This window comes from Nicotiana tabacum, chromosome 22 (genome assembly GCF_000715075.1).
Source record: "Nicotiana tabacum cultivar K326 chromosome 22, ASM71507v2, whole genome shotgun sequence".
Lineage (NCBI taxonomy): Eukaryota > Viridiplantae > Streptophyta > Magnoliopsida > Solanales > Solanaceae > Nicotiana > Nicotiana tabacum.
Genome location: NC_134101.1, coordinates 69147130 through 69219218, shown reverse-complemented (window position 1 = coordinate 69219218; position 72089 = coordinate 69147130). Strand labels below are relative to the sequence as shown.

General features: G+C 39.5%; 2 protein-coding genes across 2 annotated transcripts; one reads left to right on the top strand and one right to left on the bottom strand.

Moving 5' to 3' along the window:
• Positions 1-46750: 46750 nt before the first annotated feature.
• Positions 46751-48779, top strand: LOC107779602 (proliferating cell nuclear antigen). The gene is made up of 4 exons (NM_001325284.1): positions 46751-47149; positions 47831-47983; positions 48067-48164; positions 48253-48779. Exons 1-4 carry the CDS (start codon positions 46831-46833, stop codon positions 48475-48477), a joined length of 795 nt encoding a protein of 264 aa, NP_001312213.1. The 5' UTR covers positions 46751-46830; the 3' UTR covers positions 48478-48779.
• Positions 48780-49287: 508 nt separating this feature from the next.
• On the bottom strand, positions 49288-57278 carry LOC107779604 (cytosolic enolase 3). Its single transcript, XM_075242926.1, has 14 exons — positions 56828-57278; positions 56586-56740; positions 55366-55540; positions 54502-54573; positions 54306-54422; positions 53599-53679; positions 52655-52731; positions 52484-52587; positions 52036-52134; positions 51857-51942; positions 51718-51764; positions 51164-51200; positions 49968-50165; positions 49288-49628 (listed from the first exon to the last, which is right to left on the bottom strand). Exons 1-14 carry the CDS (start codon positions 56930-56932, stop codon positions 49563-49565), a joined length of 1419 nt encoding a protein of 472 aa, XP_075099027.1. The 5' UTR covers positions 56933-57278; the 3' UTR covers positions 49288-49562.
• Between the last annotated feature and the right edge of the window lie 14811 nt (positions 57279-72089).

The following is a 72089-nucleotide window of genomic DNA, read 5'->3' as shown; positions in this document are numbered from 1 at the left end:
ACATGATCTTCAACCAAGTCTTTACTTATTAATACAAGTAATTAAACTAGCAAGTTGTGTCCAAATAATGCAAGTAATAGCATAATAAAGGCCTATGTCTACCCACACATAACATGAATTTTAGCTACGCACGGACTCTCGTCACTTCGTGCGTACGTAGCACCTACAATTAGTAGCAAATAATAATTTAAACACCTATGAGGTTAATTCTCTCTTACAAGGTTAGGCAAGAGACTTACCTCGTTCCCAAGTCCACTTTCCGGTCTACAAATCACTCTAAAAGCCTCACGTCATTTCCGAACAATCCAAAACTAGTCAAAGGTTGTACAAACTAATCAATAATTGTTCAAAAGTTCATAATTTAACTATTATAGTGATTACCCAACCCAATTTGGAAGATTTCTAAAATTCACCCCCGGGGCCACGTGCTCGAATTCCGAAAATTATCGAAGATAAATATTACCCATAACCTCACGAACACAAATATATAATTTTTACCCAATTCCATAATCAAATCTATGATCAAATCTCAAGTTTACTTAAACCCTAGGTTCTTCATAAAATCCCACAAGTTTCACTAATTTTCCATATTTAATCTACCTATAATTCGCGTATTTAACTTAAAAATTGGTAGAGTTTACTTACTTTGTGATGTTGATGATAATCCCACACAAAAGTGCTCTCAAAATCGCCCATGATAAAGTGAAAGTGTGTGGAAAATAGGCAAAGTCCCAAATTAAATGCACATTGCCCAGGTCCGCCTTCTTCGCGATCGCCGACAGGCCCTTGCGATCGCGAAGGCAAAACTCAAGAACCCAGGAAAAACCTTCTACGCGATCGGAAGAAGACACTTGCGAATGTGATGTCTTGGGTCATCTTCTCTTCGCGAACGCGTGCCTCCAACCGCGAGAGCGAAAGGCAACTGAGTTGCCCAAGCCCAGGCCCAGGTCTTCTATGCGAACGCGAACGCAGAAGGATTCTCGCGACCGCGAAGGCCACTGGTCCCATGCCTCCGCGAACCCGAATGCGACACTTGCTTCGCGAACGCAAAGGGAAACATCACCCAGTCCCCCTTCTTCGCGGTCACGAGAATCCTTCCGCGTTTGCGAAGAAGGAAACCAGAATAGCACACCAACATATTTTTGGACTTAGCTCTGAGCGGTCCGAAACTCACCCGAGCCACTCGGGACCCCGTCCAAATACACCAACAAGTCCATAAACATAATACGGACCTGCTCGAACTCTCGGAACAAGTAAAATAACATCAAAATTAAGAATCGCACTCCAAAACCAAATTGAATTAAATTATTAACTTCAACTTCTTAACTAGCTCGGAACGCTGAATCATACTTAGACTACTCTAAATGACACCAAATTTTGTGTACAAGTCAGAAATCACCATATAGACCTATTCCTAGGCTCAGAATCCCAAACGGACCTCAATAGTACCAGAGTCTACTCCAAAACAAATTTAAAGAACTAGAAAACCTTCAATGAACCAACTTTCAATATTAAGCGCTGAAATGCTCCTGGATCACCCGAAATTTGATCCGAACATACTCCCAAGTCTAAAATCACCATACAAACTTATTAGAATCATAAAATCCTTGTTCCGAGGTCGTTTACTCAAAAGGTTGACTCAAGTCAAACTTGGCCATCATAGGCCACTATTAAGGAACTAAGTGTTTTGATTTCAACCTGAACCCTTCCAAACCTAAACCAACCATCTCCGCAAGTCATAAAATAATAAAAGCACATAAGGGAAGTCTTAATTAGGGGAACGGGGATCTACAAAGCAAAATAATTGGTCGAGTCGTTACATTCTTCACCTCTTAAACAAATATTTGTCCTCGAACGAGTCTAGAATCATACCTGGAGTGCTGAATAAATGCGGATATTTGCTCTGCGTGTCCTCCTCGGTATCCCAAGTTGCTTCCTCGACTAGTTGACCCCTATACTGGACCTTTACCATAGAAATCTTCTTGGACCTCAACTGGCGAACTTGCATGTCAACAATAGCAACTGGCTCCTCCTCGTAACCCAGGCTCTCATCTAGCTGAACCGTGTTGTAATCTAACACATGTGACCTGTCGGCATGGTACCTCCGGGGCATAGATACATGGAAGACCTGATGAACTCCTAATAGACTGGAAGGCAAAACAAGCAACCTCCCCAACTCGTCTCAACACCTCAAATGGGCCAATAAACCTCGGGCTTAGCTTTCCCTTCTTCCTGAATCTCATGATACCCTTCATCGGCGAGACTTTCAAGAGAACCTTCTAGCCCACAATAAATGATAAATCACGCGCCTTCTAATCCGTGTAACCCTTCTATCTGGACTGTGCTGTGCGAAGTCGCTCTTGAATCAACTTTACCTTTTCCAAGGCATCTTTCACTAAATCAGTGCCATATAACCTAGCCTCGCCGGGCTCAAACCATCCGATGGGCGAACGATATCGCCGACCATATAAAGCCTCAAATGGAGCCATCTCGATGCTAGAATGATAGTCGTTGTCATAAGCAAACTCGTCCAATGGCAAGAATCGATCCCACTGCCCTCCGAAGTCAATCACACGCTCTAAGAATATCCTCTGTCGCGCCCTTTTTCTCGCAAAAGCGGGTTTCGACATGCGATAACTCTTTTAAATAGGTATTAAAATAGAAAAGTCGCCACCTAAATATTTTAAGGTGCATTAGCGTACCTATTTACAAATAACTCCGTTTGACTAGTCAACACCACCAAAGATCGGATAAGGGCCCAAATGACTTCAAAGATAAGGTGTAAGGCACTTTTCAAAGTCCACAAGGGTAGTTCCCGATCGAACTTTACACTATGTGGATTAGATAATTGAGCTAGGTGATCATATAAGTAAAGATGTAGAAGTGGAAAACTCTATTAAACCATAAGAATTAACTATATGACTAATTGATACAATTCTTAAGAATCACAAGGAGTACAATTGCGCTGATCTATGACTAAGTGTGAACAGCAAGTATATAAAAGGATAGGGGGTCCTACGTTTTTTTAGCCTAAATGATCACCCCGTGCAACATAAATAATATTTTGCAACTCCCTTAGGGTAGGGGTTGCTCAAATTATTCAGCGGTTACATACTATCATCTCCTGCTATCCGATTACTATGTTGAAGTTAATACTTAAAGGCGCTCTAATTCAATTCTAAATTGTATCATATGCGTGTACTGCCCGTCTCATACCTATGATCCAGGAGGCTTTGGACCTACTATCGGGTGGTTCTAAACTTTTCTTAGGCTGCTCAAAATGATAAAACTAGGCGCACATTCAAAAATATGTAGGACTACACATAAGGGCAAATAAGTGGCTCAAGCTAGCCTCCACACATAGCAACAAAGGCACTCAAACAGATTTCAGATTGTGCAGTAGACAGTTTCAGCATTAAGACATTCTTGAGTCATTAAATCTTATAGACATAGCTTCTATGTGACTTTAGCATTATACAAGCAGTGTTGCAGCTGGTAGACTAATGCATATGCAGATTGAAAACATTGCAAGTCTTATAGGCATGATCTCTGATTGTTTGCGCAAAGAGGCAGTAAAATAGTTCGAAAACTTAGAATTATCAGCGTTTGAGTTTATAGATAGGCTTTCTAGGCGAGTAACAGTATCCTATAGGCAGGATTTCTAATAGTTGGAACTGATTTTATATATTTTATCCTTATAGGCATGTCGTCTAAGTGTGGTAAAGCGACAAAGTAACCAAGTAGTTGATTAGTTGATTAAAATCCTATAGGCATGATATCTAAAGGAGTAGCGTAACAGAAACAATTGATTAACTGATGAGGTTGGGTCCTATAGGCATGGTGTCTAGATTTACAAATCATATGTCGTTACACCCTATAAACATATTGTCTAAGTGCACAATAGTAACATCGAAACAAATGGGGAAAATACCTTGGACTAACATGCTTGAACAGTGTGTGAGTGAGGTGTATGTAATCCCTATAGGCATGATTTCTATTAATATTCAACATACTAAATGAAATAACATATAAGTCATGCTGAACGAGATAGCAAACTGAGCACGTAGACCTTATAAGCATGTTTTCTACCCCTTTTATGCAAACATTAGAATAGCCCAACCACTTTTCATTAATCTCCCCATTATTCATTATTACAAGTCATTACAGCCCAAACGGAATAATGCAAACCAAATATGAATAATTACAAAAGGAAACAACTATAGGCCCAATGATATGCCCAATACAAAATAACCCAGTGCTTTTCTAGGCCTTCGACAGATCCCTTTCATATAACCAGTAGACCCAAATCCCCAGCTCATAAAACTAGTATAGTAAGTTTGAATCCAACAGCCAAGCCCAACAACATATATAACTAAATATATAAACCAATGAATGATTTACATCCCAATTAGATGTCAAACTCAACCACATAAGCAATAGACTATGCATTGAATTAATTTAACCGAGCAGGAAGCCCACACATTTAGTTCTTAGGATTGTAGTACTAATTTCACTAAGACATATGAACAAATTCGTGTGGCATGCTGGCAAGACACACATAAGGTGAGTTCATGCTTGCATTTTTTACAAACTAAGTTAAGGTGACAGGATTGACTAACATGAGATGGCATACTGATTTCAAGTGAAGTTTCAAACAAAATCAAAACCAGAACTAGCTTAAAGCACTTTTAGACTGGAAGTTGAAATATATAAAAAAAAAAAAAAGTAGAGTCATAGTGGAGCACAGTCTTTACATGGTATGCTTAACATGGAAGCCATACAGAACATATACGTAGTCAGGCAATTACTCAGTTGTGCAGGGAAAACTTTAGCATGTTGAACATTAGTCACAACTCAATTCCAGATGTAAGGCAAACAACCATCAAATCCAGCAATAGTTGACCACATATAGGGAAACATGCTAGTTATAAAGTTACTCTTAAAAGGTTTAACTAGTACTGAAGAATACATAGTTGGAAACACAATAGAGCTATAAATTTCATGAAAACAAGTTGTAATGAACAGTAGGGTCCAAGAAAAGCAGCAAGTTAGGCATGAGTCTCAGCAGGAATTAGAATACATCATATGCATGAGTTTGATTTGCATAACAGTCCAAAACAAGGAATAGAGGCAACCTCAAGATTGACAGCATGCATCAGCATAACATAGTAGGCTAAATAAGTTTAGGAGAGCCAAAATTCATAACAAGCGGGGACATATTTAAACTAGATTATCAGACCACACATAAGTAAAGGAGATATTGCAATTCATTTTGTAAGTAGTATAAACTTAGGAAAAGTACATGTAATAAGCATTCAAACACACACCTTAGTGTAAGCATACTTAAGAGAGCCAGAAATTATCCATATTAAACACATATGACAGATATGTATCAGAGTTGGGAATTTTAGGCAAGTTCAAATGCTAGAAAAAGTTCAGAGTCACAAAATAACTTCAGAGCCAATAAAGTTGCAAACGGAGATGGCATAGAAACATATTGATTCACAAAGTTTCAGTGGTATGAGTATACAGAGTATGAACACGAATGAAAGAGGATGAAACTGTGAAGGCCAAAGAACTTACTAGTTACCAATTGGCAGAGAAATAAACAAGAAGAACAGTCTCAGCGATACTCCAAACATCAATAGCAGAAATAGCACTAGAATCCCAAAATCCTAGTGCGTCAGAGTTCCCAAGGGTTTCAAGTGAACCACGGGCAGTGCTCGTACTAAGAAAAGAACACAATCGAATTCTAATGGCCTTGGCTTTCAGTCGTCCAAGGTCTCAAGTATAGAACGATAGAACAAGTAAGAGTGAGAGAGTATTTGCAGTAGTTTCATAAAAATGTTTTTTGACAACCCAGGGAAACGGGGAAGGGGGGTTTATATAGTGACAAATTAGGACGAACAAACAAAGAAACAATCAATTAAACCGAAATCAAGAAAGAAAATATCACATGCAATCTATAATAGAACCGGTAAAAGAAGAATCGGAATCCAAACCCTAGTTGGAATCGAATTCAGGGCAAATCATTCACACACCCCAATCATGACGGAATCAACAGAGATATACCATATACATGAGAGATTTTCTCTTCTCTAGTGTATAGAACCACAATCACACCCAGATCCATAGAATCAAAGCCGAATTTGTGAGAATCGAGCTTGCTATAAGTGCAATGGTAATGAAAGTTACCATAAATGAGTAATAGTAGCAAGAAAGGTAAGTAAAACCTGTTTATGGATGCGTATAAGGAAAGAATAAGAAAGGATCTCCATGGTCGGCTAGGGTTTAGTGTGAGAGTGGAGATGAGAGAATGCAGGGGTGGTTGGGTGAGGGAAATAATCTCTAGGGTTTGGTGTGAGAGTATAAGGAGAATGAGGGTTCTATTTTGGATCATTGATCATTTGAGATCAACGGCCAGGATTAAAGAAGGTGGGCCGGGTCTAAAAATGGGTCCAGACCGGGTTAGGTAGATGGGTTGTTTGGTTTGGGCTTCTGAAAGGTAAAATGAATGAGCCATGTGCCTTGGGCTTGTTTTTTGTCCAAAAATTAGCTCTATGTTGGGCTATAAACTAAATACACGAAATTGTTTGAATAAAAATAACTAACAAATAATAAAATATTACTTATGCAGTAAAATGATTGAAAATAATAATTTAACATTATAAAAAAATATAAAAATGCTATTTTAACATGAATAATGTAATTATGCATAGAACATAGGCTATTATTGCAAAATTATGTAAATGGCTCAAAAATGCAAAGATAATTATATGAAATGAAGTAAAATATTATAATATATATATGTAGATGTGAATAATCAATTTGGATGATTAAATTATCACAAAATAATTTGAAGGAGTAATTAATAAATTTTGAGCAATTAAATTTAAGAAAATCAATTTTAAAGATTTAAAAATTATGAAAAATTATAAAAAAAAATACTTATATAACTATTGTAAATGCAAAATAATATTTTGAAAGTATATATGACATTTATAAAATATGATGGCAAAATTGGGTATCAACATCATCCAGGATCTGAATTGTCCGCTCCGACTGCCCGTCGGTATGCGGATGAAAGGTTGTGATGAGATCTACCCGGGTGCCCAACTCACTATGTACTGCTCTCCAGAAATGCAAAGTTAACTGAAGGCCTCTATCAGAAATGATAAAAATAGGCACACCATGCAACCGAACAATCTCCTCAATGTAAATCTGGGCCAACCTCTCCGATGAGTACGTAGTCATCACTGGAATAAAGTGTGCCGACTGGGTCAGCTTGTCGACAATGACCCAAACCGCATCAAACTTCCTCAACGTCCGCGCAAACCCAACTACAAAATCCATAGTGATCCTCTCCCATTTCCACTCCGGTATAACCATCTGCTGGAGTAGGCCACCTGGCCTCTGGTACTCATACTTAACGTGGTGGAAATTTAGACACCTAGCTACATAATCAATTATGTCCTTCTTCATCCGCCTCCACCAATAATGTTGCCTCAGGTCGTGATACATCTTCGTAGCACCAAGATGAATAGAATACCGAGAACTGTGTGCCTCCTCTATAATCTTCTCCCTCAAGCCATCAATATTAGGAACACATAAACGACTTTGGAGTCGCAGAACACCATCCTAACCTATAGTAACCTCCTTGGCACCACCCCGTACTATCATCTCTCTAAGAACCAAAAGGTGCAATCAGCATACAGACGAGCCTTGATCCGCTCAAATAATGAAGACTAAGCCACAACATATGCAAGAACTCGACTAGGCTCTGAAATATCCAACATTAAAAGTCGGTTAGCTAAGGACTGAATGTCCAAAGCCAATGTCCTCTCCTCTGTTGAAATAAATGCCAAACTACCCATTCTCTCAGCCTTACTGCTCAAGGCATCCGCAACCATATTCGCCTTTCTTGGATGGTAAAGGATGGTAATATCATAATCCTTCAGTAACTCAAGCCACATGCGCTGCCTTAAATTAAGATCCCTCTGCTTAAACAAATATTGCAAGCAACGATGATCGGTGTAAACTTCACAGGACACTCCATAAAGATAATGCCTCCAGATCTTGAGAGCATGAACTATTGCGGCCAACCCCAAATCATGTCCATGGTAATTCTTCTCGTGAGGCTTTAGCTGACGTGAAGCATATGTAATAACTCGCCCCTCCTGCATCAATACACAACCCAGGCCAACACATGAAGCATCGCAATACACAGTATACATCCCTGAACCGGAAGACAATACTAAATTGGTGCTATAGTCAAAGCTGTCTTAAGCTTCTAAAAGCTCGCCTAGCAATCATCGGAACGGAGCACCCTTCTGGGTCAATCTAGTCAAAGGTGCTGCAATAGATGAGAAGCCCTCCAAATATCTGCGATAATAACCTACTAACCCCAAAAAACTCCTGATCTCAGTCGTTGTGGTAGGACGAGGCCGACTCTGGACTATCTCGATCTTCCTGAGATCCACTTTAATACCCTCACCTGATACAACATGTCCCAAGAATGCCATATAATCTAACCAGAACTCGCACTTGGAGAACTTAGCATATAGCTTCTATTCCCGCAAGGTCTGAAGCACAACTCTCAAATGCTGCTCGTGCTCCTACATACTACACGAGTAGATTGATATGTCATCAATGAAGACAATGACGAAGGAGTCAAGATATGGCCTGAATATCCGGTTCATCAAAATCCATAAATGTTATTGGGGCATTGGTCAAGCAGAAAGACATCACTAGAAACTCATAGTGGCTATACCTAGTCCGGAAAGCCATCTTCGGAACATCCGGATCAAGTCGATTTTAGAGAACACCTTGGCACCCTGCAACTGGTCGAACAAATCATCAATACGCAGCAACAAGTACTTGTTCTTAATGGTAACTTTGTTCAACTGGCGGTAATCAATGCATATCTGTATACTCCCATCATTCTTTTTCACAAATAACACTAGTGCACCCCAAGGCGACACACTCAGCCTGACGAACCCCTTTGATAGTAACTCCTCAAGATGCTCCTTCAACTCTTTTAGAGCCATGCGGTACGGTGGAATAGAGATAGGTAGGGTACCTGGTGCCAAATCAATACTAAAATTGATATCACAATCTGGTGGCGTGCCTAGTAAATCAGAAGGAAACACATCGGAGAACTCATGCACCATAGGCACTGAATCAATCGTAAGAGTCTCTACAGCAGTATCTCCAACATAAGCTAGATAAGCCAAATAACCCTTCTCGATCATGTGTCGAGCCTTCAGGAAAGAGATAACCTGACTAGATGCACTGATAGATTACCCCTCCACTCCAATCTAGGAATCTCTGGCATCACCGAAGTAACAGTATTGGCATGGCAATCAAGGATGGCATGATACGGAGACAACCAGTCCATTCCTAGGATGACCTCAAAGTCAGTCATGTCTAGCAACGGAAGATCCGCTTTGGTCTCATAACCACAGAAAGTCACAATACAGGACCTGTAGACCCGATCCACAACAACATAATCACCCACGGGTGTGGACATATAAACAAGAACACCTAAGGACTCACAATGGACATCCATATAATGAGCAAATAAAGAAGAAACATATGAATATGTAGACCCTGGATTGAATAATACTGAAGCATCCCTACCGCAGACAAAAATAATACATGTGATCACTGCATCTGGTCTACCTGGAAAAGCATAGAACCTAGCTGGAGTGCCACCTGCTTGGCCTTTACCTCTAAGACGACCCCTACCCACCTGCCCTCCGCCTCTGGCAGGCCGGATGGCCGGTACAGCAGGTGGTGCGGTAACCATGGGTTGATGGCCCTGCTGCACTGCCTTGCCCCGAAACCTGGGACAAGGTCTCCTCATGTGACCAAGCTCCCTGCACGTATAGCAACCTCTTGGTGTGGAAGATAGTTGACCCTAAGTCTAGCCCTAGGGACCTGAATACCTGCTGGAAGGGCCTTGAATAGCTGGTGGATAGTAGGAGCTCTCTGGAATAGCACTGAAATAGGGTCGCATTGCTGCACCCCGAGAAGGCGGTAGTGCTGAATAAGTGGGTCTGTTGGACTGACCCCTCTCGAACTGACCTCTTCCCCCAGACGGGGCGCTGTTATATCCTCTAGAATGTCTAGGCCTCTTCTCTCCTGTCGTATACAATCGGCCCTGGTGCGAATACACTCAATCCGCCAAGCTATCTCCATAACCTACTCGTAGGGAGTCCCCATCTCCACCTCTCGAGCCATAGTAACCTGAATACCATAATGCAAGCTCGCAATAAACCTCCGCACTCTATTTGCATCGGTGGGGAGTATCATAAGTGCATGACGAGAATACTTAGAGAATCTCATCTCATAATCGGTCACAGACATCTGACCCTACTGGATAGGGGTGGGCATAAAATCCAAAAAAATAAATTTCGAACATGACCGATTTAATTCGGTATTTCAGTTTTGATTTTTCAGTATTTTGATATAATTCAGTATTAAATTTTTGGTTATTCGGTATAACGGTATGGTCCTCGGTATTAATATTTTGATATTTTGGTATATCAAAATACTAAATGATTTAAGTATTTTATGTGTTTCTTCCTATTCCTATCCTAGTCCTACACTGTCGTTCCACTAGCCCAGCCCAAAATTTTAATATTGTATTTCTAGCCCAATAAGACAGCCTAATTACCTTACTCTCTTAGCCCAATATCTTAATCTCTTACTCCCAATTAGAAATTTAGAATTAGGTTTCTCAAATAAAGAAGTGAAGAATATAGTCACAGACCGTCTGCCTGCGACTACGAGAGTGCGAGTGCAGCGAGTGTGAAGAACAGATCGTCTCGGCGCCGACAACTCTCTAGTGTGACTGCTTGTTTCCTCATTTTTGACCTTCATTCTTCAATCTTCAACTCTTCAATAGGTTCATAACTTCTTCATTCTTTAAGATTCAGTTTGTATTTTGTAACCAATAGCTTCTTTTTTGGGTACAAAAGGTTGTATAAACTATAAAGTATAAACCCAATACTTTAGTTAAAAAAATAAAATGAAAAATGTTGATGCAATCTGCAAAAATAATAATGAAAAAAGTCTTTCTTATCAATCCGTTGTTAACCAACGATGATGAGTTTTTCTTAGAGAAAAATTTAAGTTTCTGACAATTAAAGTCTTAAATAGCTAGGAATCTAGCAAAAAGTCTTAGGAGTTAGGACTGTGATTTGTTTTTTAAACTTTGATCAATTCACTGTTATCTAGTCCTTATGGACTGTAATTTTTTATTTTTGTTGCAGTTGTGTAAAGTTGAATTAAAAAATCTGTTGTTGGGTTAGAAATTCTGTTGGGTTGTTGCTCGTGATTTTGCATTGTGTTTAATCTGATGTTGCCTGCTACTCGTTAGTGGTTGTTGTATGATGCATCATATATTTGTATTTTTGTTGCAGCTGTGTAAAGTGTAAACTTGAATTAAAAAATTTGTTGTTGGGTTGGTGCTCGTTAGTCGTTACTACTTACTACTGGTTGCTAAGTTTCCTGTTTCTTGGTTCCTTATTTTGCACATAATCATGTGAATCTAACTCACTGACTATTCTTCTGCTTGAGTCAAAATTTACTATTGCCAATTTGCCATGTTTGATGTTGTTGTCATGTTAGAAAGGTTTGTAAATCAAGGTGGTATTCTGTTTTTGTTTTTGCTTGCTTAAGCTCTTAACAGTGTTATTAGCACAATGTGATACATTATGTATCAAACCAAAATCGTACCGAACCAAAATAAAAAATATTGAACTGTACCGAACTACTTTGGTACGGTATCTGGTATACACAATTGATAAACCGAATACCGAATTACCGAACCGAAGTTCTTAAATACCGAATCAAAGTACCGAATGCCCACCCCTACTACTGGAGCCGCTCGAACTAACCCCCTAGCTCTTCCCTCTGAGAGGGTGGAATATATCTCTCCATAAAGAGACGTGTGAACTGATCCCAATTCAAGAGAGGCGAACCCGCTAGCCTGCTAAGAACATAGGACTGCCACCATCTACGGGCCCTGCACTCTAACTGAAATATGGTAAAGTCCACCCCATTGGACTCCAATACTCTCATGTTGTGCAGTATGTCCCTGCAACGGTCCATAAAATCCTGGGGGTCCTCATGTTGCTCACCGCCAAAGGCAGGAGGATGCAGTCTGGTCCATCTATCCAACAGGTAATGCGGCTCGACGACCGCATCTAGTCTGAGCTCTGGTACAACCACTGCAATTGGTTGGGCTCCTCCCACAGTTAATGCACATTGGGTCTGATATACGACAGCAGCGTGCCTTGGAGCTTGAGCGGTATGGGTTTGTACTCCCCCTCCCGCCTAAGATATGGCTGGGTCCACTGGAGATAAACCAGCATGCGTCACAAAATCCATGAAATGGAGCATACAACCCATGATCTACTGAAATCCCGGTGCGGACGTGAAATCTGTTGGGGCCGGCTCAGCTGCAGGCACCTCACCATTCTCCTCAATGATAGGATCCTCCACTGGATCCGTTGGTGGTATGACGGGAGCAACTCTAGGATGCCCTCGTCCTCTAGTAGGAGCTGGAGCTCTCCCCCATCCTCTGCCTCGGCCTCTAGCAACAGGGAGAGCAGCTCCTCCACCACCGGGTACATTTGTCGTGCCCATTCTCTCCATCTGTGAGAGAATAAGAGAAAGATACTTAGCAAAACATCAACTGCACAATAGGAGATGAATAAAGAGAAGTTTCCTAACACCTTATAGCCTCTAGAAGATTAGTACGGACGTCTCCGCACCAATCCGCAAGACTCTATTAGGGCCGTTCATGACTTGTGAAACTTACGTGAACCTAGAGATCTGATACCAAGCTGTCATGACCCAATTTCCATTATAGGTCGTGATGCCAACGTCGCCGCTAGGCAAGCCAATAGTGAACTACCAATTTAATTTCTCATTTTAGTATTTTTAAAGTCTTTGATTTGTATTTAAATATGGAAACAAATAGTAAATGAGTGTGGTAATGTAAAACATAAACTAAATGGGGAAGTAAGGTAGTGAATTAAATAATCAAAACCCATGAATGTCTACTAGAATTCCCAAAACCCGGTGTCACAAGTGCACGAGCATCTAGAAGAATATACAAAACTCTCTAAGAACTATCGTCTGAAACAAAATAGAAAAGAATGATAAAAACATAACAAGAGAAGGCTCCTAGTGCTGCAGAACGGAGCATGGGAATGCAGCTCACCACTAAGCCTCCGGGTAATGCGGATACGCACCCGGACGAACTCCAGATGCACCTACCTCATAACCTCTACAATATGTGCAGAAGTGTAGTGTGAGTACATAAACAACATGTACCCAGTAAGTATCTAGTCTAACCTTGAAAAAGTAGTGACGAGGGATGATTTCGACACTTACTAGTGGGCAATATACATAATGTACAAGATTATTTAATAGGCATAAAAAACAACATCAATAATGGAATAAGAGGCAATAATTAAATGACCATCTATCAAATAACAATTAAAGTCCCAAATATCACATAATAATCTCAACAAGTAAGGGCTTAACATGTATTATAAATCCTCAAGTAATGACTGACATATTACGTGAAATCGGAGTGACAACACATATGAGTTATGTCGAGGTCGTACGGTCCGATCCATAATAATCGTGTACATATACTACCGAGTTCGTACAGCCCAATCCATGGATGCATCCCATAATATATATATATTGCCGATGTGTTCGACCCGATCCACATGAATAGGAAAACTTTTCGGATTTCGAATTTCATATTTACGACTCCGAGGTAAGCCCATGAAAGGATATACTTTCCTTCAATAATTAAACACCAACTCTCTAAGTAATGAAGCTCGATTTAACATGATCTTCAATCAAGTCTTTACTTATTAATACGAGTAATTAAACTAGCAAGTTGAGTCCAAATAGTTAAAGTAATAGCATAAGAAAGGCCTATGTCTACCCAGACATAACATGAATTTTAGCTACGCATGGACTCTCGTCACTTCGTGAGTACGTAGAACCCACAATTAGTAGAAAATAATAATTTAAACACCTTTGGGGTTAATTCCCTCTTACAAGGTTAGGCAAGAGACTTACCTCGTTCTCAGGTCCACTTTTCGGTCCACAAATCACTTTAAAAGCCTCACGTTGTTGCCAAACAATCCGAAACTAGTCAAAGGTTGTGCGAACTAATCAATAATCATTCAAAAGATCATAATTTAACTATTATAGTGATTATCCAACCCAATTTGAAAGATTCCTAAAATTCACCCCCAGGCCCACATACCCGGATTCCGAAAATGTTCGAAGATAAATGTTACTCATAACCTCACAAACACAAATATATGATTTTTACCCAATTCCATAATCAAATCCATGATCAAATCTTAATTTTACTTAAACCCTAGGTTCTTCACAAAATCTCACAAGTTTTATTAATTTCCCATATTTAATCTACTTATAATTTGCATATTTAACTTAAAAATGGGTAGAGTTTACTTACTTTATGATGTTGATGAGAATCCCCCACAAAAGTGCTCTCACAATCGCTCAAGACCAAGTGAAAGTGTGTGGAAAATAGGCTAAGTCCTGAATTAAATGCACATTGCCCAGGTCCGCCTTCTTCGTGATCGCAGACAGGCCCTTGTGATCGTGAAGGCAAAACCCAAGAACCTAGGAAAACCTTCTACAATCGCGAGAAGGCACTCACGAACGTGATGCCTTGGGTTGTCTTCTCTTCGCGAACGCGAAAGACAACTGAGTTGCATAGGCCTAGGTCTTCTACGCGAATTCGACCAGTCGACTGTGAATACGAAGGCCACTAGTCCCCTGCTTTGCGAACGCGGCCCTTGCTTCGCGAACGCGAAGGGAAACGTCACCCAATCCCCAAATCCTTTTTCGCGATCGTGAGAGTCCTTACGCGTTCGTGAAGAAGGAAACCAGAACAGCACGGTAGCAGATTTTTGGACTTAGCTCCGAGCAGTCCAAAACTCACCCGAGCCACCCAGGACCCCGTACAAATGCACCAACAAGTCCATAAACATAATACGGACCTGCTCAAACTCTCGGAATACGTAAAATAATATCAAAACTAAGAATCGCATCCCAAAACCAAATTGAATCTAATTATGAACTTCAGCTTCTTAACTAGCGCCGAACGCACCGAATCATACTTAGACTACTCGAATGATACCAAATTTTGCGTACAAGTCATAAATCACTATGCAAACCTATTCCCAGACTCGGAATCCTAAACGAACCTCGATAGCACCAAAGTCTACTCCAAACCAAATTTAAAGAACTAGAAAACCTTCAATGAACCAACTTTCAACATTAAACGCTGAAATGCTCCCGGATCTCCCGAAATCCGATCCAAACACACACCCAAGTCTAAAATCATCATACTAACATATTTGAACCATCAAATCCCAGTTCCGAGGTCGTTTACTCAAAACATTTATTCAAGTCAAACTTGGCCATTATAGACCATTATTAAGGAATTAATTGTTCTGATTTCAATTCGAACCCTTCCAAACCTAAACCAACCATCCCCGCAAGTCATAAAACAGTAAACTCACATAAGGGAAGTCTTAATTAGGGGAATGGGGGATCTAAAAAGTAAAATGACCGGTCGGGTCGTTATAGGCTATTTATGTAATAGTCCCAAAATATTTTTTAGAATCTTCCCTACTCTATTCCCCATACCCACACCCACCCACTACCCTACCCATACCTCTACCCCTACCCCAAACCCTAACCCTAACCCTACCCCTACCCCTACCCCCACTCCTTACCCTTCTACCCTCATCCCTAACTACCCTAAACACCCACGTACACCACCTTTAACCCTACCCACCCTTACCCCGCCCTTTTCACACTGCAACTCCCAACCCCTTTTCCCTTACCACCATGTTTGCCTAAATTATATATTTTCAACTCACTAATCAAACACTAGAAAATACAATAACAAACCCAGTATAATTTCACATAGTGGGGTCTGGGAAGGGTAGTGTGTACGCAACCTTATTCCTATATTGTTGAGATAGAGAGGTTATTTTCAATAGACCCTCGGCTCAAGGAAGTATAAGCACCACTTTAATAAAGATAAAAACAAGAAGCGCAACAATGAGAAGCCATGTAAAAGTATCATAAATAAAAACCAGATAGTAATATGACCGAATTGAGATAAATGACAGATAGTCATAGAAATTTAATACTAACGGAATACGAAAGTACGTACTAATACTATCAGTATGAACAAGGAGAACAATCAACTAACTAACCTACTACCCTAATCCTCGACCTTCACACCTTCCTATCAAGGGTGATGTCATTGGTCAGCTAAAGTTGCGCCATGTCTTACCTAATCATATCTTCTCATTTCTTCTTTGACCTACCTCTACCTCTCCTAAGGCCCTCCAATGTCAACCTCTCACACCTTCTGACCGGGGCATCTATGCTCCTCATCCTCACATGCCCAAACCATCTAAGCCTCGTCTCCCGCATCTTGTCCTCAATAGGGGTCACACCCAGCTTGTCCCGAATAAATTCATTCTTAATCCTATCTAGTCTTCTGTGTTCGCACATCCATCTCAACATCCTCATCTCCGCTACCTTCATATTCTAGACATGGGAGCTCTTGTCTGGAGAATACCTATCTCCGTCAAACATAGTCGGCCTGACCACCATTCTGTAGAACTTACCTTTAAGTTTTGTTGATACCTTCTTATCACACAAAACGCCGGAAGCAAGTCTCTATTTCTAATATACTTTCAAGATATTGCACCTCTCAAGCACAAAGAAGAGAGAAAACAAAAGTACCCCGCTAAAGGTTTTCACAAAACTAGCAAAAACATTCTTCAAACTCACATGAGAAGAATGTAAAATGAAAAGAACCTTACCCACTTGTTTCTTCAATCCCTCAAGATTGTAAGAAGCATTGAATAAAGGAAAAAAGAAATAAACAAAGTGAAATCACGTTTTTAAAAGCAAGAGCTTAGAAAACTAAATCACCGATATTTATTTTTCGCATATTGAGCCCTTTAAATACTTACAATGACTAAATTGATAATGTTAAGAAAAACTATTCCTAATTAAACTAGAATAAAAATAAGGCTCAGAAAACCTATCCTAACTAAAATAGGAAAAAGAATTCTAGTAGGAATGGACTACCAACTAACAATGCTAGTTTGACTATGGGTGTGTTTGGTATAACGGATGGGTGTGTTTGGTATAACGGAAAATATTTTCCAAGAAAATATTTTCTTGGAAAACAAGTAGTAATTTTATTCATTTTTTGGTGTTTGGTATGCAAATTAAGGAAAAAACTTCTCAAGAGTATTCATAAATAATTTAGATACAATAAACATGAAGTCATAAACTTTCGAACCCACAAATTTCATAAACTTCTGAACCGCTAAACTTTCGAAACCGCGAAATTTTGAACCCGTAAACTTCCAAATACATAAACCTCTGAACTCATAACTTTGGAACTTTGTAGGGAGCAAGATCTACTACATTAAAGATAGGAGATATTTCAAAGTCATTGGGAAGCTCCAAACGATAAGCATTATCACCAATCTTTTGCAGTACCTTAAAAGGTACATCAACTCGCTTTTATAATTTCGAAAACTTGTGGTTTGGAAATCTCTCCTTATCAAATGAACCCAAACCAGGTCGCCTTCTTTGAACACCGCATATATCCTGTGTGTATCAACCTTTTCTTTGTATTTAGCATTTTTTTTATCAGCTATGTATTTTGTTTTCTTTTACAATTTTTCTCTTCTTTACAATTCCCGCTAGTAGTGTATTATTTTACAAAACACATGCATCTTTTCTCTTTCAGTGGTTCCACTCAAAAGCCACCCAAGTTCCCTCCTTACTTCTTCTAGCTTTCATTTTACAATTAACGTGCTTTAAGAGTTGTAAGGATCAAAACAATGACAATTAAGAACAAAGGGGTATAGGCTTGTAATGTGGTTTCCAAATAAAAATCTATAGGCTCAAAAGGGTTGACTAGGGATAATTTCATTTGTGATAAGAATTAAGCTCAAAAAGATCAAAGAAAGCCTAAAATCATTTTTTTAAACCGAGCAAAGTCTAGGATTTCGCTTCAACTCACATGTCGGGCAAGTTTTATACTCTAATGCAATGACACATACTACACAAATTCTCACCAAACAATGGCACATGACTCACTAAGTACGGTTCCATTCCGACTCTCAAACAATTGCAAGTATTCACAGAACCACAAATTATTAAGCCTTGAGCACAAAGTGAACACAAGCCAAGAAAATGAGACATATGCGTCACTAGACATGCTATCTAACTCAATATGGTATCATAAGCAACTTCAAAACATAGGAAAGGTAATACACATGCTAAAGCCTAAATATACTACTATCAAACAAGTCAAAAAGGCGCCTAGAAATCTCATCTTCCTTCTTTTATTCCCTAAATCCTAATCTATACTAAAAATAAAAAAACTACGACCCGGTTCAAACTACATCCCATGGAAAAGAACTGAGGCAGAAAGAAAAATCACGGGGGATTATTACTACCTAACAAAAAATATTAAAAGACATATTTTTGGATTTTTATGTTTCTCAATTTTTTGTGTGTGTTTTTTGTTAGACTTTAAATCCGCAAGAAAATTGTCTAGAAGATCCATCGTCGGGAAAGTCCAATCATTTCTATTTTTCTAAAAATAACTATTCAATTAAACTAACACAACTAAAATAGCTTAGAAAGTCACCAGATAATATCTTCACCCCACTCTTAAAATTGTCCCTAATTCACACTATAACTAATAAAAGGGTAAAAGAAACTCCCTGGTAGGCCAAAGACCGAAATACTAGCAGCTCATGGGGTACTCAGACTTCTTTCGGGCATATTTCTTTGTGTGGGCACCCCACACTTAGTTCTAACAATCTGGCTTGTTGTTGAATTCTTCCAATAGTTTTGCTTTCCATGCTCCTACAAAATAAAAAAAATGACACTAAAAAAATGATACAATAAAAAAAATAATTAAAAAAACTAAAATAAAAGAAAGCAGTAAAGTTGGGTTGCCTCCCAACAAGTGTCTGATTTAACGTCGTGACACGACTTAAATCACTTTCTGCCTCCACCTCGAGCTTATGAATTGAAACCCCAAGTTTTGATTCAAGCTTATGATTGTGCTCTTGGGGTGGTGTAACAAACCTAACTAGCGCAAGAAAATAATGTAATATTCTACCCTTCTTGGACTTTATATGAGGTGTGTAATCCTGACTTTCTGGCAAGAAAAATTCAAGAATGTACACACCTTGTTCCTCATTCCTTGACTTCTCAATTGGCTTAGATGACTCTGTTTCCATATCATCATCCAAACATAATGTGAAAAAATGCTTGGAGTGAGGACCAATGCGCTCAAATACATAAACTTCAGGCCTTTCAACATCCTCAACACCAATGACACTAAAGTAAACTAAATTTGTATCCTCACTATCCTTGACTGACTCTAGTATCACGTCTTCAAAATCGGCATCCTCAAATTCTATTTGGCTAGGTTGTTGGTATTCTACTCTGACCTCCTCCATCAGAGTGTCAACTGCTGACTCTAATTCACATTGTGTTTGGCTATTATCTACCATATTGACTTGTTGAAGGTTCAAATCTTCTACTACTTGACTCACTTGAGCCTGCAAGTTGTGAATAGTTGCCTCTTGCCTTTGTATCCATAATTGTTTCTCATTATTTTGTTCCACATGGCACCTTAGCATATCCTTGATCTCTTTCAGGTCATCATTCCCGGGTTCTATATTTCTATTAACTTCACAAGAAAAAGTAGAACCATATAGTAAAGGGTTGCAAGAGGATAAGGCATATAAGCACAACCATGAAAGTGACCATTTTGACCACCACAAATATCACATACATTCCACAAATAAGATTGAGTTGGTGAACATAACTCGCTCTCGGAAATATTTTGATAATTTTTCCACGAGTGGTTTCCTTCACAATATGTTTGAGGTTCAAAAATAGAATTACTAACATCTAAACTCCCATAATTCCAAGATGCCATGTTCTCAAATCAACTAGTAGAATAAAACAAATTATAAAAAAAAAAAAGCAAAACAAAACAAAATAAACTAAAAGTTTAAACTTGAAACCTAGCAATATATACAGCTACAACTACACCATTAGTTCCCCGACAACGACGCCAAAATTTGATCATGTCCAACTCTAGTCCTAAAAAGATAAGCGGTCGCTGAAAATAAATCTGGTCTAAGAGTCCGGAGTCGAATCCCATAAAGAACTAAGTTTTAGCTACGACTGTTCATTGTCATCAAGAAGACAAGTTCGAACAATTCCTAAGTTATAAATATAAAGATTCTTATGTCTAGCTAATTAATTAATAAACTAAAGGAGTGAATTAACAACTAAAGATTCTAAAGGTTGGAGACAAGATTAAAGAGTCCTAGAGTTATGATTTCTCCAATTGTCGGAATCCTTCCCGATACGTCTCTTATAATATTGCCTAAGTATTCTATATCGATCGTGAGTACTTCATGTGTCGTAATTCTTTTCCGGGAAACTACCATAATTTACTAGAAGTATTCTTCCAAACTATGCTAGCTGGCACTAGTTCACCGCCCACTAAGATCACACCAAGGTTTCGTTATTCATAATCCCACCTTTAAACCCTCCGTATTGAATCCTCATATACGTTACGAGTGATGTTGTTCAACAATCACCTATGTGTACCCTTTTCAAGTAATACACACTAAATAGGCACAAATTGATGATCATTCAATCAACAACAATAAACACGTAGTTGAACAAGTAGAGAAATCCAACGGCTCAATTATATAAAAACAAAACAAGAATTTATCCTACAAAAGGTTCCATCAAAATCATATATAACAAATTAGCTATTCATAATAGTATGTAAAACTACAATACTAAAATTTATAACCAATAATGAAAAATTGGATTAAGAAAGTGAAAAACTCGTAGAAGAATTCTCTGCCTTGCTCCTAGCGTGTTCTTGCCTCCTTAGGTCGAATCCGCTCAAAACAACACCCCCTCCTTCTTAGATATATTTAGGAGTATTTATAGGCTACGGTTGAAGTTGCCAAGTCTAAATCCGGGTCGGAGTATTTTAATTCGCAAACGTTTGACCACTGGGCGCGTGCCTTCGCGAGGTCGGGCGTATAGCACGGCCAAGCTGGCTACAGAGCTGGCAACGCCTAGCCTGTAGCGCGGCCAAGCTTGCTACAGAGCTCACTACGCCTCGCCTGTATCCATGCTTGAGTGCTTCGTGCTTTTGTGCTCTTTTCTTGTATTTTCGTCCTCTTTTTTGTGAAACCTTCACTCGTTTTTGTCTTCCGATGCTCCTACACATAAAACAACAGAACTTAGCTTAAATGTCGCATAATTAACCACTAAATTAACAACATGTAAGGTGATCAATGTACTATAAATATAGTGTTTTTGGCTAAACATCAATGTGCATTCCAATAAATAAATAATGGGTTAATTCTAACCAAGTAGGCTGTCACGACCCCAAATTCCCTCCGTAAGAGGTCGTGATGGCACCTAGTCTCTAAAACTAGGTAAGCCTATCAATACGAAATAATCATAAATATCTGAAATAAATAAATTACAATTCAAATAATTACAACACCCAAAATCCGGTAGAAATAAGTCACAAGCTTCTAAGAATTTATCCCCAATGTCTCTATATATATTAAGGTCTAAAGAAAATAAGGAAGCAACACAATAATGATAGAAGGGGACTCCGGAGTCTGCGGACACTGGCAGATATACCTCGAAGTTTTCGTGCGCAGGTAACTCACTGACGTCTAGGCTGATAAGATGTACCTGGATCTGCACAAAAAGATGTGCAGAAGCGTAGTATGAGTACACCACAGCGGTAACCAGAAAGTGCCGAGCCTAACCTCGGTAGAATAGTGACAAGGTCACGTCAGGCCCTACTGGAGAATAAATAATGGCATGAAAAAATATTTAAATAATTTAATAAGATATAATGATAATGGAAATGATTCAAGTAGTATGTCACATTTAATTACACCAAGTAATGGCAAATAAATACCTCGTGGAAACAAAACATAATTTCTTTTCAAATTTAAGAAAAATCACAATAAAAATCAAAGGCAACTACGGCCATAAATCAATATCAACAAGGGCACTACCGAGGTACCGCCTCGTAGTCCCAAATCATAAATAAATTCACAATATCTCATTTCCTTATCTCACCGCGGGAGCCTTCACAATTTATTTTAAAGAAAATATTTTTTTTCCCGAAATAGCATCCCGCGTTTTAGCCATCCTTATTACACCGCATGACTTCTAGTAGTTCCCCCTACTAGCCACGCATATCAAGACACCCTTATCTCACCGCATGTGTTTCAAAACCTAGACCTTATACCACCGCATGCGTATCAATATTACAATATATCACAATTTGCACCTCAAGTGCCCAGTTATTTCAATTTGCCAAAATAAATCAACAACGATATTTTTCCATAATAAAGAGCTCACGGCTCATGCCAACATAAATCATCAATAATATTTTTTTCACAATAAAGAGCTCACGGCTCATGCCAACATAAATCATCAATAATATTTTTTCACAATAAAGAGCTCACGGCTCATGCCAACATAAATCATCAATAATATTTTTCCACAATAAATAGCTCACGGCTTCATCACAATGAGTACAAAAATCTTACAAAAATATTCAGGAATAAATAATTTAGCAAAATAATATTTCAAAAATGTCAAATACTTCATATTAATAATATTTAATTTAAAGAAAATCAATTTTGAATAATGCACAGAATAAAAGAAACAAAGTTTCAACTAAACAGGTAAAACAATTAGCATGAAAAGGTCAAGCAAATTTAAAGTATACAAATCAAATCAATGATGGAGAATATAACAAGATTTAATAATTTAATTAATATGCAACAGTGATCTTCATAATTTAAAAAAATATAATCCTTCACATTTAGTCTGTGTACACACTCGTCACCTCGTGTACACGACTTTCATCACATTACAATTAATACCAATCCTAGGGGAAATTTCCCCCACACAAGGTTAGACAAGTCACTTACCTCAACTTGCTCCAATTTAACCAAGTAGTATGCTTTTTCCTCGATTTTCCGATTCCGGCCAACTCGTATCTAGTCATAATTAATTCGATACAATCAACAAAAATTATAGAATTAATTCTATAAGAAAATAATACATTTTTCAATAAAAATCCGAAATTAAATAAAAAATGGCCTGTGGGGCCCACATCTCGAAATCCGGCGAAAGTTACGAAATATGAACGCTCATTCAACCACGAGTCTAACCATACCAAAATGACTAAATTCCAATAACGATTCGACCCTCAAATCCTCAAATCTATCTAAGAGGGTTTTCAAAAAATTTCAACTTAAATCACCAATTAAATGTTAAAAACAGTGATGGATTTGGGTAATCTAACCAAGATTGAGTTAAGAACACTTACCCCTATGTTTTTCCTTAAAAATATATCAAAAATCGCCTTTGCTCAAGCTGCAAATTGTTAAAAATAGCGAATGGGACGAAGCCCCCCTGTTTTTATAACTTACAGATCTGTCCAGGGTGACCTCGATCATGGGGTCCGATCCTGGACCTCGATCATAGGAGTCTGATCATGGGGAGTCCGATTAAGGGGAGTCCGACCATGATCCTAGATTATGGACCTCGGTCATGGCCTTCGATCATAGCTTCGATCATGGCCCTCGTCCCTGGGGCTCGATCACAGCCATCAATCCTGGCTATCGATCCTGGGCCTTCGATCACTGGCCTTCGAGCTTGCCTTCGATCATGTCCCTCGAGCCTTGCCTTCGATCATGGCTCTCGAGCCTGCCTTTGATCATGGATCTCGAGCCTTCCTTCGATCCTCGGCTTGATTTCTGGGCTCGATTTCTGGCCTTCGATTTTTTGGCTCGATTGCACAGTAGAAGAAAATTTGCAGCAGCTGTTTAAGTACCATTTTTGATCCGTTAACCATCCGAAACTCACCTGAGGCCCTCGGGAACTCAACCAAATATACCAACAAGTCCTAAAACATCATACGAACTTATTTGAAATCACAAATCACATAAAACGACGCTAAAATCACGAATTATGCTCCAATTCAAGCTTAATGAAACTTAAAATTTCCAACTTCTACATTCGATGTCGAAACCTATCAAATCAAGTTCGATTGACCTCAAATTTTGCACACAAGTCATAAATGACATAACAGAGTTGTGAAAAGTTTCAGAACTGGATTCCGACCCCGATATCAAAAAGTCAACTCCCCGGTCAAACTTCCAAACTTTAAATTCCTATTTTAGCCATTTCAAGCCTAATTTCACTACGGACTTCCAAAATAAAATTCTAATCATGCTCCTAAGTCCAAAATCACCATACGGAACTGTTAGAATCATCAAAATTCTATTTCGGGGCTGTTTGCATAAAATGTTGACCAAGGTCAACTCAGTTGAGTTTTCAAACTCTAATTCACATTTTAATCTATTTTTCACATAAAGACTTTTTGGAAAATTTTACGGACTGTGCACGCAAGTCGAGGAATGATAAATAGTGCTTTTCGAGGTCTTAGAACATAGAATAAATTATTAAATTTAAAGATGACATTTTGGATCATCACATTCTCCACCTCTAAAACAAACGTTCGTCCTCAAACGGAGTTAGAAAAAGTACCTGAGCTGGTGAATAAGTGTGGATAACGGTTGCGCATATCATGCTCGGTCTCCCAAGTCGCCTCCTCGGCCGGATGACCCCTCCACTGAATCTTCACGGAAACAATGTTCTTTGACCTCAACTTTCGAACCTGCCTATCTAAAATAGCCACTGGTTCCTCAACATAAGATAAATCCTTCTCCAACTGAACCGAACTGAAGTCTAACACATGAGACGGATCGCCGTGATATTTCTGAAGCATGGAAACATGGAATACCGGATGAACTGCAGAGAGGCTAGGTGGTAGTGCAAGTTTGTAAGCCACCTCTCCAACTCTCTCAAGAATCTCAAAAGGCCCAATATACCTAGGGCTCAACTTGCCTTTCTTCCCGAACCTCATCACACCCTTCATAGGCGAAACCCGGAGCAATACCCACTCACCAACCATGAATGCAACATCACGAACCTTCCGATCTGCATAACTCTTCTGTCTAGATTGGGCTGTACGAAGCTGATCCTGAATTAACTTAACCTTTTCCAAGGAATCCTGAACCAAGTCTGTACCCAATAGTCTAGCCTCCCCCGGTTCAAACCAACCCACTGGAGACCAGCACCGCCTACCATACAAGGCCTCATACGGAGCCATCTGAATTCTCGACTAATAACTGTTATTGTAAGCAAACTCAGCAAGTGGTAAGAACTGATCCCAAACACCCCCAAAATCTATCACACACACAAGAAGTATATCCTCCAGTATCTGAATAGTGCGCTCGGACTGCCCATCCGTCTGAGGGTGAAATATTGTACTCAACTCTACCCGAGTACCCAACTCATGTTGTACTGCCCTCCAAAATCGTGAGGTAAACTGTGTACCCCGGTCAGAGATGATAGATACTGGTACACCGTGAAGTCTGACAATCTCGCGAATATATACCTAAGCCAGCTGCTCTGAAGAGTAAGTAGTAATCACAGGAATGAAATGAGCTGATTTGGTCAGCCTATCCACAATCACCCAAACTGCACCAAACTTCCGCTGAGTCTGTGGAGCCCAACAACAAAATCCATAGTGATCCGCTCCCATTTCCATTCTGGAATCTCTAACTTCTGAAGTAATCCACCTAGTCGTTGATGCTCATATTTCACCTGTTGACAATTTAGACACCGAGATACATACTCCACTATGTCTTTCTTCATCCGCCTCCACCAATAGTGCTATCTCAAGTCCTAATACATCTAAATGGAGCACCCGGATGAATGAGTACCGCAAACTGTGAGCCTCCTGGAGAATCAACTCACGCAAGCCATCTATATTGGGTACACATAGCCTGCCCTGCATCTGTAGTACACCGTCATCTCCAATAGTGACTTTCTTGGCATCACTGTGATGAACTGTATCCTTAAGGACAAGCAAGTGAGGGTCATCATACTGACGCTCCCTAATACGATCATAAAAAGAAGACTGATAAACCACACAAGCTAAAACTCGGCTCGGCTCGAAAATATCCAACCTGGCAAACTAGTTGGCTCAGGCCTGAACATCCAAGGCTAAAGGCCACTCTGCTACCGGTAAATATGATAAGCTGCCCAAACTCTCCGACTTATGACTCAAGGCATCGGCCACTACATTGGCCTTCCCAGGATGATAGAGAATGGTGATATCATAATCCTTAAGCAACTCCAACCATCTCCGCTGCCGCAAATTAAGATCCTTCTGTTTAAACAGATGTTGTAGACTCCGGTGATCGGTGTAGACCTCACAATGGACACCGTACAAATAATGCCGCCAAATTTTTAAGGCATGAACAATAGTTGCTAACTCCAGGTCATGTACAGGATAATTCTTCTCATGCACCTTTAATTGTCTGGACGCGTAGGCAATCACCCTACCATCTTGCATCAACACTGCACCCAAGACCAATACGTGACGCGTCACAATACACAGTATAAGACCCTGTACCTGTAGGTAATACTAATACCGGGGTTATAGTCAAAGATGTCTTGAGATTTTGAAAGCTCTCCTCACATTCCTTGCTCCACCTGAACGGAGCACCCTTCTGGGTTAATTTGGTCATAGATGCAGCAATAGAAGAGAAACCCTTTACAAATCGGTGATAATACCCTACCAAACCAAGGAAACTCCAGATTTCCGTAACTGAGGACGGTCTGGACCAACTCTGCACTACTTCAATCTTCTTCGGATCTACCTTTATTCCCTCGCACGAAACTATATGACCCAAAAATCCCACCGAATCAAGCCAGAATTCACACTTTGAAAATTTTGCATATAACTTCTTTTCTCTCAAAATCTGAAGCACAGCCCTCCAGTGTTGTTCATGATCTTCCCGACTCTGGGAATAAACCAGAATGTCGTCAATAAACAAAATGACGAAAAAATCAAGATAGGGCTGAAATACACTATTCATTAAGTGCATAAATGTTGTTGGGGCGTTGGTCTGCCCAAAAGACATCACAAGGAACTCGTAATGACCGTACCGAGTCCTGAAAGTAGTCTTCGGGATATCTGGCTCCCGAATCTTCAACTGATGATAGCCTGAACGCAAGTCGATCTTAGAAAATACCCTGGAACCCTGAAGCTAATCAAATAGGTCATCAATACGTGGCAATGGATACCTTTTCTTCAATGTAACCTTGTTCAGCTGGCGGTAATCAATACACATCCGCATAGAACCATCTTTCTTCATTACAAATAAGACAGGAGCACCCCAAGGCGATACACTAGGCCGAATAAAACCCTTATCAAGCAGTTCCTGTAACTGTTCTTTTAATTCTTTCAACTCTGTTGGGGCCATACGGTATGTTGTAATAGAAATGGTTGAGTGCCCGATAACAAATCAATGCCAAAATCAATATCCCTGTCGGGTGGCATACCAGGAAGATCCGCTGGAAATACATCGGGAAAATCCCTTACTATAGGAACTGACTCCACGGTAGGAGTATCGATACTAACATCTCTTACATAGGCCAGATACGCATCATACCCCTTATCAACCATTCGTTGAGCTTTAAGAAATGAAACAACCCTGCTAGGAACATGATCTGAGGTACCTCTCCACTCTAGCCGCGGTAGACCTGGTATAGGCAACGTCACAATCTTGGCGTAACAATCAAGAATAGTGTGATAGGGCGACAACCATTCCATGCCCAAAATAATATCGAAATCCACCAGACTGAGCAATAATAAATCAGCTCTGTTCTCAAAACCACTGATAACAATTAAACACGACCGATACACACGGTCCATAATAATATATTCACCCACGGGTGTAGATACATAAATAGAAGAACTCAAGGAATCATGTGATACGCCCAAATACGGGGCAAACAAAGATGACACATAAGAGTAAGTGGAGCCTGGATCAAATAAGACTGATGCATCTCTATGACAGACCGGAATAATACCTGTGATAATAGAATTGGATGCAACGGCATCTATCCTAGTAGGAAGGGCATAATATATGGCATGGCCTCCCCCTCTAGGGCGACCTCTACCTGCCCTACCTCTACCTCTAGCTGGTTGTGCAGGTGGAGTGGCAACTGGTGCAGTAATTATGGCCTAAGAACCCTGAGGGCCCTGTGAAATAGGTGGGGCCTGAGAAATTCGTAGAGGTACACCCCTCCTAAGTCTGGGGCAATCCCTCATGATATGACGAGTGTCATCACACTCAAAACAAGCCCTCGGAGGACGTGGTTGTTGGGACTGGCTCGGGCCTGATCGACTAGATTGTCCGCTGAAAGAACCTCGTACAGGAGGTACAGAAGACACTAACGGTGCATAATATGGAACCTAAGGTCTGGGAGTAGCCGGAATACCACTGGAAGTGTGAAGTGCTGAATGAATAGGACGGCTCACATAACCTCTACCATGACGGGCTGCAATTGGGGCACGAGAATTATTATATGTGCCAGAATCCTCGGGGTCTCTTAGCTTCCCTCTCTCGAGTCCGCATACCTTCCAATCTCCTAGCAATTGACACCACCTGTTGGTATGTGATGTCCATCTCCAGCTCTCGGGCCATACTATATCTGATACTAGGGTGAAGACCCTCAATAAATCTGCGAACCCGCTCTCGAACAGTAGCAACTAAGGCTGGTGCATGCCTAGCCAAATCACTTAATCGGACCGCATACTCTGACACGGTCATAGAACCCTGGCGCAACTGCTCAAACTCTGCGCGTCATGCACCCCTAAGACTCTGAGGAACATACTCTCTTAAGAACATATCTAAAAATTGAGTCCAAGTGAGTAAAGATGCCTCAGCGGGACTATCCAACTCATATGCCCGCCACCACTGGTAGGCTGCTCCTCTAAATTAGAATGCCGTGAAAGAAACCCCACTAGAATCCACAATACCCATAGTACGAAGGATATGGTGACATTCCTCTAGAAAACCATGAGCATCCTCTGAAGCTAAGCCGCTGAAAGTGTGAGGATGGTACTTCTTGTACCTATCGAGTCTAAGCTGCTCCTCCTTTGAAATTGTTGTCCTAATCTCAGACCGAATTGGGACAATTGGTTGTACTGGTATAACCTCTGGGGCATGGTCAACTTGGGGCCGTGATTCTGGAGTACGGGCGGTGGGAGTCTGTGCTCCTCCCCCGGCCTGAGATGTGGCAGAAGCAAGTGGAATTAATCCTGCCTGAGCTAAAGTGCCAAACATACTCAAAAACTAGGCAAGAGTCTCCTCAAGTGTAGGAGTAGTAACAGGCATTTCAGGTGCCTGCTCTCCAACTGGAGCTACTGGTGGCTCTGGTGCAGCAGCTCGTACAGGTGCTCTGGCTGCACCACGTGGTCTTCCTCGGCCTCTGACTCGGCCTCTGCCCCGTCCCCAGCCTCTTGCGGCTCCAACAGGGGGCGCGAGTGTCTGATCATCAGATCCAGTTGTGCGTGTCCTCACCATCTGTGAGAGAATAGAAAGACAATTGTTTAGAACTTTGAAATCAACAAAGGCGTACGATAAGGAATCAAAGTAGTAAATATTTCCTAACCGTTCCATAGCCTCTTGAAGATAAGTACAGACGCCTCTGTACCGATCCGCAAGACTCTACTAAACCTGCTTGTGACTCATAACACCTATGAACCTAGTGCTCTGATACCAACTTGTCACAACCCCAAATTCTCTCCGTAAGAGGTCGTGATGGCACCTAGTCTCTAAGACTAGGTAAGCCTATCAATGCGGAATAATCATAAATATCTGAAATAAATAAATTACAATTCAAATAATTACAACTCCCAAAACCAGGTAGAAATAAGTCACAAGCTTCTAAGAATTTCTCTCTCTCTCTCTCTCTCTCTCTCTCTCTCTCTCTCTATATATATATATATATATATATATATATATATATATATATATATATATATATATATATATATAAAGAAAACAAGGAAGCAACACAATAATGATAGAAGGGGACTTCGGAGTCTACGGACACTGGCAGATATACCTCGAAGTCTCCGTGCGCAGGTAACTCACTAACGTCTAGGCTGGTAAGATGTACCTCGATCTGCACAAAAAGATGTGCAGAAGCGTAGTATGAGTACACCACAACGGTACCCAGTAAGTGTCGAGCCTAACCTCGGTAGAGTAGTGACAAGGTCAGGTCAGGCCCTACTGGAGAATAAATAATGACATGAAAAAATATTTAAATAATTTAATAAGATAAAATGACAATGAAAATGAATCAAGTAGTATGTCACATTTACTTACACCAAGTAATGGCAAATAAATACCCTGTGAAAACAAAACAGAATTTCTTTTCAACTTTAAGAAAAATCACAACAAAAATCAAAGGCAACTACGGCCATAAATCAATATCAACAAGGGCACTACCGAGGTACCGCCTCCTAGTCCCAAATCATAAATAAATTCACAATATCTCATTTCCTTATCTCACTGCGGGAGTCTTCACAATTTATTTTAAAGAAAATATTTTTTTTCCCGAAATAGAATCCCGCGTTTTAGCCATCCTTATCACACCGCATGACTTCTAGTAGTTCCCCCTACTAGCCACGCGTATCAAGCCACCCTTATTTCACCGCATGTGTTTCAATACCCAGACCTTATACCACCGCATGCGTATCAATATCACAATATGTCATAATTTACACCTCAAGTGCCCAGTTATTTCAATTTGCCAAAATAAATCAACAACGATATTTTTCCACAATAAAGAGCTCACGGCTCATGCCAACATAAATCATCAATAATATTTTTCCACAATAAAGAACTCACGGCTCATGCCAATATAAATCATCAATAATAGTTTTTCACAATAAAGAGCTCACGGCTCCATCACAATGAGTACAAAAATCTTACAAAAATATTCAGGAATAAATAATTTAGCAAAATAATATTTCAAAAAGGTCAATTACTTCATATTAATAATATTTAATTTAAAGAAAATCAATTTCAAATAATGCATAGAATAAAAGAAACCAAGTTTCAACTAAACAGGTAAAACAATTAGCAGGAAAAGGTCAAGCAAATTTAAAGTATACAAATTAAATCAATGATGGAGAATATAACAAGATTTAATAATTTAATTAATATGCAACAATGATCTTCATAATTTAAAAAAACATAATCCTTTACATTTAGTCCATGTACACACTCGTTACCTCGTGTACACGACTTTCATCACATTACAATTAATACCAATCCTAGGAGAAATTTTCCCCACACAAGGTTATACAAGTCACTTACCTCGACTTGCTCTAATTTAACCAAGTAGTATGCTTTTCCTCGATTTTCCAATTCCGGTCGACTCGTATCTAGTCATAATTAATTCGATACAGTCAACAAAATTTATAGAATTAATTCTATAAGAAAATATTACATTTTTCAATAAAAACCCGAAATTAACTCAAAAATGGCATGTCTCGGAATCCAGCGAAAGTTACAAAATATGAACGCTCATTCAACTACGAGTTTAACCATACCAATATGACTAAATTCCAATAACGATTCGACCCTCAAATCCTCAAAAATTTTCAACTTAAATCACCAATTAAATGTTAAAAACAGTGATGGATTTGGGTAATCTAACCAAGATTGAGTTAAGAACACTTACCCCTATGTTTTTTCCTTAAAAATATATCAAAAATCGCCTTTGCTCAAGCTGCAAGTTGTTAAAAATAGCGAATGGGACGAAGCCTCCCTGTTTTTATAACTTACAAATCTGTCCAGGGTGACCTTGATCATGGGGTCCGATCCTGGACCTCGATCATAGGAGTCTGATCATGGGGAGTTCGATTAAGGGGAGTCCGATAATGGTCCTCGATCATGGACCTCGGTCATGGCCTTAGATCATAGCTTCGATCATGGCCCTCGACCTTGGGGCTCGATCACAACCATCAATCCTGGCTATCGATCCTGGGCCTTCGATCACTGGCCTTCGAGCTTGCCTTCGATCATGGCCCTCCAGCCTTGCCTTCGATCATGGCTCTCGAGCCTGCCTTCGATCATGAACCACGAGCCTTCCTTCGATCCTCGGCTCGATTTTTGGGCTTGATTTTTGGGCTCGATTTCTGGCCTTCGATTTTTTGGCTCGATTGCACAGCAGAAGAAAATTTGCAGCAGCTTTTGCAGCAGCTGTTTAAGTATTATTTTTGATCCGTTAACCATCCGAAACTCACCTGAGGCCCTTCGGACCTCAACCAAATATACCAACAAGTCCTAAAACATCATACGAATGTATTTGAACTCTCAAATCATATAAAACGATGCTAAAACCTCGAATTATGCTCCAATTCAAGCTTAATGAAACTTAAAATTTTCAACTTCTATATTCGATGTCGAAACCTATCAAATCAAGTCCGATTGACCTCAAATTTTGCACATAAGTCATAAATGGCATAGCAGAGCTGTGAAAATTTTCAGAACTGGATTCCGACCCCGATATCAAAAGTCAACTCACCGGTCAAACTTCCAAACTTTAAATTCCTATTTTAGCTGTTTCAAGCGTAATTTCACTACGGACTTCCAAATAAAATTCGGATCATGCTCCTAAGTCCAAAATTACCATACGGAGCAGTTGAAATCATCAAAATTCTATTCCGGGGTCGTTTGCACAAAAATGTTGACTAAGGTCAACTCAGTTGAGTTTTAAAGCTCTAATTCACATTTTAATCCATTTTTCACATAAAGACTTTTCAAAAAATTTTACAGACTACGCATGCAAGTCGAAGAATGATAAATAATGATTTTCGAGGTCTTAGAACACAGAATTAATTATTAAATTTAAAGATGACATTTTGGATCATCACATAGGCTGAGTTGATACATAGCGTCAAATTCCCTAAAAAATCAAATAGGAAAAAAATCTAAATATGAAAAACTTAAGAAATTTTTTCAAAAATACAACAACATCTAGTATTTTACATATATGAAAACTAAATGAATATATGAAAAAAATACATGAATAGGCAAATATTAAGATAAACTTTCAGAAATGTAGCAGTAGTTAGTATTTTAAACACATGACAACTAAATAAATATATTTCTACGAGATACCTTTAAACCGGTAACTATAATCACGCACCCAGAACATTTATTTCCTTGAAACAAATCCAAAGAATTTTATTTTGTTGGGAACATATACAACGTCATCCCAAACTATATGTCTTCCATTTCAACATCAAATAATCAAGCACATCCAAGCTTGATTTCTCAAATGTTGTTGGTAAAATATTTCTCATCTTCAAATGTACATCAACGTTACAAAATAATACAATTATGTATTAACATGTACAAAAATATATTAAAGTTGCAAATGTATTAGAAAGTAACTTTAATGCCTTTTTTGAAGTAGGATTATTGATCACTTTCCAGCTAAGTATGCGAGGGACTTCATGATGAACAAACACAACTAGTTGATCTTTAGCTTGATGATAACATTCATAAAATCATATTTGGAATGCCAATGAAAACTCTATATAGCCTGAATTATTTGTTTGATTTCACCCGTTAAAAAACTTTTTTCAACGAGGTATACGTTTCATTGAAAAAATAATTTACCCCATGGATAATTTTTAAATTCACCAAATTCAACAAGAGGTGTTAAATCATATAATATCTCTCTTCCTTCTCTCTCTCTCCTTGGTGATCCCAAACTCCACTTCCCATAAACACAGCCGTCCAACACCACCGCCGACGACCCAGGTAAGGTACAACCTTTCTTCTCTCCTCCCTCTCTTGCTTTCTCTTCCCATCCTCCCTTCTTTCTCTTTCTCTCTCCTTTCCCCCTCATTCCTCTCTTTTATTTTTCCACTACGATTGCTTGGATTCCGGCGCTGGAACTTAGTTTATCTTGGTACTTCTCTCTCTATTTCTCTCCCCTTCATTTCCTGTGTTTGTTAGGAGATTTATCAGCCAATTCCGCCAAGACCAGTCAATTTTCTGGTGTAGATCCCGTCATGCGTCGGTGCATGAGATCCTGTCCAGGTGGTTTTCTGATGTGTGCGTCTCCTCCCAGTGATCGAGGCTCAAGAACAACCGGTCCATGCTTCTCGGATTTTCCATTCCATTCAGCTAGTCGCGATCCTTCCCCGCCGTCCAGAGGTTTCCGCTAATTTCAAGGGCTACAATCCAGGTTCTATTGTTCCGCTCTTGTCTTATTATTTTGATAGTTTAATAATTTAGCGTAATTGTAATTGTTATTGTATCTCTTTGCCTGTCTATTTATGTTCTTGAATCTTTATTTAGTGTTTGTCCTAGAATTTTCAAATTAGTTGCATTAGTGATAGCTTTACCTACCTGTTTATATCGTTATCTACATGTTTACATCTTTATTTTGAATCTTTATTTAATATATCCCCTAGTAGTTTTGCTCGTTTCCTTTTGACATTTAGTTGTAGATTATAGTGCCCTTTAGCTCTTTTATTTTATTTCTTCACCTATTTTTCTGATCTTTAGTTGTAGATTATAGTTCCTTTTAGTTCCTGTATTTTATTTCTTCACCTGTTTTGCGACCTTTAGTGGTAGATTATAGTTCCCCGTTAGTTCTTTTATTTTATTTCTCCACCTTTTTTTGTGACCATTAGTGTAGATTATATTTCGGTTATTCATTCTATTTGTCGTTTATTTTTGGGATAGTGCTCGCGTAGTGACTCCTAGATTATAGTGGTTTTGGTGAATGATGGTAGGATAATGTCTTGTCCTCGGGGGTGTCATCGCGGGGGAGGGGTGTGGGGTAAGGGGGATAAGAGGACTAAGGGAGCTACCAGGCTGAGAGTAGGGTCTTGAAACATAGGAACTTTGACTGAAAAGTATGTAGAGTTAGAGAATATTCTCGAGAAAAGGAAGACTTATATAGCTTGTGTACATGAAACTAGATGGGTAGGAGATAAGGCGCGGGAAGTGGACGGGTCAAACTATAGCATTATGGAAGGATGGGGGCAGGAACGGAGTAGGTATCTTAGTTGATAAGGACCTCTGTGAATAGGTGGTAGAGGTTAGGAGGGTGAACGACAGGTTGATGACTATTAAACTAGTTGTTGGAGGTTTTACTTTGAACATAATCAGTGCGTACGCATCCCAATCTAACTTATAAGGAAATCAAAAGGCATTTCTGGGAGGATTTGGATGAGATGTTGCATGTTATTCCGCATACTAAGAAGTTCTTCATAAGAGGAGAATTCAACAGCCACATTGGAGTGACGTCTGGGGTATGATGATGTGCATGGCTGCTTTGGTTTGGGAGATAGAAATGGATGAGGAACTTCTTTGCTGGACTTTGCTAGAGCGTTTGATTTGGTGATAGCAAACTCGAGTTTCATGAAGAAGATAGAGCACTTGGTCACCTTCCGGAGTTCAGTGGTCGAGACTCAGATTGATTATCTACTCTGCATGATAGGACAAGGATAGAGTTTTGGAAGATCCAAGAAGGCCATTTACAAGATTTCAAGCTAAAGAGTTATAGACTAAGGTTGTTGGACTACAATGAAAAATAAAGAAGCTTTTAATTGTGGAGGACGAGCTCAAGCCCAAAGGAGATGAATTGTACAAGTTTTACAATTATTTGGTGGCCCAAATTGAAGTCCAAGAGGAGGAAGATTGGGTCCCGAACTCGGCTCTTGAAATCCAGCAAAAGAGCTCAAAATGAGCTTAAAAGAGGTCCAAAAGGGGGTGTTTGAAAAGGAGACCAATTGGAGTCCAAACCAATGGCACAAACTAGTAGTTTAAGGCCCAAATCTGCCCCAAAGGGATTTGGCCGCCCCTATCTAATGTTAATGACTTTTCTTATTTCTTAGCAATCACCTTACCTAATTTTAATGACTTTTTGTATCCCTTAATAGCCACCCTACCTAATTTTAAGGACTTTTACTCCTATAAATAAGGAGTTCTTCTCATTCATTGAGGACTTCATTATTGATTAAGAATATTATACTTTGAGAGTTCTTTTGAATCTTTGTTACTTATGCTTTGAGATTTATCTTTCAACCTTTACTAGTTCTTAGTTCAAGGTAGTAAGATAACTTCTTTATTGTGATATCATTGATTACTTTTTGGTATTCTTAGAAGGCGATTAATACGAGTTATTAATTGTTCTCTCAAGTTATCTGTAAAGGGGTCAAGATCCGAATCTATTATTTTGATCTGTTTTTAAGTAAAGGCATTTGATTTCGTCAATAAATCAAAACGTTGTTGCTTGGATCTTGTCAAGGCTATAGAACTTGCATTCCTGGAAGGTCTTGGAATTATTTCCTTGAATTTTCCCATATCCTTTATTTTCTGCACTTTAATTCTAGTTGTTCAATTCCTTATTATTATTGCTTCCGCATTTAATTCTCAAATTCTTTTGCTAATTTGGATTTCCAACCTTGTTGTTATCAAGTGGTATCAGAGCGGTTCTATCAAAGTTTCGTTCTTGATAATTCTGGGATTTCTTGAATACTAAGAGCGAGAAAGAACAAGTTAAAAAAAAATGAAAATCAGTTTAAAAAGAAAAAAATTGCTTGCTCTCCAAGAACTTTCTTTTGTATCTAATTTGTTTTCAAAAACTATCAAAGGAAACAAAAAGAGGGGATCCCATATTTCAAAGATAAGACAAAAATTTATTTTTTCTTACTCTTTCTAATCTAAATATATAATCCTTTCCTTTTTGTTCGTGTCTTGTTTCAACCGAGCCTAATAGTTTTACGATTTGGTTCTTCTTTTATTTGTTTCCCAAAAATTTATATTTTACTACTAAGAACTTTGTACGAGTAGGGGTTAACTATAAATCTACAAAGTATTTTGTTCAAAGGTTATTTCGAGAGAGAATAAAGGCAAAGTGTGTGTGAGAACAATTGAGGGAAAAGTCAATTTTTCTGATACAGTTTAATTATTTAAGATGTCACGTACAGGTAGTGATGATGAACGAAGGGTTTTTCGAGAAGCCGAAATCAAAGCAAGAAATGATTTTACATGCAAGGTATGCATCAACAATTCAAAAGGTGGAATTTACAACTCCAAGAGATGAGGGACACCATTGCTGATCAAAATGATACAATAGCTGAACTTAGAAGGGAAAATAATGTTAGGCCCCAATCTAGGAGAAATATACCCCTTGCTCCCATTGTAAATCAAGAAAACCCTATAGATGATTTTAATGATATTGATTTTGAGAGGGTGGAAAGAGATAGGAGGGGACAAAGAGGTAGAGTAGAAGATGATAATATAAGTAGTATAAAGATAAAGATGGCATCTTTCAAGGGAATAAGGGATCCAGACTTGTACCTTGATTGTGAGAGAAAGGTTGAAGCCATCTTTGATTATCATAACTACTCTAAGGGTAAGAAGGTTAAACTTGCTATTGTTGAGTTTTTTGACTATGCTTCTATTTGGTGAAAAATGCTTACTAGGGACAGATTGCAAGAAGGACAAGCACCAATTGCTACTTGGGCTGAGATGAAGAGGGTGATGAGAAAGAGATTCATACCCTCGCACTTTCAAAGAGAGCTACAACAACGTCTTTAAATATTGAAGCAAGGGTCCATGTCTGTGGATAAGTATTTTAAGGCTATGGATATGGCTATGATCCAAGCTAATTGTATGGAGGAAGAAGAGGCTACAATGGCTAGGTTTTTAAATGGTTTAAATAAGAAAATAGATGATGTAGTAGAATTACAATAATATGTAACAATAGATGAGTTAGTTGATTTATCTGTAAAGGTAGAGAATCAAAATAAAAGAAAGCAAACTAGCTCGTGGAAAGGTCGGTCAAACACCATCTCCAAGAAGCCATGGCCGAATCAAGAGATGAAGAGTTCTTCTAGACCTCAAGAAGACAAGGATAAAGGTAAATTTGAGAACAAAGAGGAAGGTAAAACCTTTAACCCTAAACCTTTTACACCTTCTAATTCTATTCAATGTCATAAATGCAAAGGAAGGGGACATATGATGCATAAATGTTCAAGTATAAGAAATATCATTCTTAGAGAAGATGGAGGATATGAGAGTGAAAAGAGTGAGGGAGAAGAAGAAGGAGATGTGAGTAATGAAGATGATATAGAACTACCTAATGATGGCATGATTGGGGTAGTTAGGAGGATTATGACTATCAATTTGGGAAGCAATAGTGAAGAACAAAGGGAGAATATATTCCATACTAGGTGTAAATTGAACCAACTTATGAACTTCAAGTTCTTACAACTTACTCTGAACGCGTCGAAACATACTTAAACTATTCGTAATGACACCAAATTTTGCGTGCAAGTCTTAAATCACCATACGAAACTATTCCCAATCTCAGAATCTCGATTGGACATCGATAACACCAAATTCTACTTCAAACTACATTTAACAAACTTTAAAACCTCCAAGGTGCAAACTATCAATATTAAGTGCTGAAACGCTCCCGGGTCATCCAAAACCCGATCCGAACATACTCCCAAGTCCGAAATTACCATACGAACCTATTGAAATCGTAAAATCCGAAGTCGTTTACTCAAAATATTGATCAAAGTCAAACTTAGCCCTTTTTGCTAACCTTAAGGAACTAAGTGTTATGATTTTAACCTGAACCCTTCCAAATCCCGAACTAACCTTCCTCGCAAGTCATAAAACAGCAAAAGCACATACGAGGAGTCTTATTTAGGGGAATGAGATTCTAGAAAGTAAAAAGACCCGGCAGATCGTTACAACTTTGGAGTCCCAAAGACACTAGACATACTTGCTGAAAATTTCTTTTGGCATGGAATGAGAAAAGATGTTGAAAGAATGTGTGCATAGTATTTGGAACGTAAACAAGCTAAATCTAAAGTATTACCACATGGTCTTTACACGCCATTACTTGTTCCTACTTCACCTTGGATTGATATTTCTATGGATTTTGTATTAGGTTTGCCTAGAACAAGGTATGGCAAAGATAGTATATTTGTTGTAGTAGATAGGTTCTCCAAAATGGCTCTTTTTATTCCTTGTTTAAAGACTAATGATGCTTCACATGTTGCTGATCTTTTTGTAAAAGAAGTTGTTAAATTGCACAGTATACCTAGAACTATTGTTAGTGATAGGGATACTAAGTTTTTGAGCCACGTTTGGTGTGTATTTTGGGGGAAGTTAGGCACTAAATTGTTGTTTTCTTCTTCTTGTCACCTACAAACTAATAGACAAACTAAAGTAGTTAATAGAACCTTGGGAAACATGTTGAGGGCTGTTTTGAAAGATAAATTAACTTCTTGGGATGACCACTTACCTATGATTGAATTTGCTTACAATTGAACAATCCATTCTTCTACAGGTATGTACCCTTTTGAGGTTGTTTATGATTTTAATCCCTTTATTCCCATTGATTTATTACCATTACCTACTAATGATATTGCTAATCTTTATGGTTGGACAAAGGCTGAGATGGTGGAAAAAATTCATGAGCAAACAAGGCTTGTAATTGAGAAGAAAAATGAGCAAACTTCCTTGAGGAAGAATAAGGGTCGAAAACAAGTTGTTTTTAAACCTGGAGATTTAGTTTGGGTTCACTTTAGAAAAGAGAGACTTCCTTACAAAAGGAAGTCAAAGTTGCATCCTAGAGGAGATAGCCCATTTCAAGTCCTTGAAAGGATTGGAGACAATGCTTACAAGCTGGACCTTCCCGGTGAGTTTCTAGTAAGTGTTACATTCAATGTTGCTCACTTGTCTTCGTTTGATGTAGGACCGAATTCGGGGACGAATTCTTTTCAAGAAAAGGGGAATGAAAGCATCAAGGACAAGGATAGAGTTTTGGAAGATCCAAGAAGGCCATTTACAAGATCTCAAGCTAAAGAGTTGCAAACTAAGGTTGCTGGACTACAATGGCAAATAAAGAAGTTTTTAATTGTAGAGGACGAGATCAAGCCCAAAGGAGATGAATTGTACAAGTTTTACAATTATTTGGTGGCCCAAATTGAAGTCCAATAGGAGGAAGATTAGGTCCCAAACTCGGCCCTTGAAATCCAGCAAAAGGGCACCTAGAAGAGCTCAAAATGAGCTTAAAAGAGGTCCAAAAGGGGGTGTTTGAAAAGGAGCCCAATTGGAGTCCAAACCAATGACCCAAACTAGTAGTTTTAAGGCCCAAATCTGCCCCAAAGGGATTTGGCCTCCCCTACCTAATTTTAATGACGTTTCTTATTTCTTAGCAACCACCCTACCTAATTTTAATGACTTTTTGTATCCCTTAGCAGCCACCCTACCTAATTTTAAGGAATTTTACTCCTATAAATAAGGAGTTCTTCTCATTCATTGAGGAATTCATTATTGATTAAGAATATTATACTTTGAGAGTTCTTTTGAACCTTGGTTACTTATGCTTTGAGATTTATCTTTCAACTTTTACTTGTTCTTAGTTCAAGGTAGTAAGATAACTTTTTTATTGTGATATCATTTATTACTTTGTGGTATTATTAGAAGGCTATTAATATGAGTTATTAATTGTTGTCTCAAGTTACTCGTAAAGGGGTCAAGATCTGAATCTATTATTTTGATATGCTTTTAAGTAAAGGCGTTTGATTTCGTCAATAAATAAAAACGTTGTTGCTTGGATCTTGTCAAGGCTATAGAACTTGCATTCTTGGAAGGTCTTGGAATTCTTTCCTTGAATTTTCCCATATCTTTTATTTTCTGCACTTTAATTCTAGTTGTTCAATTCCTTATTGTTATTGCTTCCGCATTTACTTCTCAAATTCTTACTCTAGTTTGGATTCCCGACCTTGTTGTTATCACTGCAGGAAGTCTGATAGAGGTCTATGCACAGATTTCAAGGTCATCCCGAGTGAGAACCCCTCAACCCTTCATAGACTCCTGGTCATGGACCTTGAGATCACAAGGAAGAGGAGGAAGATGGTAGTGTATAGCCAACATAGGATCAAGTGGGGAGTCTTGATGGAAGCGAAAACGTAGGAGTTGGGGGTCAAGCTGCTGACTATGGGGGATTTGAGGAGTAGTGGGGACGCAAGCGCTATGTGGACCACGAATGCACAATGCATTAGGGAAGCCGCTAGAGAGGTATTAGGGATCTGAAGGGTTACTCTAGTGGTCATAAGAGAGACTGGTGGTGGAATGAAGTGGTGCAAGGAAAAGTGGAAACTAGAAAAACGGCGTATCTGAAGCTAGTGGAAAGTGTAGACAAGAAGGAGAAGAGGGTGAATAGGGAGCAGTATAAGTTGGCTAAGAAGGAGGCGAAGTTAGCGGTTATGGCGGCCAAGACTATAGCTTTTGGTCATTTGTATGAGGAACTGGAGGGCTGAGGTGGGGATAAAAGGTTGTTCAGATTAGCCAAAGTGCGAGAAAGGAATGCTCGTGACTTGGACCCAGTGAAGTGCATCAAGGACGAAGAAGGTAGAGCTTTGCTGGATGAGGGGCTTATCCGTCGGAGATGGCAGACCTACTTACATAGTCTCTTGAACGAGGACGGGGATAAAAGCATTGTAATGGGTGATTTGGAACTCTCCGGGAGTCATTGTGACTTTGAATATTGTAGGCGGATTAGAGTTGAGGAGGTTGATGGGGCTATGAGCAAGATGAGCAGAGGCAAAGCGACCAGGCTAGATGAAATTCCAGTGAAATTTTGGAAGAGTGTGGGCAAGGCATGCTCAGAGTGTCTCACTAGGTTATTTAATGTCATTTTTAGAACGAAGAAGATGACCGAAGAGTAGAAGTGGAGCACAATGGTTCATGTATACAAGAACAAGGGTGATACCCAAACTATCGGGGTATCAAGATGTTTAGCCATACTATGAAAGTCTGGGAGAAGGGTGGTAGAACTAAGGGTGAGGAGTGTATCTATTTCCGAGAACCAGTTCGGGTTTATGTCGGGGCGTTCGACTACAGAAGTCATTCACCTTGTTAGGAGATTGATGGAGCAGTATAGGGAGAGGAAGAAGGACTTGCATATGGTGTTCGACTTAGAAAAGGTGTACGATAAAGTCCCAAGGGAGGTTTTGTGGAGATGTTTGGAGGCTAGAGGTGTACATGTTGCCTACGTTATGGTGATTAAGGATATGTATAATGGAGAAAAGACCCAAGTGAGGACGGTGGGAGGGGACTAGGACCATTTTTTGGTCATGATGGGGTTGCATCAGGGGCCGGCACTCAGTCCTCTTTTATTTGCCTTGGCGATGGACGTACTGACGCGCCGCATCTAAGGGGAGGTGTCGTGGTGCATGCTATTTGTAGATAATATTGTATTGATTGACGAGACGTGAGGCGGTATGAACGCAATGTTAGAGGTATGGATGCAGACCCTGGAGTCTAAAGGTTTCAAGTTGAGCAGGACCAAAACAGAATACTTGGAGTGTAAGTTCAGTAGTGAGACTCAAGGAGGGGAAGGGGAGGTGAGGCTGGACTCACAGGTCATCCCTATGAGAGAAAGTTTTAAGTACCTTGGGTCTATTATACAGGGGGTGAGGAGATTGATGAAGATGTCACACATCGTATTGGGGCGAGATGGATAAAATGAAGACTCTGGTATTTTGTGTGACAAGAAGATGCCACCGAAACTTAAAGGTAAGTTATACAGAGTAGTGGTCAGACCGACTATGTTGTATGGGGCTGAGTGTTGGCTAGTCAAGATCGCTCATGTACAAAAGATGAAGGTAGCAGAGATGAGGATGTTGAGATGGATGTGCGGGCACACCAGGTTAGATAGGATTATGAATGACTTTATTCGCAACAAGGTAGGTGTGGCCCCTATTCAGGACAAGATGCGAGAAGCGAGACTCAGGTGCTTTGGACATGTGAGGATGAGGAGCACAGACGCCCCTGTGAGGAGGTGTGAAAGGTTGACATTGGAGGGCCTACGGAGAGGTAGAGGTAGGCCGAAGAAGAAGTGTGGAGAGGTGATTATGCAAGACATGACGCAGCTTCAGCTGACCGAGGACATGACCCTTGATAGGAATGTGTGGAGGTCGAGGATTAGGGTAGTATGGTAGGTGGTCTAGATTATTTATACCGCTAGTATTAGCATGCATTCTCGCATTCTGTTTGTAGTAGATTTTTATGACTAACCGTTGTTTTCTTTCATTGTTGGATATCTTACGATTTTGTTATTTTCATTCTGCTTTTATATGGCTTTTTGATAATGTCCCTTCTTGCCTATATTTTTATTAATGTGGTGCTTATGCTTTCCTGAGCCGAGGGTCTATTGGAAACATCTCTTTCTATCCTCACAAGGTAGGGATAAGGTCTGCGTACACACTACCCTCCCCATACCCCACAGTATAGAATACTGGGTATGTTGTTTTTGTTGTCACTCGATTCAACTAACTCAAAGTGACCAACTGAGACGGGACTAGCAGGAAGTGATGAAAGCAACAAGATGATGATGAAGTACATCACAATAATTTTTACTGCATTTTGTTCTGATAGCCATCTCTTCCCTTCAAAACAGTCTAATATAGCTTGGCTATTAAGCTTCTTAATTCCTCCAAAATACCAGTCAATTAAACTGTAATTTTGATTGGCATCATAGTGTTTATGCACTACACCAGTATTTCAGACCTGTAATGAGTGCAAACTCACTGATACAAAAATATATTTTACAACCATTTAATAATAGCCTGGATTCATTTTTATTGTCGTGAACAACCTCCCTCAATAATAAAGAGTGTATCAAATGGGGTTGCATAGCTACCATCGGCAAATCAATAAAATATCCAAAATATTTTTCACTTGATATTGTAAATTGTCTTGGAGTGAAATGCTTCCTCAATTTTTCAATCATACTAATATTATTATTGGCATCAATCTTTAATTTAGAATGATCTTCTAGTTTGAAATAGAAATCTCAAACTTATGTAAAAATATATTCCAACTGATAAGAATGCACACAATTGTTGATAGAATTATTATTTTTCAGATTTATATATTATACTGATAAATTAAAAATACAACTACAACCTATAAATATTTCAAGTATAACTGCTATTGGATCAATCTTAAATACAAACATACAATACCTTCAAATTTGTTGTCTGCACGCTAGCCCCATCATTTTTTGTTATTGTTGTTGTGTTTAACATACTCGGATTGTATATCCTCAAACTCATCTTCAATAGCTTTTGCCCGTTTCTTATCATCTAACTTTCTTGTCCTTTATGCTTCTTTTTGCCCGATTCATCCACGTTTGATCTTGTAAATTGATTATAATTTTTGGGAGTAGAATGTGGAGTTTATTTCAAAACAATTGTGAGACCCTCCCCCTTTTGCTCTGTAATCTCCTCAATCGAACTCTTCATTCGCAAAGGCTTCTAGGTTGAAGACCTTCCAGGGTTTTCATGCAACAACTCAAAATTGGAACAAGAAAGTGGTAAAATATTTTCACCACTTTATGAAGGAGAATCATAATAAGTATCCTTGATAGCTTTTACATTACTCACAAACTGATATAAAATTCAAGTAAATATACAACTTCTAGGATTTTATTATTTTAAAGCTCAAAGAACCCACAAATGTATTTATAGAAAATGATGAAGTAACGGGAGATTTATATGAAAGTAACGTGAGATTTAAGAGTGAGCCCTATGTGAAATTTGTATGATATTTCGGCACGATTCCATATCAATATTATCGCATCCATAAAGAAGATTAGTAGTAATATTCGTAAATCCATGTCAAAATTATTGCAGACATGAGTTTCTGAAAGATAAAAGGAGAAGAAGAAGAAATATTCGGAGTATTTGAATGCTCCATCAACAACTGAACTTTGGACTGAAAATACGAAGAGAGAAAGAAAGAGAAAGCGAGAGTCAATATATCAAAAAGAATAAAAGTAGATCCCGTGACTATTGCATTCTAATTAACTCATTAAATACTAAACACAATTTTTTAATATGCTGATGTAAAAAAATATATTTTTATGTAATAACCAAGAAGTAATTCTATCTTTTTAAGTAATTGCTAAAAAAGGATCAAGCGTGTAAAAAAAATAAGAATTAACTCAAATAACTGCCCACTTAATCTCTTAATTTTAAAATAGCCGATGTATATATAATATATATCCTACCTAGGGGTGTCAATGGTTCGGTTCGGACGGTTATTTTCTAAAATTTGTACCATACCAATATTTTGATTATTCTATTATGTATAACCAAAATTAGGCTTTTAAAACCGTCCAATCATATCGGTTTCTCTTCGGTATCGGTACGGTTCAGTTAATTTTTGATATTTTTTTAAAAAATCATGTAAAAGTACTAGTACAAGTAGAATGCAATAACATACGTATTTTTATAGGACTTAACAAACTCTTTCGACATTTTTACTATTTAAAGGGTGATGAATTAAGAAAATATGAAAGATTGCGAGAGTACATATCCATCAACTATTCTACAACAGCGTAAAAGAAACTAAACAAAGACAAAGAAAATATAAATCACACGAGTGAAAAGATAAATCCAAATTATACGAAAGGAAACCTATTCAATACATTGTAGTTTGTTGCTAATCATTATAATACCTTGTGTCTTGCTGGTGAATACGATGGAAATAATTTAGTTTCAATAGGAGTAGCATTATAGGTTTGGGAATCAGGATTTTGAATTTAATTACTTGTTGGCTTGTAATCGTTTTCACAATTCTAAGGCCCAAGAAAATTTTAATACATTATTATTATTAAACTTAATATATAAATATATTTTTCACATGTAAATTTATTCGGTACGGTTCGGTATTTTTTTTGATTTATTTATATAAAATAAAAAATCTACCCTAATTATCGGTACAGTTATAGATTTATATAAAAACCTACGATTTTATTAAAAGAAACCTAAAAATCGATTCGGTACGGTACGGTTCGGTCGATTTTGCCGGTGTTTAAATATTCATTGACACCTCTATGTATAACTGCGTATGATCAATGTATAAGCTAAATTTATCAGTTAAAAAAATAAATATTAAATATAACCTAGTATTTGTGTAACAATCCCTGTAAAAAAAGGGAGAAATTCAAAAATAACCAGATTTACAAGTGGTAATTGAAAAATAGCCACAGTTTCAAAAGTAATCGAAATTTAATCACTTTTCATGTAAAGATAAATCTGAACGAAAATACTGTTCAAAATTTGAAAAATATTCTAGCATAATATACTGGAACTCTAGCATATTATACTGGAGTTTCAGTATAATATACTGCTCCAGCATAATATGCTGAAAGTTCATACATAAGTGCACCAATCTCTAGTATATTATGCTAGATCGGTCTGTGTTGCAGCAAAATAGTGACTATTTTTTAATGACTTTAAAAACGCTGACTATTTTTAAATTACCAGTCAAAAAACTGGCTAGCCCGTGCTATTTTTACCGTAAAAAACTCAGCCAAGAGGCCATAGTACTTCGTCGGCCTTTCCCCCAGCAGACCCAATGATATATGGGCTAAAGTGGCCCAACATAAAGGCGGGAAAAATATTTTTTTCACTCGGCAGTTCATTCCGTTCCCGCCAATAGCGAGCACTGAATTCTTGAGCACACCTCCTAATTCAGCAGCTATATAAACCCTAACCCCTATTTCCCTCTCATTTTCGCTCTATTTCTCTCTCAAACACTTCGTCCTTTCCCTCCTCCCCATTTCAGAACCCTAACCCTAATTTCCCCAGATCTTCTCAAAACCCCTTTTTCATCGAAAATGTTGGAATTACGGCTTGTTCAGGGAAGTCTGCTGAAGAAGGTTCTAGAATCAATTAAGGATCTGGTGAACGATGCGAACTTCGATTGCTCTGCCACCGGATTCTCTCTGCAGGCCATGGACTCCAGCCACGTGGCGCTGGTGGCGCTGCTGCTCCGATCTGAGGGTTTTGAGCACTATCGCTGTGACCGTAATATTTCAATGGGGATGAACCTTGCTAACATGGCTAAAATGCTCAAATGTGCCGGGAATGATGACATCATTACTCTCAAGGCTGACGATGGCAGTGACACCGTCACTTTCATGTTTGAAAGCCCCAGTAAGTTCCAAAACTTATTTTTTCTGAAGCCTAGTTTTTTCCTAGGTCGGGTAACAGATAAATAAGATCTTGTAATATTGTAAAATTTGTTATGTAAAGTTGCAAATTGTTACTTCCCCTTCCCCAAAATATTTGACATTTTTTTTTGCTTATGATTACTTTATTTAAAACTTTGTTATGTACCCTTTGGTTATTTTGATGTGTGAAAAATTGCAGCTAATAGTACTTTTGGCGTAGTCTTTGAATATCTAAGTTATAAATTTTAAAATTATTATCTTACTGATTCTAAAAAAAATTAGAATGAAAGAAACTAGTTTATTTAGCTCATAATTGGTATAATTGACATTTGCTCCAAGAGATGAAATTGCAGCTAATAGTACTTTTGCTATAGTGTTTGAATATCTAAATTAAATTTTTTAAAAGTAACTACCTTACTGTTTCTCAAAAATATAAAATAAAAATGACTTAAACTAGTTTGATTTAGCTCGGAATTGATATAATTGACATTTGATCCAAGAAATTGGCATTGGGTATATTCATCATAGCTTGTGGTGTAGCATGTATTAAGTTGAATATATTGTTTTAGAAATTGTGATTTGATTCTAAATTTGGATTTAGTCTCTTATTCTTCCGTTGTTATGGCTGGGTGTAACTTATTAAGATTACTGTAATGGATCATAGCCCAAGACAAGATTGCTGATTTTGAGATGAAGCTGATGGACATTGACAGTGAGCATCTTGGGATTCCAGAAGCAGAGTACCATGCTATTGTTAGAATGCCTTCTGCAGAGTTTTCTAGAATTTGCAAAGACCTTAGCAGTATTGGTGATACAGGTGCAATTCATCTCTCATGTTAACTGCAACTTTAGTGAACTAACTAATGGTGTTTGAAGATTAACTTTTGTTTCAATTGGCAGTTGTAATTTCGGTGACAAAGGAAGGTGTAAAATTCTCAACCAGAGGTGACATTGGTACTGCAAATATCGTTTGCAGGCAGAATACAACTGTTGACAAGGTAGATATTTTGCTTATAGTGTTTCTGTCTGGTTGATTATTTCTTGTCATATAAGCTGATGTTTGACTTGTTTGTTTCAAATTGGCAGCCTGAAGAAGCCACAGTAATAGAGATGAATGAGCCAGTGTCTTTGACTTTTGCCCTGAGATACTTGAACTCCTTTACAAAAGCAACTCCACTATCCAATACTGTGACCATCAGCTTGTCTTCAGAGCTACCTGTTGTGGTTGAATACAAGATTGCTGAGATGGGCTATATAAGGTTTTACCTGGCGCCTAAGATTGAAGAGGATGAAGAGGAAACCAAACCTTAATTTTATGTTTCTGCGTTCTTTTGAGCTTTGGTTTGGGGGTTAAATTTTCTGTGATGAAGCTCATTTGAGGTTTTCAGGCAAGCAAGAGAGCAAGCAAGATGTAGTTTAGACTTGCTAGATAATTTTTTAGGTTTGTGTTTAATTAATGGAATCATGTGTTTCCCTCTTTTTAACTCTTTTCTATTCTCTTGCCTGCATGCGATGCTAGAATGTTGTAAACCTACTCCCATTGAATTTACAGAGTTTCTTGGTTTATTTGATGCTCTGCATTAAATACATTGAAAAGGGATTTTGGTTCTGGCATTAAAAATCTTTGACATGATTTTAAGAATCTGAAATGCTTAACTGCTGTGAAAATTTTGATTTATGAATTTATCCTTGGCTAGTTGTAGCTTGTAAGCAATGGACGTCAAGGGGAGGCACCTACGAATTCCTATTTGCTTATCCACGATAAAGATTAATCGTGGTTGTAAATATTGGTTATAATTATAACCAATATTTTTTAATTTTACTTACATTTTTCTTGGAAATGATGCACTAGTTTGTTACAGTTATTAGCGGTGCTAGGAAAAGCAGAGATGCTAAAGTTTCTACTTAACAGTAAAATGAGTATGAGCAACAACCTACTTGCAGATATGAAATTGGCGATTAATAGATTTGCAAGCATTTTAGTTGAGATATGCAGGAAAAACTGGAAGCAGGAACAGCCAATACAGAAATATCAACAAGATAATAAATGTTATCTATTTCATTGTTGCACTCAGTACCTAAGCCAAATTGTCCTTTATGCCCGTAAGATGAAAACCATGGTTCAGTTGCAAAAACGTGAGATTTTTTCTGATTGCACTTTGACTCAAAATTTTTACAAATGCCTCTACAAACAGGAAAATTCAGATTTTAACACTACATTAGAAAAAACAATCTCATCCCGCAGTCTGTAACCATTAGCCGCAAAGCTATAGCACTGCTCAAGGAGAATGTTCAAAACTGTAGCCGTTTAGCTGTAAACTAAAAGACTCTATAGTCTGTAGCGCTGCAACTAAGATAGAATGGGAAGAATGTCCAAAAATAGAAACGAAGAATGATCAGGTCCTCCACTTTTCACCAATATAAAATGCTTGATCGCCAAGCTCTTGTTCAATTCTAAGCAACTGCAAGATAAACAAACGTCATACTTGGTAGAAAAAGGACAGAAAAAAAGGATGTGAAAAAGTCATGCTCAAGGGAAATAAGTGTTTTGTAATGTGTCCTTAAGTGTCAAACCACAATAAGTGCATGGCACAACAGATGGTGCGCCACTAAAAAAGTAAAAATTCTTTCATTGAGGAGGTTGTAAACAGAGGAATTACTTTTTCAAACCCACCACTCCCGCCAGGAAAAAAAGAAAAGGAAAAAGGAAAACCACTACAGTTCTAAAAATTGAAAGCAGTCCACAATTTCAGCTAAACATGGCAAATACATTATAAAAAATCATAGGCTAGCAACCAGACCTGGTTGTACTTTGCTAGTCGTTCTCCTCGGCAAGGAGCACCTGCTTTAATTTGACCAGTAGCTAAGCCAACAGATAAATCAGCTATAAAACTGTCTTCAGTTTCACCACTTCTTTGAGATATCACAACCCCCCATTGGGCATCCTTAGCCATCTTGACCACTTCAATCGCTTCGGTCACCGTACCAATCTGATTAACCTGTATCCCAGCCAATCCATGCCATCAGAAAGTATTTTACATCAGCAACATATGCTACTGATATTTCCAAACAATATGGAGTCTTATCCTATGTATTTAAGGATTTATGATACTATCAAGGAGACTTGACAAAGAAAATCTGAAGGACCTAATAATCAAGAAAGTATCCGAAGTAATCAAAATGACATATTTTACTAAGATCTCAAATCACTAATAACAGGGCAGTGACTCAGAAGTAAAATAGTGCAAATATTGGTGTCTCATTTTTGGCATCAGATGGATGGGCAATTTCTTGACAGTTGTCGAAACAATCAAAAAAACATCTTAACAGTTGTGGATGAACAAGTACTCCTCCAGAGTTGCAACAAATACTAAACTGTAGAGCGATCTCAAATGGCAGGTAAAGCCTTCAGAGAATTCTTGGTCACCAAGATGAACCAAAGGCCAGGGAGTTGTTCACTCCATTAGAGAAAAGCAGTAAACATTGAAGATATAGTGGTTGCTATGTGCAACGACTCCAGTATGGGTATTGGATAGGGGTCAGGATTACACGGTTTATTGAGTCTTTTTTTTTGGATGGGTGGGTGGGTGTTCAGTTGACAATCTGATCCAGTCTTCGATGATCAATAAACAGAGTAATCCTGACTTCAAATGGAAGCAACTACCCCCTCAGGTGTGCTTTGATGTACATCACATTGCTTGTCTAACTTTCTAGATCATAGCCTCTTCATCGTCCTTCACACGAAGATGAGTTAAGTTTTTGAAATAATTTTAAAATAAAAAAGAACGTATTCTAATGTTTGATTACTAAACCAAGTATAAGGTCATTCGGACATCAAAATTTAAAATTCAAGAGCTAATCTATGTCCAGATCATATCATACGCTAAATAATTAAAATGTTACACTATTGGAGAAGATTCTTGTGAATTCCTAGCACTGCAAATATGTAGAATGTGGAGAGTCTAGTTCAATCCAAGAAAGGGAAGCGCAAAATTACCAAAGGAAAACCAGAATAAGGTGAAACCACACAAATCCTGAATGATCATATTACACATTGGCGATATGATTGGATTGGTTAGAAAGCTATACTTTTGCAAAGATCTATGTTTTTTCCTGTTTTAATAAATCAAACTGCTTTAGATAATTATCACAAGCCAGTGTCCCTTCACAAAATAAAGATTTAATTTCCAAAACCTTCAACCAACAATCTATGCAATATGGGTTATCCTTCGCAAAGATAAATCTCAACAGAGCTCTTCTATAGAGGATGTTTTTCCTTTTGTGCGTCAAATTAACACTGTTTGCTACAACAATTATTGATCAACCAACCCAAAATTCAGTAAAACTTTCATAGTACTCCTTTTTCTTGCAAATCACACTCGTGCCATAGAGACATGAATATTCCTTGCCCTTGATCAGTCACAATTTGAACCAGAACATAAATTAACACAATTTGCCCAAAAATAGTCTATATTGCTTCGGCTCAGCATTTCAATCCCTCACAGTGTATTTCAACTCAACATCATTGTCTAACTTCTTTTTCATTAGAACTCTGTTTTTATTTTAGGATTTGACATTAGTAAGTGGTCTCCAACCACCTGCAGCATGCAATTCATGTCAGTGGGCAGAAGTGCATCATGGCAGATATTGCAATCAGATGATAAAATCACCAGGGAGAACCCAGACGAACCTGGCACACTCCAAGACTCGAAAAGTACTTGACATGCTCCCAGTCCTCCTTGTCAAATGGATCTTCAATTGAGACAACGGGGTAGTCTATAGGGAGAGAAAAAAAAAGGATTTGGTGAGAATGTAACATCGTCGAATAACAGAAAACTCACATCACAGAATCAATACATAACAAAATACCTGCGCAGAGTTCTTTGTAAATATCAATCATATCCTGTCCTGATTTAAAATTTTGTCCAGATTTATTTGGAGTCATAAAATCTAAATCATATTTCGTACCTACATTTGAATAACACAAGTCAGTTAGTCAGCAATAAGAATATAAGTAGATTATACAATCAAAGAGACATATCATTACACCATTTCAACCTAGCCTACTACACGCCAAAAGCTAAAGACAAAATGCAGATTGAGTATTTTTTTGTTTGTTTTTGATAATGATTTACCCCCCCCCCCCCCCCCCCCCCAAAGCTATTGTCCTCCCACTCAATCCTGATTAATATTACATGCATGAGAGCAAAGATTACTGCAACTCAACTGAAGACTTTCCTAGCTAGCCATGACGGAGTATCACATGATTCTACGTATCTACAATCAGCAAGATTTTGAACTAAAGGGAATATATCACCTATGCAAAACTCAGTCGCAGCAACACCAATAGCTATCTTTATTTTCTCCTTGTACCCTGTTCTCCCGATAGCCTCCTGAACAAGGTCCAAGCCATCTCTTAAGCTGCAAATGCAGTATCCAGGGTCAACAATTTCATTGAGAAGCATAAAACAAAGACATCAAAACTTGCCTTGAGATGTCGGGAGCAAAACCACCGTCTTCACCAACATTACATCCATGGGCACCATATTTCTCTGTAATCACTACCTGCCCTTTTAATTGTAAGCAAGACCTTTTATATATAAAGTAAAGCAGTCTATTGATTATCACAACAACATGATACAATAAACAGTAAAAAACTGGATTAACTCCAAGACATACTTTAAGGAGCTTATGAAGTCAAGTAACAAATTTACATCATTTACAGCATTCTATTTGCTCCAGCAAAAAAGATTCAAAAGACAATTTGCTTTGAGTCTAGGATTGGAAGTGGACTCTCCTTGAAAGCATCTCAAGTTTCTTTCCAATTGTAAGCAAAGATTATTAATACCAAACCTTTAAACTTAAACTAGTATTAAGAAATAGCATTTAGTTAATATGCTTTTACAACAAAAATTGACATTGTAACTGAGTATTAATTGGCGATGAGAAAAATTGGACCACTACACCAGTACAGCACCAACTCTACATTTTTCGAAGTAGTATCACTATCACATGTGGATATCAAAGGAGGTTTTCTAATATGGCAACATGTACAGGCTGCAAATTATACTTCGGGCTAATATAAATTATGCACAAATTGTTGCACATTATTCCAGGATTAATAGAAAACTTCATGGATGATAGCAGCTGTTCCAGCAAAATAGTGTGTATCCATAACAAACAAAGGATGTTTTCTCTTTCATATGAATCAGAAGTAAGCTTGACTTGAACAGTGTATTAAGCCATTAATAACACTTAAGAAAGGAACAAGAGAAAACACTCAAGGATTCTGGGGTAAGGGTAAGAAGACATAAGATTAATAAGACATATGTTGTTTGTATAAACAGTTAGAGCAGTTCAAACTTCCTTCACGTGGCAGATAGAGACTATCCGATAATAGAGTTAGAAAATATTCTAGTTGAATGAATTCACCTTCAAATGATGATAGGTCTCAGAACCAATTTGTAAAGCCTCCTCAAATGTCTTTGATCCCACTGGCAGAATCATTATCTCCTGCGGAAGTTTAATATCACTTTTCAGATATGATTTACAATTTAGCACAAAAACATTATGAGCTCAAAATAGTGGTGTCATATCAAGATGATCAAAATGTTGAAGAAAGTGATGGAACATAGTGGCAAAAGTAGCTCAAAGAAACATCTCTGAAGAGCACAAAAGCAAAAGTGGGAAACGCATTAGGTAATAGATTTGGATCCACCATTCCAAGTGAAAATAGGTCTCTTCATCTAAAGTTACTTTTGGTCATTGGAAGTGACTAAAGTTATTCTTTAAATCAGACAACAAAAGTAATTTATATATCCTTAACTCTCTTCTGCAAATGTCACAAAACTTCTACATGTCAAAAAATTGATGCAAGTGCAAAACCAAGAAAAACAAAAAGAAAATCCTTGGTGGGCTGGTGAGAGAATCAAAGAAAAAGAGAGCATGTCAATGACATTAACCCAAACCCCAATTTATAATTTTTTCAACGAAACTTGATGAACAAATAGCACGTCACCAGCTTCTTCTTCTAGGAAGTAGGCACTACTTCACAAATAATGAGTCACCACCACTATGAAGAACTTGTGAGCAAGCATTGTGCAGGTCTTAAAATATACAAGTAAAGACTGCAGGTTCACCTGAATAGCCAAATTATTTCCAGCATGTTTTCCTCCAGTTACGAGAGTAAAGACTGGAATAGGAAGAAGCACGCTTGTTTGACCAGAAAGATCAGCAATGTGTTTGTAAAGTGGAACCTGAAGTTCATCGAGAGATAAGCTACCTAGTCCGGTGAAGATTATGGGTTTAGGTATAAAACTGAGGAAGTATGCTTGCCTCTTTTTCAGCAGCTCCAGCTTTGCAAGCAGCTATTGAGACAGCTAAAATAGCATTTGCTCCAAGTTCACTCTATCACATTGGACAAAGGAGAAGGTCAGTGAGCATGAAAGCTATTATGTCCAAAAAATGGAAAATTATTAAATTCGCAGGCATTGAACAAATGAGGAACTCAAGAGCAGGTCAATTACAATCCTCATTGCAAGAAAATACTTTCTAGTACACATCACAAGAATGGTGGGTGGAAAGAAGATATGCTTAAAGTCGAATGATAGAGCTACTTTTCTAAAGCCAGTGATAGATATTTCCTTAACCATAGCATATGCGGACAAAAAAACGATAAAACTAAAAGAAAGAGGATGGAAAGATATGCATACACGCGCTCAAGGGAGACTAATCAACTACATTCCATAGAAAAAGGATACCAAAGTTGTATTGCTCATATTATGTTCGCTAATTTAGATGGAACACTACAAGAAAATAAACTCCTTTGACAGAACCAAACAAATGGATATAATGGAAGAGAATTTCAAAGATAGGGAAAACTTCAATTGCCTGTAGGTAAAACACTCCAACTCAAGGGTCCACAAAATTTATCTTTCAAGATAGCAACTCTTGTTTAAGACTTTCCTGCAATCCATGAAGTCCAGAACTCCAAGTGTGTTGCAAGATGGCAAGTTTAAGTACTAAGTTCCACATTCATAAACTATGCAGGTAGTCCAAAGTAGCATTTAAGTACTAAGTTCCACATTCATAAACTATGCAGGTAATCGAAATATGCAGAGGCATTCTGACTCAGATGGCGAGCTAAACGAAATAAGTACCTAATCGTTTGAACATTTGTACTCAGAGAAGCAAAAGTACCTTGTTTTCTGTTTTGTCCAAGTCTATCATGACCTGATCAATCTGAGATTGAAGAGTTGGATCCATACCAACCAACGCAACTGAAATTTTCTCATTAATATTCTTGACAGCTCTATTCACACCATTGCCAAGATAAGTTCCTTTTTCTCCGTCACGCAGTTCAATAGCCTCATACCTGATATTTTAGAACAAAATACCACCATTACACCATTTGCTTTATTCTCCAATATAAATTGCAACGGCTAAGTAAATGCTCAAGCACAAGTCTGCAACTAGCTCCAAAAATAAAAAAATCACTTAGAGAGGCTGGAAAATTAGTTTGCATTTTCACTGTTGCACTTCCAACCTCTACTAATTTTTTTGCTTTTAACAGGTCACTCTTATTGGGTAGTAGAATGAGATATACACAGCGAATCACAATCTGAATTCTGACTTAAGACTAGAAAGTACCTAGAGCCCTGTTCATTTCTGTCACATGTATAAAAACCATCTAGCAAAGATGAACAGGGGAATAAAAGGCTCTTGCATGAATCACAGAAAATTGTTAAAAAAGAAAGAGCAAAGGAGCTTCACCGCAAACAATTATTCATAAAATAAAAATGGTCTTTGCACGCATCAAAAATATTTTTAAAAATTAAAAAAGGTCATTTGCACACACCAAACAATTGTTATCAAGAAAAGAACATTTCCCTCCATCTGGTGATTTTTGGTTCACAGATGACTTGAGTTACCTTGGAATGAAGTACTGGACCTAAATATAACAGAACAGATATAGATGATTCATAGAGTCAAGTCCCCAAGGGAAAGGACTAGTGGTTGAGGCATAGGAGAAACAATGTGGAGATCTCATATACGAATATTAACTACAACACTTTGTGTGAACCCAACTGCTCCAACCTTGGTGAGTAAGATTAAGCGGCCGAGATCTAACTAGAATTTCATTTCAATCTCGATATTGCTGAATTAGTACTTTTGCAACTTGTGTTAGACAGGTCGTATTATGAATTAGTCGAGGTGCATGCAAGTTGACTCAGACACCACCAGTTCATATAGAAAACTCCAACTTATTTGGATTGAACCCTAGTCCATTAATCAAATTTACTTGAGTTCAACAAAAAATCAATTTTGCGGAAAGTGTTCAGGCATGAAAAATTATTACTCACAAACAAAAAGAGAGACAAAATTCACTTTAAAGAAAAGAAGGAATCAAAATGGCCTACATTCCAGAAGAAGCACCACTAGGTACAGAAGCACGGAAAACGCCTTTATTCGTGTGGAGATCAACTTCGACAGTCGGAATTCCTCTACTGTCCAATATTTGCCGCGCTTTCACCTTCGTTATCACCGACGGTACAGATTTCCGCATGTGATTTGACTATCAAGCATACAGTTAGGGTTATTGAAACTGCTAATTTTGAATCAAAGCACCAAAAAGAGAAGTTAAAAAGAAATAGGATCTTACAATGAAGAGGACGGGATCGAGGGTCTTAGCTCTGACGGCGGCATTAACGGCATCTTCGATTCTCCGAGAAAGCATGTGCTTATCCAGATATTCTTGCACCGACATTTTCTTCTTCTTAGCTAATTTTAGTTTTTTCACGAGAAAATAGTCGGAAAACAGGGAATGAAGTGAAGAGAACTGTAGCGTTTTGTTGCCGGAAAAATTACTCCGGTAGCTCCGGCAGGTCGAGCTGGAATTTGAACGAAGATGGAGTAACCTAGGATCTTGTCTGAGTATTGTATATGGGACAAATGAGCTGATTGCTTTGCCTTGGTCTGATGATGCCGCGTGTCCTTGATCAAACGTTCACAAAATAGACCAGTATGGATTTCTACAATTTTATAGCGAGCTTAGTTTAGTGTTTACATGTATATTAGTGTTTACATGTATATTTAATTTCTTTTTGCATATGCGTTACAGTCGCTCAATACGGAGAGGAGAGTTTGAACTTAAAAGAGTCTTGCTACACAGAGGGACAGTAATCTCTCTTTTGACCTCCGTGAGGAGGTAGTTACTACTATCAATTTCACTTTTGTAAATCTTTAACTCTGGAAATTTGAACAGGATGGCTTGGAACAAAATTGGAAGTGGTCTCTTCACTACCAAAACTGTCTATACCCTCATAAGAAGTTTGAATCACCGTCAGGATCACAACTCTGGGAAAGACTTCAACTGGGTTTGGGGCCAAAAGTTGCCAAACAAGATAAAGTACTTTCTTTGGTTAGTAACGTATGGTAGGCTCCCTACAACCCAATACCTCAACTCAAGGGATATGAATCTTAACCCTATATGCTTCTTTTGTAACAAAGAGGAAGAAACAGTTGAGCACCAGCTCATCAGATGTGACAATGATAACCAATGCTGGAAGAAGTTAGCTTAGCAAAGCCAACCCAACCTCAGTATCTCAAATCTTGTTATTAGCCAAACATACTGGGTGCACACTCTTAATAAGGTAAAGCACCAACCCTTCAATGACATGCTCAAATGGGGGTACATGATCCCTTTCCGCCTGTGGCAGATTTGGATAAGCAGGAACACCAACAATTTCAACTATAGGAAGGATCCTGTCCTCTTTAGAGTAGCCATTAACAAGGCTGTAGAATTCATGCACATAGCAATAGGAGGAAAAGAGCTCATGCATAGTACTATTATCTCAATTAAATGGCATCCCCTGGGTGGGGATGTTACAAGCTAAACACTGATGGTGCTAACCATCAAAAAGAAAATACAGGGGGAATATGAGGGGTAATTAGAAATAGCAATGTGGGATTTGGTAACAGGGATCATGGGGAAAATCAAGTGCATGAATACTCTCCATTATGAGCTAGCAGCTTTCTTGTAGGGCCTAAAGATGGCAATATCAAACAATCTAGTACCTTTAGAGGCCACTGTGGACTCGACAGAGGTAATGCAATGCATTAACAATGGACATATGATATAGATCCCTTGGTCTGTGAATGCAAGTCTCTCCTAGCAGAGCATGGCCATTCTCCAGTAAATCACACATTCATTTGAAATCTCCTAACATGGTTTTAAAGAATGAAAATATAGGACTTGAACTCGTGATTAATGTCACGATCCAAAATTCACTATAGGTCGTGATGGCGCCTAACGCCGCCGTCAGGCAAGCCAACAGTGATTTACTAATTTAATTACTTATTTTATTACTTTCGAAAACATAGATTTTAATAAGGAAGGATATTTGCACTTCTAAATCCACGGAAACGTACAACATTTGTAGTTTATAAGAAAAATGGAAATCGATAATAATATACGAAACCGTAAGCATCAACTAGTATAACCCCAAAACCCCGTGTCACAAGTGCATGAGCATTTTTTAAGGAGTTCAATAATAGTAATACAACATCTGTCCAGAATATAAATAGACAGGATAAATACATAGTACGATGGATACTCAGTCGACTGCGATGCGTAGCCTGAAATGCAACTCACATAAAGTTCCCTCAACGGGTGCGCCTACTCGCCAAGATGATCGCCAAATGAACCTATCAGATCCTACACATTTAGTGCAGAAGTGCAACATGAGTACGTAAATCAACGCGTGCCCGGTAAATATCTAGCCTAACCCCGGAAAAGTAGTGACGAGGGGTCGACATCGACACTTACTAGAGGTCCAATAAAATAATATAATAATCCATAACAGATATGAAGTACATAACGATAGTGAGGTAAATCTATAAGTTACATAATCTTCCAAATATTTCTTTTGAAGTATAAATTTCTCGATCTTGTATTCTACCTTAACAGCTTAGAAAATGGTCAAGTGTCAATATCAAATACATAAGGAATACCATATAAAATGCCGAGCATCAGTGAAAAAATTATCTTGTGAATATTCGGACTACTAGCGATATAGCACACGATTTTGCCGAAGTCGTTCGGCCCGATCCAGAATAATGTGTACATTACCGAGGATCGAGCGGCACGAACCATAGATGCATCTATTATACTACTGAGGCGTTCAGCCCGCTCCACAAGAAAGGAAAGAAGTTACCGAATTACGAGACACGTGGTTACAATACAGTACATGAGCACAAGGGGAATATAATCTTTATCGTTTCTCAAATTACTAGCCAACAACTCAAAAGGATAAGACTCGGCCTAGTCTACATATATTTATTTGTAAATCAATTGCAATTGTAAATTCAATTAATTAGGCCAGCAAAAATGAGTTCAAACAATTCAAATATTACATGATAAGGTCCTAAGTCTACCCGGACATAAACATGCTTTAGCTACGTACGGACTCTCGTCACCTCGTGTGTACGTAGCACCCACAACTAGTTGCACATAACGATAATTATCACCTAAGGGGTAATTTTCCCCTCACAAAGTTAGACATGAGACTTACCTCGCTTCGAAATTCCATGACTGACTCCAACACCTCTCAAACACCTCAAACCGATGCCCGTCTCTCCAAAACTAGTCAAATAAATATACAAATCCATAAATATATACTCTATTACTTATAATTAATCATTCATAACAATATCCAACTCCACTCTAAAAGTCAATAAAGTCGACTCACGGGCCCACATTCCCGGATTCCAAAATTTCTCAAAGATAACCTTTACCCATAACATTACGAACCCAAATATATGATTTATTCCAATTTTCATGTCCAATTTTGTGGTCAAATTCCAAAAATACTAAATTCTAGGTTTTCTATCAAAATCCCACAATTTCTACAAATTTTCATGTTTAAATCCTTATAGAATCCATGTATTTACCTTACAATAGGTGGGAATAACTTACATTGCCATAGATGATGAAAATCTCCCCTCCAAGAGCTCCAAAAATCGCCCAACCAAATAATAATGTGAGAGAAATGGGCTAAGTCTCGTATTTAAAATACCTCACTGCCCAACGACCTTTGCACCTGAGATCCATTAGCCGTTTCTGCAGCTCCGCACCTGCGGAAATTCCCATTGCAGGTGCGGTTTCCACTAAGCCCAGCCCAGTCCACTTATGCGGACAAAAATCCGCTCCTGTGGTCTCGCTTCTGCTAAGCCCTGACCGCTCCTTCAGTCCAACAACAAAGGCCCAGCCCTCGCTTCTGCGGATGCGCATCTACGCGCCCAAACTCTGCACCTACGGCCCTTCGCCCAGCAAGCCACTTCCGCTTCCGCGGAACATTCGTCGCATCTGCGGGCTCGCAGGTGCGGAAATAATCTCGCATTTGCAGCCATCCCAACTCAGTCCAAATGCTGCTTCTGTGATCATGACGTTGCTTCTGCGGGCTCGCACCTGCGGCCCTTTCCACACAGGTGCGATTGCACCAGATCCCAGCTGCCTCAACACTTCTCCCAAGCCCAAACTCGATCCGTTTTCAATCCTATCCGCACCCGGGGCCCCCGGGACCCCATCCAAACAAACGAACACATCCCAAAATATGACACAGACTTAGTCGAGGCATCAAATTATGCCAGACAAGATCGAAACTACGAATCGACTATCGAAATCTTTCTTTAAACTTTCAGACTTTTAAACTTTGACGAACACGTCCGATTCATATCAAAACATTCCGGAATGATGCCAAACTTTGCGCACAAGTCATAAATCACAATACGAACCTATTCCAAGGCTCGCAATCCCAAACGGACATTGACAACGCCAAAGTACACCTCTGTCATGACCCGGAATTCCCACCGTCAGGACCGTGATGACGCCTAACATTTCACTTGCTAGGCAAGCCAACGTTAGAGAATAATTAAACCAATTCTTATCCCATTCAGTAGATAACATCAAATTAGCTAAGGTGAAATATAATGAGTGTGGAATAATATAAAGACTGCATTAGTTACTACTACCCGGATCTGGAGTCACAAGTCACGAGCATTCTAGAATTTTCTACAAGTAATAGTCTGAAAGAAATACAACTGTCTGAATAAAAGAAACAGTAGAACAGAAAGATAGACGGGGATTCAAGGTTTGTGAATGCCGACAGATCTACCTTGAGTCTCCAGATAGCGGTCCAATAGCAAAATCTCAATCAACCGAGCCAGTACCAAAATCTGCACAGAAAGTATAGAGTGCAGTATCAGTACAATCGACCCCATGTACTGGTAAGTGTCGAGCCTAACCTCGACGAAGTAGTGACGAGGCTAAGGCAAGGTACCTACAAATCAACCTGTACAGTTTAACAATGTATATACAAATAACAGTAATAAAGAATTAGACATGAGATATCGGGAGAGGGAAACATGCTGGGGGAAATACGAGATAAAGAACTACAGCAGAATGATAACTGGAACAACCAACATATTATGAATCAACAGGAACACGAATACAGTAAAGGAAAAATACACGGCATCACCCTTCGGGCTTTTACTCTCAATCTCACCATTAAATCAATAAAAATGGCACGACATCACCCTTCGTGCATTAACTCTCACAATATGGCACGGCATCACCCTTCGTGCATTAACACTCACAATATGGCACGACATCACCCTTCGTGCATTAACACTCATAATATGGCACGACAACACCCTTCGTACATTAACACTCTTGTCACGACCCAATTTCCCCTCCGTGTGACGTCGTGACGGCACCTAATCTCTACAACTAGGTAAGCCTAACATTTTGCGGAATAATGAAATAAAAATATAAATTTAACCAACTATTCAAAAATACTACAACAAATCCCAAAATCCGGAACATCGTGAATCACAAACTACAGAAAGAAAAATCTAATGTCTCTATACATCAGAATCTAACAAGGAAAATACAGAAGATAATGGACATGAGAAAGAGTGGAAGGGGACTCCGAGGTCTGCGGATGCGACAGATATACCTTGAAGTTTCCAAAGCTGTCCCGGTTCACTGATAGTGCAGCTGATAAGGTGCACCTGGATCTGCACACGAAAAACATGTGCAGAGAGTAGCATGAGTACATCACAATTGGTACCCAGTAAGTGCCAAGCCTAACCTCGGTCGAGTAGTGACGAGGTCAGGTCAGGGCTCTACTGGTAAATATATAATAAAATAATATAGAGTGAAATACCGCAATAAAATAAAGGCTAAAATTTAACAACAATGAAATCATAGAAGGTAACAACTTAGTACACAGAAACACAACAGGGGATCTCCTGAGATACCGTCTCGTAGTCCCAACGTAAATGTGCAGAGGGATCTCCCGGAATACCGTTCCGTTGTCCCAAAGTAAATATGCAAGACATGGGAATCTCCCGGAATACCGTTCCGTTGTCCCAAAGTAAATATGCAAGACATGGGAATCTCCCGGAATACCGTTCCGTAGTCCCAAAGTAAATATGCAGTACAGGGGATCTCCCGAAATACTGTTCCGTAGTCCCAAAGTAAATTTGCAGTATAGGGGGATCTCCCGGAATACCGTTCTGTAGTCCCAACGTAAATATACAGTACATGGGGATCTTCCGGAATACCATTCCGTAGTCCCAAGGAAATATGCAGCGCGAACGATAGAAATACAACTACATCACAAAATTCTTACGATTTAGATTAAGTACTAGTCAGGGAAGAAGCATGAAATTCACTAAGCATGCTGCATAGAATTCACATAAACAGTTAAGACACGTAGACATGTTGTATTAGACTAAACATGATAGCTACACATACTGGAATAACTCAATTAAGAATGAAAATAGCTTAGTACTCATTAAAATGGTATAACTCAAAATAACAGGAAAATATGTTGCTGCTCTGTAAGAAAATCGGGTTTTACCACAACAAGCCCATGTACGTACTCGTCACCTCACGTACATGGCGCTCATATAACATAATAGTTCCAAATCCTAAGGGGATTTCCCCCACACAAAGTTAGGCAAGCCACTTACCTCGAACCAAGCTCAATCAATCGGTAAGAATGCCTTCCCCATGAATATCGGGATCTGAATGGCCCAAATCTAGCCAAAAGCAATTACATATCATAAATACAACCATAATCGACTCATCTAATAAACGAAATCAACATTTTAACGAAAATTCCGAAATTAACTCAAAAATCGCCCGTGGGGCCAACTTCTCGGAATCGGATAAAAGTCATAAAATACGAAGGCTCATTCACTCACGAGTTTAACCATACCAAATTCATCAAAATCCGACATCGTTTGGTCATTCAAATCCTTAAATTACTTTTCCAAAAATCTCAATCCTTAACCCCTCATTTTCACTAATTACATGATTAAACAACGAAAAATCACCATATATACGAGTATTAGGGCTCAAGCAACTTACCTCACTGATAGCCCTTGAATCACCCTTCAAATATCACTCTAAAAGCTCCAAAAGCCGATTTGAAAATGGTGGAAAAGAACCAAATTCGCGAAGAATTTATGGTTTCTGCCGAGGTTTTTCGCACCTGCGGAATATTTTCACGCTTCTGCGCCACAGCACCTGCGGAAAATTCATCACAGGTGCGGAACTCACTTAGGAGCCCAGGTTTCGCATCTGTGGCCCAAAATCCCGCACTTACGATGGCGCACTTGCGCTTTTCCTCCGCTTCTGTGAAGCCTGCCCAACGTCCCCCTTTCCGCATCTGCGCCCCAAGTTTCTCATATGCGGCCTCGCAGATGCGACCTCCAACTTGCACATGCGACTCTTCCTCCCGCAGGTGCAGAAATAGCAGAAGCAGTAGCTTCAACTGCATTTTCCAACTTCGACAAATCCGTTAACCACCCGAAATCGCCCCGAGGCCCTCGGGACCTCAACCAAAAATACCAACAAGTCATATATCAACATATAAATTTAGTCGAATCTTCGAATCACTCAAAACAACATCAAATCACCAACTTACCCTCGGATTCAAGCCTAAGAACTTCTAAACTTCCAAACTCGACAACCGATGCCGAAACCAACCAAACCACATCAGAATGACCTCAAATTTTTCACACATGTCACAAATGACACTACGAACCTACTCCAACTTCCGGAATTCCATTCCGACCCCGATATCAAAATTTCCACTATCGGTCCAAATCTCCAAAAATTCGACTTTCGCCATTTCAAGCCTAAATAAGCTACGGACCTCCAAAACACAATCCGGACACGCTCCTAAGTCCAAAATCACCCAACGGAGCTAACAGAACTGACGAAACTCCATTCCGAAGTCGTCTTCACATAGTTCCGACTATGGTTCAAATTCTAAAGCTTAAACCTCCATTTAGGGACTAAGTGTCCCAAAACACTCTAAAAACCAAAACGAAACCTCCCGGTAAGTCACAATAGCAGAAATAGATATGGGAGAAGCAGTAAATAGGAGATCGAGGCTATTACTCTCAAAACGACCGGCCGGGTTGTTACATCCTTCCACTCTAAAAACAATCGTTCGTCCTCGAACGAGCATAGAGACGTACCTGAATTGGTGAAAAGATGAGGATAATGGCTGCGCATATCCTGCTCGGTCTCCCAAGTCGCCCCCTCGACCGGTTGTCCTCTCCATTGAACCTTCACGGAAGCAATGTTCTTTGACCTTATCTTTATGACCTGCCTGTCTAAAATAGCCATTGGCTCTTCAACATAAGTTAGATCCTTGTCCAATTGGACTGAGCTGAAATCCAATACGTGAGCCGGGTCACCGTGATACTTCCAGAGCATCGAAACATGAAAATACCGGATGAACTCCTGTTAGGCTGGGAGGTAAGGCAAGCTCATAAGAAACCTCCCCAATACGCCATAACACCTCAAAAGGACCAATGAACCTTGGGCTCAACTTGCCCTTCTTTCCGAATCTCATAACGCCCTTCATAGGCAAAACCCGGAGCAAGACCCGCTCTCCAACCATGAATGCAACATCGCGAACCTTTCGGTCTGCGTAACTCTTCTGTCTGGACTGGGCTGTACGAAATCTATCCTCAATCACCTTCACCTTTTCCAAGGCATCCTGAACCAAGTCTGTACCCAATAATCTGGCCTCGCCGGGCTCGAACCAACCCACTGGGGACCGACACCGCCTACCATACAGAGCCTCATACGGTGCCATCTGAATGCTGGACTGATAACTGTTGTTGTAAGCAAACTCCGCAAGTGGCAAGATCTGGTACCAAGCACCCCCAAAATCTATCACACACGCACGGAGCATATCCGCTAATATCTAAATAGTGCGCTCGAACTGCCCGTCCGTCTGAGGGTGAAATGTTATGCTCAACTCAACCCGAGTACACAACTCATGTTGTACAGCTCTCCAGAACCGTGATGTAAACTGCGTACCCCGGTCAGAGATAATAGATACCGGTATGCCATGAAGCCTAACGATCTCACGGATGTAGATTCGAGCTAGCTGCTCGGAATAATAGGTAGTCATCTCAGGAGTGAAATGAGTTGACTTGGTCAGCCTATCCATAATCATCTAAACTGTATCAAACTTCCGCTGAGTCCGTGGGAGTCCAACAATGAAATTCATAGTGATCCGCTCCCATTTCTATTCCGGAATCTCCAATTTCTGAAGCAACCCACCTGGTCGCTGATGCTCATACTTCACCTGTTGGCAATTTAGGCACCGAGCCATATATTCCACTATGTCCTTCTTCATTCTCCTCCACCAGTAATGCTGCCTCAAGTCCTGATACATTTTCGCGGCGCCCGGATGAATATAGTACCGTGAACTGTGAGCCTCCTGGAGAATCAACTCACGCAAACCATCTACATTGGGCACACATATCCTGTCATGCATCCTTAATGCACCATCATCTCCAATAGTGACCTCCTTAGCATCACCGGGTTGGACCGTGTTCTTAAGGACAAACAGATGGGGGTCATCATACTGACGCTCCCTGATACGATCATAAAGAGAAGACCGAGAGACCACACAAGCCAATACTCGACTCGGCTCAGAAATATCCAATCTCACAAACTGGTTGGCTAAGTCCTGAACATCCAACGCTAATGGCCTCTCTGCTGTTGGTAGATATGCTAAACTCCCCAAACTCTATGCCCGACGACTCAAAGCATCGGCCACCACATTGGCCTTCCCAGGGTGGTACAAAATAGTAATATCATAATCCTTAAGCAGCTCCAACCACCTCCGCTGACGTAAGTTAAGATCTTTCTGCTTAAATAGATGCTGCAAACTCCGATGATCGGTGTAAATCTCACAAGGAACACCGTACAAATAATGTCGCCATATCTTCAAGGCATGAACAATAGCTGCTAAATTAAGGTCGTGGACAAGATAGTTCTTTTCGTACACCTTCAGCTATCTGGACGCATAGGAAATCACCCTACCGTCCTGCATCAACACCGCACCGAGACCAATCCGCGATGCATCACAATATACAGTATAAGACCACGAACCTGTAGGTAATACCAATACTGGGCCTGTAGTCAAAGCTGTCTTGAGCTTCTGAAAGCTCTCTTCACATTCCTCTATCCACCTGAACGGAGCACCCTTCTGGGTCAGCCTGGTCATAGGTGCTACAATAGACGAGAAATCCTATACAAATCGACGGTAATACCCTGCCAAACCAAGAAAACTCCGGATCTCTGTAGCTGAGGACGGTCTGGGCCAACTCTGCACTGCTTCAATCTGCCTCGGATCCACCTGGATCCCATCACTCGATACTATATGACCCAAGAATGTCACTGAGTCTAGCCAAAACTCACACTTTGAAAATTTTGCATATAATTTCTTTTCTCTCAAGGTCTGAAGTGCAGTCCTCAGGTGCTGCTCATGATCCTCCCGACTCCGGGAGTATACCAGAATGTCGTCAATAAACACAATGATAAATGAGTCAAGATAGGGCAAGAACACACTGTGCATCAAGTGCATAAAAGCTGCTGGGGCATTGGTCAGCCCAAAAGACATCAAAAGACACTCATAGTGACCATATCTGGTCTTGAAAGCAGTCTTTGGGATATCTGGCTCCCGAATCTTCAACTGATGATAACCTGAACGTAAGTCAATCTTGGAAAACACTCTGGCACCCTGTAATTGATCAAATAAGTCATCAATATGAGGCAATGGATACTTGTTCTTCACTATGACTTTGTTCAACTGGCGGTAATCAATACACATCCGCATAGAACCATCCTTCTTCTTCACAAATAAGACAGGAGCACCCCAAGGTGACACACTGGGCCAAATGAAGTCCCTTATCAAGCAATTCCTGTAATTGCTCCTTCAACTCTTTTAACTCAGGAGGAGCCATACGATATGGAGGAATAGAGATGGGATGAGTGTCCAGCAACAAATCAATGCCAAAATCAATATCTTTGTCGGGCGGCATGCCCGGAAGATCAGCTGGAAACACATCTGGAAAGTCCCTCACTACTGGAACTGACTCAACTGTAGGGGTATCAATACTGACATCTCTCACATAAGCTAGATACGCGTCACACCCCTTCTCAACTATTCGTTTAGCTTTAAGAAAAGAAACAACTATACTTGGAGTATACTCTAAGGTACCTCTCCACTCTAATCGCGGTAAACCTGGCATAGCCAGCGTCACGGTCTTAGCGTGACAATCAAGAATAGCATAATGGGGCGACAACTAGTCCATGCCCAAAATAATATTAAAGTCCACCGTGCTGAGCAATAATAAATCGGCTCTCGTCTCAAAATCACTAAGAGTAATCAAACACGACCGATACACGCGGTCCACAACAAGAGAATCTCCCACATGAGTAGACACATAAATAAGGGAACTCAAAGAATCCCGAGATTCGCCCAAATACAAGGCAAAATAAGAGGACACATAAGAATATGTAGATCCTGGGTCAAATAATACTGACACATCTCTATAACATACCAGAACAATGCATGTATTGATAGAATCAGAAGCAACTGCCTCTGTACGAGTAGGAAGTGCATAATATCTGGCCTAGCCTCCTCCTCTAGGGAGACCTCTACCTCCCCGACCTCCACCTCGGGCTGGCTGAGCAGGTAGGGTGGCAGCTGGCACTGTAATCATAGCTTGAGGACTCAGTGGAGCACGCTGTGGCTGAGAAGTTTATGGAGGTGCACCCCTCATAATCCTGGGGCAATCCCTCACCATATTGCGAGTGTCGCCATACTCAAAACAAGCTTTGGGAGGGCGTGGCTGCTGTGACTGGCTCGGTCCAGGTCTGTTGGACTGGACGCTAGGAACACCCCATGCAGGAGGCATACAAGATACTGGCGGTGAATAATAAGGCTCCTGGGGTCTAGAAGGAGCTGGAACACTGCTGGCGGCTGGAAGAGCTGAATGAACTGGGCGGCTCACATAACCCCTACTATGGCGAGCTGCTGGGGCACGAGCCCCAGAATAATAACCAGTCTCTCGAGACCTCTTGGCCTCCCTCTCCTCTCTATCCCGGGCAAACATGCCCTCAAATCTCCTGGCAATACTCATAACCTACTGATAAGAAATATCCATCTCCAACTCCCTGGCCATACTACTCCGGATACTGGGATGGAGTCCCTCAATAAATCGGCGAACCCTCTCTCGAACTGTGGCAACTAAGGCCGGTGCATGTCGGGCCAAATCACTGAAGTGAACTGCATACTCTGACACAGTCATAGCACCCTGGTGCAGCTGCTCAAACTCCGCGCGCCATGAGTCCCTGAGGCTCTGAGGGACATACTCTCTCAAAACATGTCCGAGAACTGAGTCCATGTAAGTGAAACAGCCTCAGCCGGACTACTCAGCTCATAAGCACGCCATCACTGATAGGCTGTTCCTCTAAGCTGGAATGTAGTAAAAGAAACCCCGCTCGTCTCCGCTATGCCCATAGTACGGAGAATACGATGACGCTCTTCCAAAAAACCCTGAGCATCATCTGTAGCCAATCCACAGAAAGTAGGTGGGTGGTACTTCTTATACCTCTCAAGTTTGAGCTGCTCCACCTCAGAAGCTGCTGCCCTAACCTCGGGCTGAGCTGGAGCTACCGGCTGCATTGGTATAAACTCTGGAACCTGGTCGACCTGAACTCGCTGCTCTGGAGTACCAGCAACAAGAGTGTGTTCTCCTCCCCCGACCTGAGATGTGGCAGGAGCAAGTGGAATCAATCCATCCTGAGCTAAGGTGCTGAACATGCTCAGAAAATGGGCTAGAGTCTCCTGGAGGGCTGGTGAAGAAATAGGTACCTCAAGTGTCTGCCCTCCAGCTGGAGCTACTGGGGGCTCCTTTGTAGTAGCTCGTGCGGGTGCTCTGGATGCACCACATGGACATCCTCGACCTCTACCCCGGCCCCGGCCTCTCGTAGCTCTAGCAGGGGGTGCGGGTTCCTGTCATCGGATCCGATTGTATGTGTCCTCACCATCTGTGAGAGAATAGAATACATGAGTTTAGAATCTTTGAAGTCAACAATTATCGCACGACAAGGAATCAAGGTAGTGAAATTTTCCTAACAGTTCCACAGCCTCCCGAAGATAAGTACAAACGTCTCCATACCGATCCACGAGACTCTAATAAACTGGCCTGTGACTCACGACACCTATGAACCTAGAACTCTGATACCAACTTGTCACGAACAATTTTGCGAAATAGTGAAATAAAAATATAAATTTAACCAACTGTTCAAAAATACACAACAAATCCCAAAACCCGGAACATTGTGAATCACAAACTACAGATGGAAAAATCTAGTGTCTCTATACATCAGAGTCTAACAAAGAAAAAAATACAGAAGATAATGGACATGAGAAAGAGTGGAAGGGGACTCCAAGGTCTGCGGACGCGGCAGATATACCTTGAAGTCTCCAATGCTGTCCCGGCTCACTGATAGTGCAGCTGATAAGGTGCACCTGGATTTGCACATGAAAAATATGTGCAGAGAGTAGCATAAGTACACCACAATCGGTACCCAGTAAGTGCCAAGCCTAACCTCGATCGAGTAGTGACGAGGTCAGGTCAGGACTCTACTGGTAAATATATAATAAAATAATATAGAGTGAAATACCGCAATAAAATAAAGGCTGAAATTTAACAATAATGAAATCATAGAAGGTAACAACTCAGTACACAGAAACACAACAGGGGATCTCCCGAGATACCGTCTCGTAGTCCCAACGTAAATGTGCAGGGGGATCTCCCGCAATACCGTTCCGTAGTCCCAAAGTAAATATACAAGACAGGAGGATCTCCCGAAATACCGTTTCGTAGTCCCAAAGTAAATATGCAGTACATGGGGATCTCCCGGAATACCGTTCCGTTGTCCCAAAGTAAATATGTAGTACAGGGGGATCTTCCGGAATACCGTTTCGTAGTCCCAAAGTAAATACACAGTACATGGGGATCTCCCGAAATACCGTTCCGTAGTCCCAAAGTAAATATGCAGCACAGACGATAGAAATGCAACTACATCATGAAATTCATACGATTTAGACTAAGTACCAATCAGGGAAGATGCAGGAAATTCACTAAGCATGCTACACAGAATTCACATAAACAGTTAAGACATGTAGGCATGTTGTATTAGACTAAACATGATAGCTACACATATTGGAATAACTTAATTAAGAATGAAAATAGATTAGTACTCATTAAAATGATATAACTCAAAATAACAGGAAAACATGTTGCTGCTCAGTAAGAAAATCAGGTTTTCCACAACTAGCCCATGTACGTACTCGTCACCTCACGTACACGGCGCTCACATATCACAATAGTTCCAAATCTTAAGGGGATTTCCCCACACAAAGTTAGGCAAGCCACTTACCTCGAATCAAGCTCAATCAATTGGAAAGAATGCCTTTCCCACGAATATCCGGCTCCAAATGGTCCAAATATAGCCAAAAGAAATTACATATCATAAATACAACCATAATAGACTCATCTAATTAACGAAATTAACATTTTAATGAAAATTTCGAAATTAACTCAAAAATTGCCCGTGGGGCCCACTTCTCAGAATCAGCTAAAAGTTATAAAATACGAAGGCCCGTTTACTCACGAGTCTAACCATACCAAATTCATCAAAATCCGACATCGTTTGGTCCTTCAAATCCTTAAATTACTTCTCCAAAAATCCTATGCCCTAACCCCTAATTTTTACTAATTACATGATTAAACAACGAGAAATCACCATATATATGAGTATTAGGGCTCAAGCAACTTACTTCACTGATAGTCCTTGAATCTCCCTTCAAATATCACTCCAAAAGCTCCAAAAGCCGATTTGAAAATGGTGGAAAAGAACCAAATTCGCGAAGGGTTCTATTTATGGTTTCTGCCGAGGCTTTTCGCACCTGCGGAATATTTTCACGCTTCTGCACCACCGCACCTGGGGAAAATTCATCGCAGGTGCGGAACTCACTTAGGAGCCCAGGTTCCACATCTGCGGCCAAAAATCCCTCGCATGCGAAGGAGCACCTGCGCGTTTCCTCCGCTTCTGCGAAGCCTGCCCAACGTCCCTTTTTTCGCATCTGCGCCCCAGGTTTCGCACATGCGCTTTTCCTTGCAGATGCGACCTCCAACTCGCACCTGCGCATCCTGACTAGCCCAGCAGTACCTGCTCTTGCGGACTTCCCATGCGGACCAGCAGCCTCGCACCTGCGACTCTTCCTCCCGCAGGTGCGGAAATAGCAGTAGCAGCAGCTTCAGCTGCATTTTCCAACTTTGACAAATCCATTAACCACCCGGAATCGCCCCAAGACCCTCGGGACCTCAACTAAAAATACCAACAAGTTATATATCAACATACAAATTTAGTCGAACCTTCGAATCACTCAAAACAACATCAAATCACCAACTTATCCTCGGATTCAAGCCTAAGAACTTCTAAACTTCAAAACTCGACAACTGAT

Bases quoted from the DNA above. Each gene is read 5' to 3' on its own strand.
- LOC107779602 (NM_001325284.1), top strand. From the start codon at position 46,831: ATGTTGGAATTACGGCTTGTTCAGGGAAGTCTGCTGAAGAAGGTTCTA. The intron at 47,984-48,066 runs GTGCAATTCATC...TTCAATTGGCAG, and splicing joins TAGCAGTATTGGTGATACAG to TTGTAATTTCGGTGACAAAG. The intron at 48,165-48,252 runs GTAGATATTTTG...TCAAATTGGCAG, and splicing joins AGAATACAACTGTTGACAAG to CCTGAAGAAGCCACAGTAAT.
- LOC107779604 (XM_075242926.1), bottom strand. From the start codon at position 56,932: ATGTCGGTGCAAGAATATCTGGATAAGCACATGCTTTCTCGGAGAATC. The intron at 55,541-56,585 runs GTAGGCCATTTT...CTAAAATATCAG, and splicing joins AGTGGTGCTTCTTCTGGAAT to GTATGAGGCTATTGAACTGC. The intron at 49,629-49,967 runs GTCTGGTTGCTA...TTTATCTTGCAG, and splicing joins GACTAGCAAAGTACAACCAG to TTGCTTAGAATTGAACAAGA.